Raw genomic sequence first — 60,948 nt, 5'->3', positions numbered from 1 at the left:
ACACCAGGGTTGGGTGACTTCATGGGCACGTGGTGGGGAATCACTGGCGGTTTGTGAGGCGGGAGGAGCCGTGCTTGGCTGGGAGGCAGACGCGGAGATCAGGGCAGAAGGCAGCCTTCCGGTTGCTTCTTCCCGCCCCACCTCTGTGCCCGGGTTGGAGGCCGGCTGCCTGCCCCTGAGTCTAATCTCAAACATGATTTTGTGGTTACTGCCTTTTCTTCCCCTTGCCGCCCAGAAACAAGTGGTGGGCACTCCCTCTGCCTGAATCCCAGTGATATAACCACCTTGCTTTAAATGGCTCAAAAAGAGTTAAGAGGCAGGAGCCAAAGGAACTTTGCATGCAAATTTTGCCGTAAGAGACTTTTGCATAAATTTGGTCTTAATTTTAAATGCCACACAAAAGAAGAATTATTTTAGTACGTTATGTAAAGAAATGGCCTCGGGGTGGACTTGAATAGTTCAGATCTTTCAGTGTTGGAAGCACATCTTTCAGTGCCTTTAAGAAGTCCTGAACTCGAATCTCTATTGGCAACACTCAAAGAATATTAATTACAGAGTTAGGTCATCACGAGGGGATTACTGTAATACAGCTGTATTTTATTCCTGGAGCTTTAAAAACATCTTAAATTTAACGTGCTGTGAATACTTTAAATTCAGAAACCATTCCAGTGAGAGTGACCTGCACCTTTAGCTGGACGTGTCGCACTCTTCTCAAAGGTGAACCTTCCCAAATATATCGAGTATTTGGTTGCTGAGGAGAGTAACTGCTTGTGATGTTCTGTGAGTTGTGAGCACAAAAGTCTCGAACTCAGTAGATTTATTCTGTTGTATGCTCATGAAATATCACATATTTAGGATTAGGAACCAATAAGGAAAGCTTAGAATAATCCTGTGCTGTGTCAGAGCATGACATTAGCCATTTGGGTCTTGAAATGAAAACAGAGCAAAATTACAAAATACGATTTCATAGGCCAGTGGGTAAAGCCACTCGGGTGGAATTTGGGAGTTGCGGGCTGTATCCCTGGTTCGACCCAGACTGTCTGAACTTGGGACAATTGCTTCGACTCTCTTTAATCCCATCTCCTCGTTTGTAAAATGGGGCTGGTGGTAGAACTCGATGATTGTAAAACCCCGGAGAAACAGCAGAATCCAGTAATAAGCATCATGATTTTTTTCTGTCAAGAAAGCTTACATGGGTTAGGATAGGGAAATGACTGAGGACAACCCCGGGCCCCTAACGTGTCGTCTTTAGACTGTAAAGGAAGGAGAAGAGAAAGAAGGTGCTTATGCGACAAAGGCTGCGTGACTTTTGTTTTGTCTTTCGATGAGCAACACTGGGCTGGGAGCCACTGCGAAAGGCAAGCACACTAACTGCAGTGATGATGTTGGAGAGAAGCAGGTTCCTGGGCTTAAATCTAGCGGTGACTCGAGACCCGGGGAATCATTTGAGCAGAGGCGTCACTCGGATGCTGAAGTCCTGCCTTGTCCTGGAATCGTGGCGGAACATCACAGTTGGCTGGGGCCCATATTGACAGCTGTCTCTCATTTCCTGTGACTTATCAGTAATAAACCACATGAAAACCTGCTTGGCTCTCAGGAAATCGGTAGTGGGGACATGACAGTGACAAGCACCAGGCTCACACAGAAGACGAAGGGGCAGCTACCACAGCTTGATTTCAGAAGGATTTCCTGGCTCCCAAGCCTCATAAAATGGTCACGGCCTTTTATGACAAAAGAAAGCAGTTAATTGACTTCTTCAAAGGGTCCTTCGTAAGTAGAAGACTTTCCAGCCTGGTGCTGCTTCTCGTTTGAAACTGAAATTTGTCAGACAACCAAGTTCTTAGTTAAAAGCTGTTCTCAAGTACCACGGACCTGCATACGTGGCTGTGGTAGATCATCCCATCAGACAGGAAATTATTAAGAATTTCAAGCCCAGAGAATTTGGTGCAAAGCCACAGACTGCTTACCTCATTGCTATAAATGAACCCAAAAATCAAAGACTTCCAGAAAAGCAGTCTTGGTTTCTTATTTGCTGGGCAGGTAAGTTTGCATTTGATGTGAACAGAAATCGAGTCCTTGATCCTTGTCCGATGACAATTACTAAGGCTTTTCCAGGAGCAGAGCCACAAAACCGCCGTCAGAAACCTAGACTCACCCTACTCACCACTCCATCTTCTTCCTCAGAGGCGACGCGTCCGGGGAACGAGTCCACGACGCGGCCCAACAGCAGCATCCTTGGTTTCCTTCAGACGGCTTATTTCCAAAGCAGTCTGTCTCACAGAAGTGGCTCTCTTCCTCCACCCTGAACCTTCTTTCAGTGGTCCATCTCTCCACACCCCCTGCCTCAATTTCATGGGGTCCAGTCACAGGAGATGCCATACCTAAAAGCCTGGAAATGACTTCACTGCACTGCAAACTCGGGGCTTCAATGGAAGAGAGTGCAGAATTTGAATTCTCTACACTCCTAAGTCCCTGTCTTCACAGTTTCTCTCTTGCTAATACTTGACAGCGTACAGAGGGTTTTCACATGCATCTCTCTCTGGATCGTCAGACTCCGTCAGCGGGGCGGGGCAGATACCGCTGTGCACGCCTCTCGTCAGAGAAACTCAAGTTCCCTTGTGTCTGGTCAACCCCACTGCGGTCGCTCCTGCCCCTCCTCTCCTCGCGTGGTCCCCAGCCCCCTCCCCATCCCTGCACCACTCCTGCTGGGACATGCACACGGCACCCCAGACGGCCCTGGATAGAACCGCTTTCTGGCTCGCTGTAATTCCTGCAACGTGCTCCTCCCCTCTCCAGGTGGGAAACACTTTACATGGCCGCTTATGTATGTTCTGGGGGTCAGACTACCAAAGTAAGGCTCTCGAAGCTAACTGGGTAATTTTATTTTCTTCCTGTATCAGCTATCTCTAGGATAGGGATCATGTCCCTTTAACTTTTACATAGTATATAACACGGCCATTATCTCTTCTTAACGCAAACAAAAACCCCAATAAGGGCACAATTTGGGCACTGATGTTAAACTCAACAAGCTTCAGTCCTCTCAATGATCAGGCCACAAATACCCCACGCTTCTAAAGACAAGATAAAACAGAGGCACTTTAAAAAGCTTGATTTTAAATTAAAATCAGCAAATGACAAAAACCTTTTAAAAAGGCCTTTTCTTCCCCTGTAAGAACTATCACGTTACTGCTCTGACAAGGGAAAAGAGCTGGAATTTGTATCTTCTTGCTTAAAAGCACGTTTTCCTCTTAACTGTAAAGCTGCTCGCTAAGGGAAGAGGCTAGGAGACAGGCAACTCTACTATCCTGAACTCCAGCTTATTTCTGCCTAAGCAGAGTATCACTAACCCAAAGTTAGATATAACATGTCCATAATTAACTAGCAGAGTTTCATTGTGTGTGCCTGCCACAGGGAGGCGGAATGACAGCTGTCCTGACGTAAGACTGTTGATTTTGCACAACTGCTTTACAATTGAGGCAAAACGTTCAAAGTTCCAAAGATTAATTTTTAAAAATTGATTCAAATCTGCCCTGAGGACAATGCAAACTAAACAATTACAAAGAAGTGGACAAATGGCAGACGGTCATTCTGCCAAGTTAAGTCAGAAGTCACTCATCAGTGAAAACACCTGAAAACCTCAGTGCATGAAAAAGCAGTCTGTAAAAATTCAGCTTCACACAAGTGTCTCCCAGGCAATTTTCCAGTCCAGTTCAGATGCCTGAGGCATGTGGCGGGTGAGTGGAGGGGCTGTCACTCAACTTGTAGGATCTGCACAGTGAAGGTTACCTGCGGGTGGCCCTGGAGGAGGGCGGCGGCAGCAGGCCTGGGGCCAGGCCAGTGGACGTGGCGGCAGGGAAGCCCCCGTCTGCAGAGGCATCGTGCACGTGAACCAAACCGCCAGCACAGCAGGAGGGCGCACCCCTGATTTACACACTACGTTATCTTTCTCAAAACCGAGACGAATTAACTATGACAAGTACCGCCTTGTATGACATAGGCACTGGAAAAGCAGGGTGTGCTTTCAGCAACGGGACAAGAGCCGCACAGCAGCCAGTGCTCAGTGTCATTTTCCAGCAAGAATTTAGGTGATGGCAGAATTTTATTTTTAATGTTTTAATCTTCAGTTTGTAAAATTTATTAATTGAACTAGTTCAAATTAAACCTCAAGTGAAGAATGTGAAATGGAAAACCACGAAGATGTTTAAAATAAATAATTTATTTATTCAAAATAGTTTTCTTACCTTATTCAGTTTCAAGTTTAAAATGGAAAAAAAAGGAGGGGGTAGTACCTATTCTTGATCAACTGTCACACAAAGTCAAAGCAGACCCCTTCAGAACATGCACTAACTACAGAGAATTGCACGATGGCTGGTCTTTGAAAAATCCTGTACCGAAGCTTAAAAAGGGCAGGCTTTTCTGTGCGATTTAGAAGGAAACATTGTAGACGTACAGGAAGCTTCTTTAACCAACTTGAACCACCAGAATCATCTGGATAAAAGTTCCCTTGACCAAAGTAACGTTTATCCAAGATAATTACACCTTAAACCCATGTAGCTTAACAGATTTCAAAAATACTTAAAAGTGTAACTGCATCACAGCAAGTCTATTAATATTGAGGTACCACATACTTTCGAACAAATAAATGTGAGAGCTCTAAGTCTGATTCGGACGTTGGCACCTCCAATGAAGAAGCCAAAGAACTCGACCACGACTGCCTGTCATGGGAAGTGAGAACTCTGTTTCCACTGTCTGTTTTAAGTGGATGTTCGCCTCATATTTAATGAAATGGAGCACCGAATGGACAAACCTGCCCCGAGCGCAGAAGGCACAGACAGCATCTCTGCGGACGCGGCCCCGGGCGTGAGTCACTGAACAGCACCGCCGCCGCCACGAGCCAGCTGGTCCAGCAGGTGGACGAGGATGTCGATTCTTTCCGAGAGACTTGCGGTTTTGTTAGCTGTAGCTCTCAGAAGCTGAGAGTAAATCTGTTTGTTGGTTTTGAGGACAACATCTTCTTCAAGGTTACTACTGGGTTAGAAAAAAAAAAAAGAAGGAATGAAGCAAGCTGTGGTGCCACCAACAGCTGTAAAAGAGATGCCAAGACTAGCAGCCCAGCCGCCACTTCATAGGGAAGCGGGTGCTCTCCTGATGTCGACTCCGTACCTCCCTTCTTGCATTGCTTGCTTATGGGCCTGCTTTTAAACATTTATTTCAAAACATCAATTAAAGCCAATGATTATTCTTGTTATAAATATCTGAGTGCCTACCATGTACCAGGAACTGCTCCTGGTTGTGAACAAAACAGACCTGGAGTCCCTTCCTTTGTTGAATCCACATTCTACGGAGGGAGGAGCTGGGGGAAGACGTACTAAGCAATGAAGAGAACAGACTGTCAGGTGACATGTGCTGTGAAGAAGAGCGAGTGGAGACGCGGGGGCACGAGGAAGCCACCCAGCACATCCCCTGCTCCTCGCCGGCCTCAGGGTTGCGGGCACACCCCAGTGCCGGCGCCTCCCGGAGGGACGTGCGGCACCCCGGTCTGTCTAAAAGGTCTGTGCCACTTCTGCGTGAAGAACCCCCTCCGCTGGAGAGTTCTAGACAGAACTTCTGTTTCAAACTGTTTTAACAAAAACTTTTTAAGTTTGCACTTTATTTTGAAAACATTTCCCTGTAGGTCGATCAATGGATAATGTTTCATTTCTACCATCTTTTTTTTTTCTTGAGAGGAATGTAATAAATTCAGAGCCCCGGCCACACGCGACCAGGGAAGAGCAGGTGCGCACGTGAGCTGCCGGACGACCCTGCCTGTCGCCTCAGGAGGGCAAGGCCTAGTGTGCTTATTTTAGAGATGTAACAGCTACAGCCCAGAAAGATAAAATAATTTGGTTCAAGGTCCAAACGTTTTCTGAATTCAAATGTGTGCTCTTTCTACTCTCCGATACGCCAGCCTTCCACCTCGGCCCGAGTGCCCGTGGCTCAGGCGTCAGAGAGCGAACCAGCAGGCAGGACGCCCTCTGCCCTGCGTCAAGGCTCAGGCTGGAAGGACCCCTCTTCTCTCACGGCTCCACTCACTCCTCCTCCACAGGACCCACCCTTCCCACTGGGCGGCCGGCGGGGCCCAGGCTCAGGCCGGCCACCACGGGAGCCCCGCACACACCCTCTTTACAGACCGTTTCTCCTCTCCTCTTGTTCTTGCTCCTACCAGGCTGTCTCCTCTCTTCACCACCCCCGACCCCCGCCCAAGACCACCCACAGCACAGTGAGGTGACTGTTCCACTTACTACCTGCAGTTTGGGCCTAAGATGGGTATGTTTTACGTTTCTTGTTTTGGGGAGAGGGGTTAACGTTCGCAAAACCTCTGATAACCTTACAAGACATTTAAACTCCTGACAGTAATCAAGGCAACAGCACTGAGCAATCAGAAACACTGTTTGAAACATGACTTCTTCTCTATGGACAGTGACATCACTGTCATTGCAGCCAGATGCCTGAAGGTAACTGTGGCTTCTGAGATCATAAATGCAACATAAAACCCTTTGATTTGTTCAATGATCATAATTCTGAATCTTAAATCTTTATCTTCCAATTTCTACAAATTGTCCCCTTCCTTAAGCAACTCTCCACAGTTAATGAAACCACGAACTTGGTGCCAAAGGCTCTTGTCATTTCATAGGGTTATCTTTTTTCCAAAGGAAGGTACATTCTTTTATTTTCCTTTTACTAATCTCAACCAAGTAGTGAATGGACATACCTGGCCAGGCAAACCCATATATCTAAAGGATTTGTTCTCTGACTATGGCAGAGGGCATCCAAACCCTCAGAGATTACTTCTTTTTTTAAAATATTTTTTCATTATATTAAACCCCAAGGCCATCAAAAGGTCAAGAGACTCCAATCTGCTAAAGCAATGAATGTTAAAATGCAGTACAAAAGCAAATACACTCTTGATCCAAAAAAGAAAAAACACAATCCCACAGACAAAACTAGTGTTTCCAGCAGGACAAGTGCCTGCACAATCTCAAAAGGAAAACAAAAATTATTTTACTTTTCTTAGATTTCATTCCAATTCTTTAGGATTCATGAAAATTTAAGATTTTAAATTACCAAGCTCAGTTTCTTCTTCTTTTTTTTTTGGACTGGAGGGAGGGGGAGAAACAGTCAAAACAAAACATAAATGTATGACTATGTCCTTCCTTTTAAAGGCTAATTTTGATTTCCCTTTACTCCAAAAAGGAGTGTTCATGAATTCCTGGTGAAACGATGGGGTTAGCAGCACATGATGTTTCCCTCTTCCCAATAAAGTTACAGATGTTTTCATCTGCATATCAGTGAAACAGGAGAGAAACAGTCACTGACTTACTAACCCAATGTGTAGTGAAACCTGTCAACACATCAACTGTATTAACACATGCAGCGTATTTCACAGTCTCTTATTCAATAAACCTTAAAAAACTAACACAAATTAGCTAAATAGGACTTTATGCATCATGTGTGAGTTTAGATTAAAATTTTTTAAACAGAAGAGACAGAATAAACAAGGTTAGAAGACCCTCCACTAAAATAAAAATCACTTAGGTCATACATGCGACCGTTATGAGTATAAAAGATTCTGTAAGACTGAGCTGTCACCTGTTAGCCAGCTACTCAAACCACTGATTCATGGAAATCAGCGAATCACCGTTTCTCACATCTCATGTAGTTCCGTTGCCACCTTGTGGAAACCAGTAACATTTTTTTCAAAATGTACCCGCTGCTGTTAAAAGGGAAAAACCATGAGTCTTTGCAACTGCGAGTCACTACAAGCACCATCCCCTTTGCCTTTCGGTTCTCTGGGGGACAGATGTGTCCGCTAACATGTCCACGTGCACCCACACACCCTGCCGCGCACAGGCAGGAGACACGGGGCGGACGCCAAGGATTAGCAACAGGGCTGATGGCCGTGTACCTAACACCCAGCGCACCGCTCAAAACGAATGTTCTTCTTAGGTGTTGAGAGAATTACTCAAAAGCAGTTACTGGAGTTTCTGCTTAGGATGTGGAGAGCTGAAAAACGTATCACTCCGACCCTTACGACAAAAACAACAATAAAAGCGTGACAAACTTCAAGGTCGTGGCTACGCCTAACCCATCACAGAGCTGGCTGCACGGCAACTGACTAGCCTGAAAATTAAGGCCAGACAGGCAGATCCTGGGAGAGACAGGAAAGCACTTCCTCACCTGGGGCGGATGCTGCTGGGCATGGAAAGAGGAATTCAGTTAGAACAGTTAATGAGTTGGTAGAGGCCGAGAGAAGGCTGGTAAGGGAGTGTGGGGTCCCTGGGGGGTGCAGGTATAGGATGAGTCCATCTTGTAAGAACCCCAGCAGGAGCTCACAGAAAAACCTGGTCCTGAGTGTCCTGAGGAAGCGCCGTCATGGTGCAGGCCTGGCCAAGGGGGCAGCTGCTGCCTCGGGGTTGGGTAGGGGGTGGGGAGAGGCACCCAGACCCACCTGGACCTTCCTCCCCAGGCGACAAGAGCCTGAATCTACAGGGTGTAGGGGGAGGGGACAGGGGAGGGGGTGGTGAAATCAGCACAGATGGAGAAGGGAACAGAAAAACACTAGCCCTGGGGGAGGGGTGGGAGCAGGGGGAAGGCCACACCCCTGGGACTCAGGGACACAGGGTCCGCCCAAGACTGAGGCTCACCCTGAACAACTGAGAAGCCTGCCCCCGACTTCCACAGCTAAAAAGCACTTAAGGGCCAGCGAGAGTGGGACACAGCTGGGAGCTGTAAGAGCGAAAGACGAGCCCTCTGGAAGGAAGCCCAGTGCTGAAGGTGGAGAAGACCCTGGGAGACACCTCTACAGGGCGGCTCCACCCTCACACAGGCTCTGCTGTGGAAACAGAGAAGCAAGAAAATCTCAACCACAGCTCAACTCCAGCCCTGAAAAATGAAACTCAGCCCCCAACACCCAAGGCCCAGCATGAGACAGGTGGACAAACTTTCCAGGCAAAATAGTCATTTCCCTCAGTCTCCACTGGCCTACAGGAGATGTCCAGTTTCCCACAATTACAAGATGCAGAAAGGCAAGGAAGCCACTCACTGCCAGGAGTCACAGAATCAGCAGAACCAGACTCATGACACAGATGTTCGGACCACCTGACAGGAGATTTAAAGCGACAATGATTATAAGGCTCAAATGGAAGGTGTGGACAACATCCAAGATCATTTTGGTAACTTCAGCAAAGAGAGGGAAACTAAGAAAGAACTAATGGAAATACTAGAAATGAGGAACACAGTGACAGAATGTCTTCAATAGTTCAACTCTATATGAAACAAGACCAGGCCAACAATCAGTAAACTTGAGGACAGGTCAAGAGAGGTCACTCAAGCGGAAACACAAAAAGAAAAAGGTATAAAAAAAACAACAGAACATCTAAAAGCTGTGGAACAACATCAAACAGTCTAATATAGGTATAAATGAAGCCACAGAAAAAGAAGAGAAAATGGAGAAGAAATAAAAACACCAAGGAGGGAAAAACATGTCATGTGACCTAGGCATATCATGTCCAAACTGCTGGGGGAAAAGGAGGGAAAAATCTTGAGGGCAGCTAGAGCAAAAACGGCACAGGGTGTATGGAAAACAAAGATGCAGACAACAGCAAACTTCCTGTCTGAAAATGTGCAAGCCAGAGGCCACGCAGTGACACCTCTGAAGAGTGGAAAGAAAAAGTTTATTAACCTAGAATTCTATACCTAGCCGAAAGATCTTCCAGAAGCTGAAGGAGGAATAAAGACTTTCTCAAAGAAGGACGAATTCACTGCCAGCAGACCTATACTACAAAAAATGTTAAAGGACGCTTTTTGTGTAGAAAGAATACAATACCAGGCAGAAAACTGTATCTGCATAAAAAAGTGAAGAGCACCGGAAATGGAATAAAAGTAAAATACAGTCCTTTTCCTCTTAAAGCTACAGACAAAGGACACTATGTAAGCAAAAGGAGCAGTGTACTATCTGTTTGTAACGTGTAAAATGAGTGACAACAACGGGACAGCCGATGGGAGGGGAGAGCTGGGAGTGGATGAAGTCTTCACACACATGAAGCAGCCGCACAGTATTACTACGCAGGTGGCCTCTCTACAAAATGAAACCGAACTCACTGTTAAAACTTTTTAAGTCAACGCTATGCTAAGACGGCTTCACCGGTAAATTCTAATCTCTTTCAAAAAATAGGAGAGGGAATATTTGCTAATTGATTTTATGAGGCCAGCACTGCTCTAATACCAAAACCAGGTAAACCCATTACAACAGAACTACAGACCAATACTCCTCCTGAACAGACACAAAATCCTCAACACAATATTAGCAAATGGAATCCAACAATGCATAAAAAGAACAACACATCATAATAAAGGGGAGTTTACCCTGGGAATTCAAAGCTGGTTTAACATTAAAAAAAAAAAAACTAATATTCATTCGTGATAAAAACTCTAATCAAACTAGGAATAGAAGGGAACATCCTCAACTTGACGAAGGGCAGCTACAAAAACCCACAGCTGTCACAGTTCATGGTAAGAGACAGGACGCTGTCTCCCTGAGATACTAAGGAACGGAGGGCGGGAGGGGAGTCAATCACAGAGGCAGGAAGAGGGAAGGTGTGGAGCAGCGGGACCTTCTGTATCATGATCGTGGCAGCAGACATACACCTCTACACATCTGTCAAAGCTTGAAGAACTATGTATTACAAAGAATGACTTTTACTGTATATAAATTAAAACAAAAAATAGAGACAAAAATCCGTACCCTAAGATTATAAATTGATAAAATATGCATAGGCTAACTGACAACAATGAATATATTAGGAGAAATGATTTTTTCCCTTTTTCTATTTTTCAGATTTTTATAATATGGCCAGACTGTACTTATATATTTTTTAAAAAAGGCATATTGTTACTATTATTTTCCTGATCTAGTACTTACTACTGGAATTTCAAATTAATAATGCCAACATGTTACCTCTGGCAAAACAACACAACTGTGTAAGACGACACAGGTGTCCTAGTGGAGATGGCACTCTTCTCCTCTCTCACTTCTCGGGCTTTCGAGAGACTCCCATGTTCTGTCACCTGCTTTTTATGGTGCACTTCGCCCTGAGTATCCAAACTGCAGTTCTGACTTCCCATTAGAGACAGTGCTCAGAAGGGTTACAAGAAACAGTCAAGGTCATCATTCCAGGGTCATTCATCTTTCTCAGGGAAAGTATTACAACCAACAGGGGTATTTATCTGCAGGCAGCAAGGCTGTTTTGCTTCTGGAATCTCAGCATGAAGGTGGCCACATGGAGATGACTCTCGGCTGATTTAACAAATCACGAAGCAGCAGCACTTAAAGTCTGAACTATCTACGTAAAACATAAGGAAAAATACAGCCTATCCCTTCACAGTGTCAGTATTAAAAGCATACAGGAAGGTGCTTGGAAAGAAATTTCCACAAATAATTTAATTAATTTACCTTGTTTTCTTTTTAGTTGAAGAGAGCAGTTTGATGGACTGAAGGAGAAGGAGTGACAACCGAGATTCAAATATACTGAGGAGTTTTATCACTTCCTCCCGATTAAGACTAGGAGAGGAATCAGCAGCTGGAGTGGTCTCTTGACTCTTAGGCTAAAAACAACAAAGTTATTTCACCTAAGCGACCCGACAACTACAGTCTCATATGAAAGCGATGGAACTGCAGTTCCAATAATCCAGTCAACTTGTGAGCCAAAAACAAAACAAAAAGCAAACCTGAGATGATTTCCCTAGGGACAGCCCCGCTGCTGGTGGCTGAGGCTGCGATGAGGCCTCCTCGTCCTCCCTCCCCTGAGAACATTCTGACAGACTAAACCACATAATAAAATGCCTCATACCTAAAAGGCATTTACGTGGAAGGCGTTAATCCTGAACAAAACCTGACTTTCTAACATCAGACGCTCAAGGAGCACGATGGAAATGGGTACTACGTGGTTTGAGAACCAGAGCTTAGAAAGTAATAGGATGGAGTGCCTGGGGGCTCAGGAAGCCTTTAGCAACAGCAGAAGGCAGCCTGAAGGCGGGACAGCCCGGCACCCTGGGAACGCCTTCCCAAGCAGCCTGCTGAAGCCTACTCACCGTTCAACAGCAGACCGTTCTGTGGAAATTATAAAAGAAAGCATAGACCTTTTCTTTCTTAAAAAAACACACACAAAAAGCAAAACTTAATAGAGACTTTATACTCCCAGGGGCCTTACTAACCAAGGTCTATGTGGTTATTTAAAGAAACAATTTTAAAATATAAAAGATAAGCCTACAACTTAAAGTTAATAATTCCACCAAGAAATGTAATACAGCACTGTTAACTGTTCACATGCAGAGCACACACATTTATGTATACATCTGTATACACACAACACACATCCACACATACACACACACATCCCGTATGTCTACCATATACACTTGTCATTTATCACTTTAAGATAATAAAAAACAGTGACAAATCTTTTCTCCACTTACCTGGGCAAACTCCTCGACAAGCTCCTCTCGGATGAGCTGGAATGCGTGCTTCGTTCTCACCATTGTATCAAGAGCCCCAGATAATGTTTTTAATTTTCCAACATTGCTATTCTGACCTAGAATGTCAAACACAAAATGATCATTCCCCTAAATACAAACCTAGAAACCCATTCAATGTCAATGTACTAATGAAAATTCCAATGTTCAAAAACACTGTAAAGGTAGCTCATGAGAATCCTAAGAAATCTTCTAAATCCAACTTTTGTTTATAAGTGTCCCTAGAGAAAAATATTAGGGTTAGACAAAGCAAGAAATAGTCATTGTTTCCCTGCCTCACAATTTGGTTTCATATTTACATAGTATTAAACAGTTTTTAAAATAGGAATTAACCATACTTACTGTCTTCACAAATTTGTTTCCAGTTATCTTTTTTTTTTAAATAAAAACGATGCCTGCTCATTCTAAGGAATTCAAACATGTCAGAAAATTCAAAGATGATCGATCACCCCAGACCACCCTGAGAAAGAGCTCCTGTTAATCCTGGGTGACCACTCCATACAACCAGCTATGCAAAAAGTTTAAAAAGATGCTTACAGTAAAAAGTCTACAAACTACTTTGGACAGATGATACATTCTCAAAAATGTGTAAGGTCCATGTGGGCACAGATTGAAAGGCCCCCTCACGGCCTCCCCAGGCGACAGCGCCATCAGTTTCCTGGCCATCCTTCCAGAGATGCTGTGTAACACAGTTGCATGCATGTTAAGTATTAAATTTATTTTAACTTTATAGAAGGAAACAACTGAAATGAAATCAATGAATTGTTGTAATTCAATTAAATGTTTCTTGTTTCTTTACCGCACAAGAGACATTTCTCAAAAGATCCCTCTGCAGAGGGAGAGCAGGTGAAGCGGAGCGAGAAGTGAATTTAGGAAAACACACTCAGCAGTGGAGGGCTAACTAAAATTTCCCCTGCCGTGGGAAATGATGAAACAAAATGTCTTGCTTTCACCCCTCTTCCCTCCCAATTCCTCTTCGCCTTATTCAGGCTCTGCAGTTAAAGCCTGTCCCAGAAACACAATCCAAAGCTGCCAGCCTTAGTTCCTCGTTCAGAGGGATTCGGGGGGCCACCACTCCTTCACCGCTGCTTCTCTGCTCCGAACTCGTTCATGACGACTTGAATCTTCAATTGTCTGAACTAACTTGTCACTATTTTTTTTCAAATAAACTATGGGCTAAAGTTCATTATTTCTAGTCACTGAACATAATCTAATGCATTTCTTTAAATTTTAAAAAGCACTTCAAAAAATGTAGCGACTTCTCCTGGTCCCTACCTAAAGTCATTAACTACGGGCAAATTAAAAAGAAAATAGTATTACTTACATCCAAGAGAGATCCACAGGTCTGCCTCACTCTAAGATAATCCAACAATAAGCCAATGCATACAAATCCAAGAAATAAAAAAGTAAGACTTACTGGTCATCTGGAATTCTGCAAACGCCACTCTTTCTAACTGCACTCTAAGTAGTTCACATGGCGCGTCTTTGAGAAGCTGGAAGAGCTTTACGGCTTTGCTGTAATGAAGGTCTGCCAGCACCCGGTGCTGCTTCCGAAGATGCTCATCGCCAACCTAGAACCAAAAGTAAAATAAACGGATCCTAAGGCTCGAATTTCACAGCAACTACGTAAGTCTCTGGATCACTGAATGTTCTCAGTGTTGCTGGTGCCCTGTAAGTCTTAAGAGATTTAGCTCTCACATTTAGGTCTTTAATCCATTTTCAGTTAGTTACTGTATATTATGTGAGGGAGGAGCCCACCCTTTTTGCATGCGGATATCCAGTTGTCCCAGCACAATTTGCTGAAAACACAATTTCCCCTCCCAGTGAATTGCCCTGGAATTCTCTTAAGCTTGCTTTTGCCACGGGGACATTAGGCCACATGGATAAATGTGAGTTTAGGCTGGGGCCTCCTGCAGCAAGGGGAGCAGGGTCTAGGGCCAGCTCAAAGTGGAAAGAATCCCTCCCCAGATCCGGCTGGACCTCAAAGGACAATATTTTCAGGATGAAAACTTACAAGTAAACCCACACCCAAGGGACTGCAAAGTAAGTTGTCAAGGTGCTGAGCTAAGAAAGGGAAAAGAACAGAACAATAAAAAACACCCCTGGGAGACTACAAGCACAAGACTCCTGGCAGAAGGGAGGCAGCCTCTCTGAAGGAAGGTACCTTCGACTCAGGCCTCAAATTATTCTTAGAGATACATGCATCTGAGCACCAGGATTCATATTCAAGGCTGTTGATAGTATTATTTCTAATAGTCTCAAATGAAAACCCCAAAGTTTGGTAATCATAGAATGGATAGGTAAATGATAGGTTCATTTAATAGGTAGTACTGAGCTGAGAAGTAAAGAACCACATGCATCAACGTGGCAGAATCTCCCAAATATGATGTTAAGTGAAAACCAATAAGCACAGAAGAATATACACGGTATGATTCGTTCTATCAAGTTCACAACGAGGTAAAATGTAAACACACTGTTTAAGTGGTAAAACGCAGAAAAGGTACGGACACACAAGAAAATCCAGGACAGAGGTTCATCTGGGTGGGTTCTGAGAGACACTCAACAGGGAGGGGCACACAGGCATGGAAACACTGGCCTAGAACTATAAAGCCTAACTACATTAAAAAAAAATCTAAATAACACCCAGGCAAATACCTAGTTTTGCAAACTAAGACCCAATCAATTATAGTAGAAAAAACACACAGCAAAGGCAAGAAGGGACAAATACCTACGCTCCAAGTTTTTCTCAAGCAACTAAAAGAACAGATGACTTAAAATCTATACAGAAACGTAAGAAAAGCACCAGAACACTTTTAAATGGACTTGGCACCGAACTTGAACTGAAATGGCAGTACCTGATTCCTCAGACAACTGTGGTACATGGACGCCAGCCTGTGATGGATGGTTGCAGCTCGATACTGACAGAGAGGCTGTCGAGCAGACACCGAGTCCACGTCGCAGTGTTTCAAGGACTTCATCATAGCCTCGCTGACTTCTTTTTCAATCTGTTTATTTTTTTCAAGGGGGAGGGGGAAAAATGACAAGCCCATAATCTTACGTAAGAAATTTTAAAACATTTAAACACTGCTTATCAAGGAAAAGACTGTTACAGATGCCCGGTATCTGTTAAACGAAGGAATAAATAAGGGTAAGATTTCTTTCATAGTCCAACAAATACTATTACCTGCTCTTGAGCTTTTCTGGATAAGGGAGCATAGTCTTGCTGTAGCGTTGCCATAGTAAAGTAAGTCGTGGACAATTCCCAATTCACTGAATCCCAAACAGCTGGGTGTATGTCTCGTGTTCCCAATGACCTCAGTGCTTTCAAGTAGTAGTCAACAGCCTGCGAGAGGAAAGAGCACAGCTGCGACTCAGTTTAGATACACGTCAACACCACAGTCAGCACAAAACACTTCACAATCACTCAGACGTGAATTTAATTTTTGAGAGAATGTATAAAACGACAATATTTGGAAGAAAGGAAGAAAGCAAATCAATGAAACTATTTCAATGAAGAAAGTTATTTCACGTGGACTGCAGGCCACCCCACATTTCCATCTCGAGTCTATCAAAAGCCAATCTGACTGTTTTATGACTTGTGTGACACGAGGATGCATTTTCTTCCTTTGTTTTTTCCTTTCTAAATGAATATTAGTTTATATACCTAGCAAACTAGAAAAAAGAATTTGACAAGTCTGGATAGAAGATCTGCTGGGTTTGACTGTAGAAAGAAGCAACCCTCCCCACTTCTGCCACTGCTGTGCTGAAACACATGGTCGTTGCACTTAAGCAAACAAAATCACACTTAATTCCATCTCCCAGCAGTGACTCCTGCGTTTCTGGTGTGTACTTACCCACTTTTCTGTGTACAAACTTAAAGAAAAACAGAAACAATGTCACCTTTTTTTTTTTTTAAAGTTCCCTAGGCAATGAACATTGTTCACTAACATAATTTAAACAGCTTCAAAGTTCTCCATTAAATGAGTGCTCTTGTGTTTTTTCACCCTCTCCAATACTGGATGTTACCATTTGCCAAAAAATATTTCCAGTTTGATAAAAGAAACTCAACTTTAAAATTTTATAAAAATTTAAAATTTTGCTTACGTATTAATCATTTACTTTTTTTTTTTTTTACATGTATGACTCTTTTGTTCAAGGTTATTTGTTTTTTTTTTTTTTCTACTGGGGAAGTTTATTTTCAGTGATTCCTGACTGTTCTCCATATGTGAAGGTTTCATTAACCTCTGATCTATCATGTGTGCTATAAAGTATTCTCCCTAGATTGTCAATTCTGATTTCTGATGTCATTTTAACTTTTTTATGCATTCAAATTTATCCATCCTTTACTTTTTGATTTTTGGTCACTGTGTTATTCTGGGAAAGTCCTTTCCTACCCCATCAGATAAACTCCTACCTGTATTTTCCTCTGGGACTTTTCACTTCTCTATGTCAATCTTTAATTCATTTGACACTTACTCTGGCTACACCAATGCAATTTACTGAACAGTCATCTTTTCCCTACCAATTCAACCTGTCAGCGTCAACACTGAATTCTTAGTATTCCTAGGCCAGTTTCTGAGTGTTTTGATGATCTGTCTAGCCCTGTGCCATCACTACATTTTTAATTATCTTGGTTTTATAGTATTTTAGTGGAGCAACAGCAAAGTGTAAATGATAATCAGGTGTGAACGGACGGTCCCACATGTAAGCCAGTGCATTACCTTATTATAATACAAGCCTTCTTCTGGTGAAAATTCCCGTTTAAATTCATCGCCTGCGCCACAGTGTGCCTGTGCACAGATTCGCATGAGTCGTCCCGTGTTACATAATAAAAGGGCGGCATTCGTAGCATCATCGATTGACTCAAAGTTGTGAATTCCCTTTTCAAAACAAGAAAAGCTTTTTTTCCACAACTGTTGCTCTGCAGTAGACACGCTTTTGCTCACTTCGTAAAAAAAAGAAAGAAAACAATTGTGTAAGCAGGTATCAGTGTAGACTGCGCCAGTGTCGCTGGTTGAGACGAAAGGAGACAGGCAGTGACGGGACGTCCAAAGGAGCGCCGGCCACTGGACTGCCTGCAGCACTTTCCTGCCACCCCTGCTACGGGCCCAGGTCTGCACCCCCGCACCCCCGCGATTCGTGCTGCGGCCCTAACCAAAATGTGACTCATTTGAGGTTAAATGAGGTCAGAAAGTGGGGCCCTGATCCAAAATGACTGGTGTTCTTATAAGAGAGAGAGACACGTAAGGAGAGTTCACGGGGAGAAGGACAGCGAGGACACAGCGAGAAGGTGGCCATCTGTGTGCCAAGGAGGGAAGTCGCAGAGAAGCCCAACCTTGGACTTCCAGCTTCCAGACTGCGAGGGAAATTTCTGCTGTTTAAGCCACCGAGTCTGTGGCCTTTTGCTATGGCAGCTGGAGCTGACTAGGACAACATTCAGAGTCCTCTTCTCTACTGCCTGGTTGATATTACAGCAGGCCAATAAAAACATCTGAGCAAAGCGCTATTTTATAAAGATTCAAACACATGGTCCCATGAACTTTAAGATGTACAGTCCATGTCTTATCTAATTCTTGAGGTCTCTGACCACTGCTTTTCACATGCCTTCACTGACTTCCTCTTCCAGAGGCACCTTAAAAGCACAGGTCCTTATGTCTCATTTAAAAGAAAAAATATTATGTATAAACAACAACAAAAAGGCACAGGTTCACCCACCAGCAATGAACTCTGCGCCCCTTGTGCTGAGCACAGCACACAGAGCGACAGGCACAGTCACCTGCTCAACCTACCTGCCACCTCTAGTTCTGTCTCAGCCTTTCTGGTTTCTAGCGCTGTGTGTACAGCCGTTACATTTTCATCCATCCTCATGGCTTCAACTATCAGCCCTGTGTGATAGTTCCCAACCTATGTCTTGCTAACCCAAAGAGCTCTAAGCATGCATCTCTAACTGACTACTAAATTAGGCCATTCACTCACATGTCCTCTGGCATCGCAAACTCAGCGTGGGCGCAGATGACCCCACCACCCTCTGCCTGAAGACCACCTGCTGCTATGAACACCCACTGGACCCTGTATCTCTGGGTCGTTCCTAATGCTGCCTCCTCCAGTCGGGACAGCCCCCCTCCCCTCCATGTGCCTGCCCACGGCCTACATAAGATGCAGCAATCTGCCCGAACCACACCTTCTTCCCACAGGCCTTCCAAGAATGCCCCAACTTCAAGAAACGTCTCCTTTCCCCACTCCTCTACTGCACAGTGTTTGTACCTATAGCATTTTTCAGAGACTTGCATTCATATCTGGCTTCCTGACTCAAAGAACTGTTTTAGCCACTTACATATTCAACACAGAGCCTAGCACAAGGCTGACTGTCCAACTCACTTCTGAACTAACCAGACGGAGGATGGAGGACACCGAAATGATGAATCCCAAGAGGAGGTAATGAAATTTCCTAATTTTATTTCTTGAGAATTTAACAATAAAAGGCCCTTTAACAGAGCACCCCTTTATGACATGAACCACGTAAAATCAGCATGATTTTCTAATAGAAGCAAAAGAAAGAGGACACCAAAGAGATACTCACCTACTCTCTCACTCTGTAATGCAGCAGCCTGATTCATGTAAAAGACACCAATTTCATTCCTAATGTTACCCATTCTCTTCAATACTTGTACATAGTGTTCTGGATTTTGACTTTTTAAGTCACTAAACTGCAATATTTCATTAGCAGCCTCATAACATTTACAGCTAACTGAAAGTTGACTTTCTAAGTCTGTAGACAAATCAGTTGCCCATGCAAATCCTTAAAAGAAAAAAACAAAGGAAACACTGTAAGTCATATGAACCCTTCTTCCTCAGTAGTAATCTAAGTAATCATATTTTTAAGGTAAAATAACAAATAAATGCAATATAAACATACTAAGATTCAATTAATACAACTAAAATTTTTAAGTTTCAAATTAAAGATCTCTTAATTTATTTATAAAATTATATTTTCTTGGGACATTAATGTTTGATTAAAAGAAATATTCTTCTGTCTAAAAATACCGAACAATTCCCATGACCCAGATTGTACCAGGTCCATCGCTTACTGGTACAGACCGCGAGTTGTCCACGGATACAAGGTAGGCCATTTTTTCTTTTTAATTACTGTAAACAGTTCGTGAAATAAAGTGCTGAGTGCTACCAGAGGCTAGCTGTGTACATTACAGTTTGCCCACATGAGGTTAAGTCAGAAAAGAAGCTGACAGATGAGCTCTCAAAGACTCAAACATGCCATCTAGTGGGGACGAGTAAACTTAGGTGCAGGGCCCAAAGATTCAAGGAGAAAAAAGGCAGTACTCCTGCTGATAACACTCAAAGATCACGTCACTCTCACAAAGAAGTGTTTTCGATGAAATTAACATGATGGGGGGTAGTAAAAACAAACTAAGGATTTTCTCACCATGTCTATTAAAATAAAATGATCATTTGAGAAACTCAGAAAGGGAAAAGGGGCAGAAAGAGGGCAAAGAAATATTTCCTCCCCCACTGTACTTCTCTAGATGTTAACAGCCCAAAGCTTTCTGGGGCGTGGGTATCAAGTGATATAAACAATCTACGAGCATGAGAAAACAGTTCCAGGATACGTTACAAACAGCACCTGCAGAGGACTGACCTGTATCTCATTTACTACCCTAACTGCATGGCGCTTACATAACTGCACTGAGCTACAAGGGAGGGGTAATGCTGCTGTGGACTAAATTCCTCTTCCTAGTTTTAAAATCTGACAATGCCCAAAACACCCAGCCAGCTATGAACTAAGTTTAAAAACTAATGATCTCTATATCTTAGGCCCCAGGAACCATTTAGAAGGTTAATTCATCCACTTTTACCAACTGCTATTCCCTTTCAAAAGAAAATCATGGCTTGGTTAGTTGACTAGAAGGGTCACTTAGGAAAACTTTCCACAAAGGTCAACACGATTGTCTTCAGAGATTATTTTTCAGTTACTTCCAGTTGTGTAACTAGTAATTATAAAATATATCGAAACCATTTTATACACAAATCCACAGGTTCACGCTCAATTTTAACATTAAGAAATGATGAAACAGAACCGCAATTCCAAACACTAACATCCTGACACTGACGAATCAGAGGAGGAGTCCCGCTGGCGCACCTTGACAACTGGACTCCCTGTGGAGGCTGTGTAGTATCTCCTGGTCTTCTTTGGTTTGGTAATTGAACTCTTCAAGGTGTGCTGCCCTGTTGTTTGCATTCTGGGCCAGCATTAGCTGGATATCACCACAGAGTGTCAAATACTGAGAAAGAAACAGCAGCACCTCAGAAAGCATATTGGTGCAGAGGCAGCAGTAGGTGTCTGTGTGGAAAGGGCAGGAAGGAGAGAAAACACAGCATGCGGGAAGTGAGTGGATATTAACAACACCTGCTAGCAGCTGAAGGCCCTGTACCACTGCTGCCCACTCTTAGTTTACGTCAGATTTCACCCAACTTCATATATTACAAAGTGCACAGATGTTCAACCACTCAAAGTGGAAACACCAGGAAGCATAGACGAGATTAGAAAAAGTTTTTTTAATTAAATTTTACAATAGAAGTAGGAATAAGACTTCGCTGTGATTCAGACGCCTTCTCTGCTCCCTCCTCCCAAAGCCTGTTAGACCCACTCATTCACAGCGACTTACCATGGCTCTGCAAAGCTAATTTAATGTATCGTAACGCTCTTCCGTATTTCTGAAGACTCATGGCAGCATCAGACAAAACATAATAGGCCTTAGATGACTTGAGAATCAGCTGGAGTTTCATTTTATGTTGCCAAGAACCAGGGATCATTCCAGATTGACTGGAATAATTACCCTTCTGAAGGGAGCCCACTACGACATGAGGGAAAGAAAGGCAGCACATTTTATTTGAACGTAGGTCTCACTGTAAAAAAGAAGAGTAACTTCTGTTTCTTAATAAAAACACTCCAGACTTAGGTACTATTAATAGTTAACAACAAAACTGGTAAATATGATATTTTACTACTTAAATGCAACAAAGCAGAATCTCAGCAGTGGCCAGTACTCTGGGATTTCCGAAGGCCTGCTCCCCTGCAGCTGCCAACCCTGTCATTCTCTTCTGGGGTCACTGACATGATTAAACTCACGACTGATTATCTGCCTCCTCGCTCTAGTCTACGCATCAACCTGTCAAAAAGTTTACCTTCCCGAAGCACAGGTTTAATCACAGTGGAACCGCTGTTTGAAAACATTAAAATGGCTTCTCACCACTTATTAAATTCCACTTCTTGAGCTCTATCTTTTCAGTCTTACCTCCTCCCAGTTCTCCACCCCTGCTACCCTCCACCAGCCAAAGTCAAGTTGCTGCTTGCTGTCTACATTAGATGCCTGTTTTTCCTATATTCCATCTTAATTTGCTGTTTCTTCCAACAGGAATACCCTCTAAAGGCTAGCCCACTACTACTTCTTCAGCCAACAAATGACCACTTCTGTGCCAAGCACTGTGCTAGGCACCAGAAACAGTGACATGAAGTTCCATGGCCTCTGTCCCTGCAGACCTCACAGACTAGAGATGGAGATGGGCTGATAACATAAAGCACAACAAAGAACATCAGTGCAATCACAGAGGGAAGAACAAAGTGCTCCAGGAACCCAACCCCACCAGCTACAACACACGAGCCTTTCAGAGCAATGGCAAGTACTTGTTTCCCCTGTGGTTTTATTCCTGCATGTATTTCCTTTTCCTCTGCCACCACTGTTTGCGTTTTCTGTGTGTGTGAGGCATTGCGAGAAACCAAAGATGAATAAGATAAAGTTCTTGCTCACGAGTGTGTTCGTGTGCTTGTCTAAAACCATTAAACACAGCTGACTACGGCTAAAGCAGGCTTCAGTAAGTGACCACAGGACAAAGTGGTGAGGGAATCAGGTGATTCTGGCTGGGGACAGAGGTGAGCACGGAGATCTTGATCATGAGCAGGATTTTCAATAGCTGAGATGGGGAGGCAGGAGACAGAAAAGGCATTTCAGAAAAGAGAACACCATGAAAAATGTGGAGAGATGTCTGAAGTCCTCACTGCCTACAGGCTCAGGCCAGCGCACAGGAAGCTCTACATAAAAGCTGGGAAATGAATCCTCGCTCTTACGTTCATGAAGCAAAGAAAAGACCAGAAAGCGCTCGCTACTATTTCAAATATACAAGCTTTCAAAACACTTTTAAAAATAACTGAAACTGATTTAAAAAAAAAAAAAAAAGGAATGGGAGAGACAAGGTTGGAAAAAAAAGAAATACAACTTACATTAAAATAATCAAGAAACTCAGAACTTTTACTTCAAAGTCCACACGTTCTTCGTGAAGTGATGTTCTTGAGGAACAAATCAGATATTCTATAAGTGGCGCTTCCAGCTTTCTTCAAGCACCATGAGGCAACAGCTACCGCTTCTATGGTGCTTACCACGTGCACTGTCCTGAGTGCTATTAACTCACTTAATCCCATGACAAGCCTTTAATTATTGTCTCTACTTTGAGAGAGAAAATAAGGCTTAAAAAAGTCAAACAACCTGCCCTAGCGAGGCCGAGATCTGAAGCTGGGCGGTTTGGTTCCTAAGTCTGTGCTTTAACACTCGACTGTGTTTACGGAAGTGGTAATTTCTCAGGAGAACCCCACCAGGCTGCAGGCCTTAGCTCCTCACAGCAGGTATTGGGAAGAAGCAGGCTCCTTATGTTCTTGCTAGAAGCATCTACAAAGGATTGAAATTACCCTGTTTTACTTTATATTTTGAATGAAAGGATATCTTCTCCTACTTTCCATTCACATGATATCCTTTTTCTGAATTCCTTTCAATGAATGCCTTAATTGACATAAGCCTGCTGTTGAAGAAGGCCTAGTATATCACTCCACTGAAAAGGCCTTATTTGCACTTCAATTCAACTTACTTTTGTCCAAAAACAAGGCCATCTGCTTCTCCAGACCCTCAGGACCCCCCCCTGCGGACTCATCTTCATACTTCAAGGGGATTGGGGTGTTAGGGTCTGCTGCAGGGAGGTCGCTTTCTTTTTTAATGCTGCTGTCCACAGATTTCAAACCCTTTGAAAAAAAGGGAGAAACATTTACTATACATATAACTGAACGTCAACTGAAAACCAAACATAAGGCAATGTCTGGACTACTAAACACATTTAAGAGAATTTATATTTTGAAAGCAGACTATTAAAAACTACATTTGACCTGAAAGTGTTGGGAAAAACTAATTTTCAGTTTATGCTTAAAGAGAAAAAAAAAACTACAACAGAACATCACTCAGAATAGCATTCAGACACCAATAAACAAGTGCTACCTGCGTATCAAGTACAGACTTCACTGAAATAGTGAAGCCTAAACTAAGACTCACCTCCAGAACATAGCTGAGTACAAGCCTACAGCGTTCTTCTGTGTCATGGCAAACCGGAAACGCACAACTGGGCTTCAGAAACAAGCATTTAAAATTATTAATATGCTGCCAACGTGACAAATTCCATAGCTCTCATCTCCCAGGAATTACCAAAACTCTAAAAATCAATCATTTTGAAATTGTCTTGTGTATTCAGCTTAGTGAGGTATCTGACATTTTCAGCTTGAAGCATTGTTTTAACTGCAGAGTAAACTGATAAAAGCATCAACAAAAATGCTGCTTAAAAGATCTCTCATCATATATGTTGCCTTAAGTACTTAAAATTTAAAGAATAATTCTATTACAAAAAAAAAAGCAAGAATGCGAGTAATAATGTTTTAAATCGGTGTAGACCTAATTCAACAGGTCAGCTCAACTCCTAACCAGCACCAGTACTTGGTAACACACAATTAACAGTATCATCAATTCAGCAATAAGTTAACAAGTACTGCCCGTGTTCTCACTGTGTAACTTACATACTTAACTAAGAGCAAAGCCAGCTAATAAATCCATCTGCTAAGTGCTGTGATGTGTAAGGGCTTCTGCAAGGCATTCCATTTTGGTGACTCTTGTGAGGCTGGAAATCACCATTCTCATCTTACGGAAGAGACGTAAACACAGATGTTAACGTGTGCAAGCACACAGCGCGCGACTGGCGTGCGACACAGCTGAGGCCGGGCTCTGGAGCCACGCTGTCTGCACTTCAAAGAGTACAGTGATAAGGCAATGCTAACTACTAAAGATGTGTTTATATGAACACTGTGACTACATTTCTGAGTGCTCTCGATACTGACAGAAAGTGCTGTCTCTGGAAAAAAAAAAAATCTGTAAACATACCACTCTCCATCTTTAATTACTATCTAATTGTCCCATAAATCCAGAGTCTAGTGTACAGAATGCAGAATGTTACTGCATTATAGTACAATGCAGTTTCCCAAATACAGGTAACTTTTACAATCAATAATTTTATAATCAGAGACACTTTTTACTGTACTGCAGGGTTCAAGCTGGAAGTGCACTAAAATTCAGACATACAGTTAACGACTTTTTTCCTGCATTAGTGGTCAAATATTTACTGAGCATCCATCATGTGTTCTCACCACGGGAGCTACAGGAGAGTCCAGACCTCCGGGAAGCTTACATTCTAGTGACGGGAGACAAACACAAGAACTTCAGGAACAGATTATCCTCTCCTTGAAGTAGATAAAAATACAGCATGTCTTGGCTACAGTGGTCAGAGAAGGTCTCCTGGAGGAGGTGACATTTCAGTCAAGACTGAGAAAAAGGCAGCTACAGAAAGATCTAGGGAAAGGTAAGGTCTGAGCACAAGCAACAGCAGATGCAAAGACCCCGAGCTGGGCATGATCTTGACTATGAGACAGAAAAAAGGCCATGTGGCTAGAGGGTAAATGAAGAAAGAGAAGGTTGGGAAGACAGCCAATGTCTTAGGGGACAGAGTGGAGTCCTCTAAAAATCTATTTGGATATAAAGTTTCTGGATGAAAATTAAACTCAGACCTTAAATTAAGAGATTATCTGTAAATATGACTGGAAAGTAATTAACTTAGAAAAATGAAACATAATTACATTGTCTAGAAAAAGGCTGATGACAGTCAACATAACTGACACCAACAGAAGCCTGACGGGCAGGAAGCTGTTAGGATCTATCAGGCCTTAACCAGTGCTGATGTGTCTAACTGAGCTGACGTGGCCACGGTCCCTGAAAAGTGCTGTCCTGTGGCACAGGGATATGTGCCAGATCTCTCCACACGTGGATCAAAGAGCCATCCATCTGCTCGGATTGTATGTTCACCAAGCAACCTCTACATTCAGCCTCCCAGCAACCAGGAAGAGGAAACACAACTACACACCGGTTACTGGAAAGGAAAACCTCCCACATAAAACTTAAAACATTGATGTGTGGTTTACGCAACTGCCTACCACAGGTCTGCGCGTGAGTCAGTTACCCTGGGACAAGTATAAAACCGAGTTTTAGAATTCACAGAGCTGATGATTATTAGACCCTAGGCCATTAAGGATTTACTGAAGCAATGTCATCTTTTGAGAGGCTAACTGTATTCAATTAACCACAGTTTGTTTTTCCACTGATAAACTTTTAGTACACATTTCAACATGCTTACTCTGATTTGGTGAATAGATTTGTATTTTTCTGGAACTGACAGTTCTCCAACAGACTTAATTACAGCCACTGCTTTGTTGTCATCTGATGGATCAGAACCGGTGCTGTAGGATCCGTTTTCATCACTGTCTGGCATCTCCTCCTCCTCTTCACTGTAACTTTCATCAGAATTCTCATTTAAAGGAGATTCTGAATTTTCTTCTTTTTTAGGTTCATCCAGTTGAAAAAGTTCTGAAAGCATGTAATTGGCTGAAGCAATGATCTTATAAAATGAAAAAAAAAATAAGTGACTGTCATCAAAACTGAGCGCTCTAAAGTAGAATTTTACTGCTATACTAACAAATTTTAGGAGGTCTGCAGACAGGCTGTTTCCACTATAGGCTGTTAACACATAGAGAAATGTTCCTGATTTAAAGTACCAATACTCTGAACGTACTCTGTAAAATCCTCATGGGTCGATATATTTCCTGAAATTATTACATTCCCAGCCCTTCCTCTTAAAAAAAAAAAGTGGCAACTATATTTCACTGGAGACAAGTTTTCACGTGTAAAGTGTCGTAACTAAAATATTAGTAAGATGTAACTCTGTATCATCCAAGAAATCAGAATTCCTCTTCACAAGCTGTGAATTAACGAGTTTATCTTTAACAGGCTACTAATCTTCACTATACAATCTATAGTTCCAAGGGAAAAACCCCCACTAGCTTAATGAAGGAAAAGTCCAGAAATTCTGGCATCTCTTGAAACTAGCATTTATATATATGCATTCATTCTACTCTATTATTCAAGTAATTCTTAAGCACAGACATGCAATAGTCTTAACACTATTTTCTAACTTTCACATAAGCCATTCAATTTCCACTAACCCCCATCTCCTTAATCAGTCAGCAGTAAGTAAGCCAGAAACAGTTTTGTCATTTTTGTTTCAAAAACAGTTTCTCTTGGTTTCGTCTCTAGGATAATCTTTATCTCCAAATTGAATGTGGCTAAAATTAAAATTAACTTGGACCTTTAAAAAACCGTAGATACTACACATCTTTTCTGATTTAAATAGGATACAACTAGCCTTACACTACAACATACAGCTATCAGTTTCAGACAGTTTTCAGGGTGATAAGGGTGGTGTAAAATCATGGGGCACAGGACTGAGAGACTGTTTTAAGAGATGCTTTCATACACTGAGGTATAGAATGTGAGCCTTATTTATACTAACAAAGTGATAACAAAGGCCAGTCATGTAAATGGATCTTTTAAAAGAGACTATAAAACAATTTCCCACCCTCTCATAGTGATAAAACAAAGGAAAAAACAGCACTACTTTGTTAAAATTACGTGAGTTCTCAATTTATAGGACAGTGCTATCCAAGAAAAATGTAATTAATGTGAGCCACACACAAGGTTTAAAATTTTCTAGTGACTACGTTAAAAAAGTAAAATCTGGTGAAATCAACTTTAATGTTATATTTGATTCAATAAACACAAAATACCATTTCAAACGTAATGTGTACACACACACACACACACACACACATCTTCAATATCCAGTGTGTATTTTACATTTAAAGCACGTCTCAATTCAGAGTAAGCACATTCTACGTGCTCAACACCACATGTGGCAACTGGCCGCCGGGCCGGGCCGGGCAGGGCAGTTACACACTATGAATTAGGCAGCTTTAACGTCTAGGCAACAACGCTATCAGGACGCCAGAACATTTTGAGAGAACTTACGAATGTTAATCTCACCTGAGGATGTCTGCTTTTGTCCAGCAGTCTAACACAGTTCAGAAGCAAGGTTCTAATGGTCCCATAGTGCTTCTTATTTTGATTCTTCTTCATCATCATGTTGCAAGCAACCCTAAACAAATGTTCTTTATCAACTTTATTCCGCACTCACCATCCTCTGCAAGACTCAAGTCTAAACACGCTCTTCTTTCCTTCCAGTGGAATAAGGGTTGTAAGAAACAACTAAATATTGTACTTTACACCCCCACCAGGTTATTTTGGAACATACGTACACATACAGTTTTTTTTAAGGCATTTAAAACCAAAGTGTGGACAGTGTGGTTGTACCCTTAAAATTTTAAAGAAAACTACTTCTTCATTGTAACTTTCTACAGCACTCACTTGTATAAAAGAATAGCCACTGGCATTGTGAAGGGGTTTTGATACTTGTCTTCAGTTTCCTCACAAAGAGTAGTGAGATCATAAAGCTTCACTATATCACTGCCACTTGCTGGGGAGAAAACCAAAAAACCAAATAAACTTCATTTTACAGTTGCCATACAAATACATTATTATTCATTCAAGAATTAGCTTACCTTTAAACAGCCAATAGGTATGTCCCTCTTTGGTACAATTAGATTTCAGAAATGATAAAATATTCTGTGCAATGTCTTTTATGACTTTAGTAGAAAAATTAGAGTTTTCCAAGTTGGGAATCTCTTCTGTCTTTATCATTTCATACTTCTGTAAGACACAGACAGAAAATAGTTTAAGAGAAAACCTACGCAGCAACACTTCTCTTACTAAAAAGCAACTGAATATATAAACCCTGCAGCTAGACATCTACACAGCATGAGAGTTAAGCCAATGGTTTTTGGTCTTTTTTTCTGCTCCAAAACTCCAAAGGAATCTGACCCACCCCGCCCAGCAATGTGGCTGGTTTACTACAGGAGTTAATTCTCCAAAGAGAATCATTACCAGATTTTGAACCACAGACTTAGGCGGGATCTCATTTTTGTCCTAACCACAGAACAAATCGCAATGTACACTTTCTTTAATTCTACACCAACGATTTTCAACTGGGAAGGTGGTAAATGAAGGTAGACTTCATCCAGCAAGCTTTCTCAAAATATATATTTCTGGCTTTTTCTTTCCCCAGACAGTAGTCTCTCTAGTATACACAAGTTTTCCCCTGAGCCATGGACTCCATTCTTTTACAGACATGGGGCACGGAGGGCAGAGGCAGTAGTAAGAGTAAGGCTGCAAGGCTATTACCACCACTATTTTTAAAACGCCTCCGTATTTTTTCCTCTTGTCTTCTGTTCACCCTCCTCTAAGTGCCTCTTTCCGTATTTACTGAAGACTAGAAACTGCAAATCAACTGGAAAATAAGACCAGATCAAAACAGAAGTGATCGCACCGTTCTTGATCACCCAAACTTCCGTGTGTACTATGCTTCTAATAGTTAATCCACTGTCTCCTATTTTTCTCTTTGTACATTCTTATTTCCCATTAGACTGTATCTGAGTAGTGACCAAACCTTATTTTTCTCCCAACAAAGTCCCTCACAAACAGAACATGCTCGATAACAACTTGCTACACAAGTACTCTTATTTATGCAGTTGTTGCTGGAAACTTTTCTTAAAACTTTGCATAAACTGAGTAGGTATTTATATGCTCAGTAAACACCTCCACTATTTAGATACTTTCAGGTAATTGCTATGGGTTCCTGCCACTAGAATTACAGCTCTACGGCTACAAATGTAGGTTTTAGTATATTTATGACCAGCCCACAAATTACAGGTAAAGTTAGACTCCTATAACATCTAGGTTCTGATACCACCAACTCAAATGTGAAAATGCTCACATTTCAGCATATCCATAGCTATCTTCCTGCCAAAATACACCCTACTAGTTCAGGGCCTTGACGACTTTGGTGAGATACTTTCTGCTCCAATGTGTGGTTGAAAGGTTATATAAAAAGTCACACTGCATCCACCTTACCTGTACAATTCCATTTACATGAAAACACATGACAAGTTCTGGTACGTTGCATATCAAATTGTCCAACCAATAGTCAATTCCAGTTAGCACATTAATTGGCTTGTTGTTATCCCTAAAAATAGACATTTCCAGTGTTACTTGATTTAATTATGATGTTCCAGAATTAATCCATCTCAGACGTATTTCTCGGATTTAAATATTTTAATCTATTCTCCCCAGATGGAGAAGGCCATTTATGCTTTCTTTTCTTTTGTTAACTGAAGTACAGTCGATGACAATGTGTCAATTTCTGGTATACAGCACTATGTCCCAGTCATTATGCTTTCTTTTCTGATGAGATATGCACACACAGCTCATGTGGTGTGTTGTACGTAACATCTTTCCATAAACTCTGCTTTGATTTCTAACTGGTGACCGTAAGAGTTTTCAGTAAGAGGAGAAGGAACCATGACAGCGAATGACTGGGAGCCTACTACGCGCTCCTCACACAACCTGAAAGGAAAGCCTGACCACCTGCATGATAAAGCCCAAGTTAGAATTCACACTGGCTACTATGAACAAATACACCTGGAACATTAAGAAAAATGTTCACAATCAGTTAACAGGAAGCCGGTAAACCATCTCCTTAACTAATTAAATAACTGTTTTCTGTTCTCTCAAGTTGTAGACTCAGACTTAAGGCTAGGTCCGGACAACAGATCTCTGAATCCATTCATTAAAGATTAGAACGAAAAGGCAGCCAGAGGGCTTTCAGCCTTTGCTGAAACACTCCCTCCTTACTGTGGCCATTTCAACAGACGGGGGGTGGAAAGAGGGAGGTGAAGAACACTAGGAAAAGGAAAGATAGACAGGCGAAAGCAGGTGGAATACTGATTCTCAAGGAATACAATTTTGGTTTACCTGAGACGTAAGCTGACTGCTGGATATCTGCCTCCTCCAAATATAGGCATGTTGGAGCCAACTAACATATGTATATCTTCAAATGTCCATAAAATATTCCGAACAAAATCATTCTTAAGACCCTTTGATTTAAAATAGGAAAGATTATTATGTAATTAACAGGAGATCCGTAATCTCCCCCCATGATCCAGAGAAAGACTAGAAAAAGGAAAAGACAAAGGAGACAAAGTAAACTAAAGCCAGAGCTACAAGATCACAGAGATGTTTAGCAAGAGACTTTCAGGATCAAGTGAATTTTTTCCCCTATGAATTCCAATTTAGACTAGTTTTTAAACGACGAAGCAGGCTGGGGACTCGGTGTCTCGACCTGGACACCGGGAGAAGCGTACCTGACTGTTCTCCCCGTCATTGAATAAAGTAGTCAGGTTTTGTTCTTTAGGTGCTGAGGCCACATGCCCCACTATGTATGAGGGTTCAAGAGGCTCACTTCCCTGTGAAAAGTGCAAGGAGAAGGAGTGACTCCGCTGCCACAGTTTCTTAAAAACGGCCTACTGTACCATCCAAACATTCAAAGCACACACCTCGGATCCACTCTGGTGAATTAGGACTAATACAGATCACTAACTCTCATCACTCAGTGGCATCCTTCAGCTCTTAATTATCACAGCTACTGTCATAAGCTAATCACGTTCAGATCTTACTCAAATAAAAAAGACTAAAGATTTTAAATTTTCGAAGTTTTTTTTTATTTTACTATCTTCTGGATGACCGTGAAGAGCACTGCCCTTTCAGCCCACCCCATCTCTACTGAGTTAAAAGGTGTCTAAGAAACTTCAGTCATACTTTTGAGACACTGGTCATCAGGAGAGCCTCCAGGGTCACATTTCCTAGAGTGTGTTTCACAGAAGTCTAGCTCCTGGGGTACTCGGTGAAAAATTTCCTGAGTCAAGTCTGAAAAACACTGCTTGCTAAGGGATTTGCTTTTGGATAGGAACAATACTTACTACCATATAAGGCTTCTAAGAAGACCTGCAGTGGAAAAACCCACTTTACCTCTGTATAATGCAATGTTCTCAAATTTATTCGATCTCGTAACACTTTTTACTCTTATTACATTCTGTGGAATACATTTTGGAAAACACATAGGAAGGGGAACCTTTGACACAGGGTAAACTCAATCCACCACTCAATTTTCCAACCATTAGGGCAGCCGCTATTAAAAAAGACTATTTGAAACCAAGATGAGCAAGCAAATGTGTGCACACATGGACATGTATACGTGTTGCTTATTCTTACTTGTGAGCTAACAAGGCTTAGCACCTGCTTGCAAAGTAAGAATGTATGACTGCAAGCATGGAGGGTGGGGGGATCTTCAGTGCTTTTGCTATGTCTTGTCTTCTCCTTAAAGAACCTCATCTGATTATATTATTTGTTTAAACAGACAAGTTATCAACCGATGGACCAATCCCCCAGATTCTATTTGCCAGGTAGTTACTTTAGCGGGAGTTTGGGCTCTGGGCTGTAATGTTCTCAATGAAGCTTTGGCTCCAAGGCCATACCACAGGCACCTATCTAAACTCTATTACTGCTTAACACAGGCCTCAAACTGTCTTACATTTTAGTTTTGGAAGCAAGAATTTGCAAGGTGATAGCTTACTAACAAAAATAAATCTCTATATGTTGAAATTTAGGCGACAAATGTTATAAAAAATAATCTGTAAAAGATTACTTTTAGGCAGGCTAGCTCTGTTTAGGAATATGCCATTGCTAAGACAACCTAACTGCTTACAGGGCCTTCTAAATGTGTGGAATCCAGGGACACGGTGGAGTGCCACTGTGAGAACAAACCTCTGAGGTCAGGAAGATCAGGGTTTAAACCCCAGCTTGAACTTAACCAGCTGTGTGACCACAGATAAACATCTACTTTATATGAACTTTATTTACTTATTTGTAAAATGATATCAACAACATAATACATATACAGCTCCAAGGATGAAAAAAACTTACACACCCCACACGGCATAAAGCACATGGCATAAGAGGCATTAAATAGATACCAGTTCACTTCCTCCACGTGCAAGTCTACAGATTCTCAAAAGCCTGCAAGGTTTCTCACAGTAACCCTTTAAGAAGAGAATGATGAGGCTGATAAAGGGGGAGATGGGTGGTAGAAAACCAGTATTTCTATTACGTGGTTTTTTTGGAATGTATGTGTTTTGAAGTCTAGGAATACTAAATAATTTTTTTACAACTCCTTTAGTGAAATACAATCACATATAAAGTCCATAAAACAAACAATACAGAATATAGCATAATGACTAACTACAAAGCAAATCACCCATGTAACCACAACCCAGGTCACAACATGGGGCCCTGCTAGCACCCAGCACCCACGCCCTTCTCATCCATTAAATACCCCCACCTCCTAAAGTTCTCACTCTGTGGATTTACATGGTAATTACTCCCTTCCATTTCCTTACAGTTTTCCCAACTCTGCAAAAAATTTAAGTTCACTATATAGTTTAATGAGGCATCTCTACCTGAAAACCTACTAAAACTAAAATGAAGTTAAATGTATTTGCCTCCTATAACCCTATACTCTGTGAGGACAGAAACAATCTGGACAAACAGCATTCAATGTGTGAGAACACACAGCAAGAGGAAAAACAAAATTTAAAGGTTTTAAAGTTAAAGAATTTATTTTTACCTTCCTTGAATTTGTCAATATATTTTCCTGAAAATAGACATGCACAATTCACATCTATGGAGATACTTTATTCCCTGATAGACACAATAAGGGCAAAAACAAAGAATAAGAAAAAACCAAGAGTGTAAGACACAAAACAGATAACGTATCTTACTCTCTCTTCCCTTCTAAAAGCTTAATAACATTAATGTAGGTTAAGTTTCAGAACTTCATCTAGAAAACCTTCAGGGTTATTTTAGGCCTAAGAATCTAACTAAAAGTTAAGGTAGGTCAGGATTTAAACGACAGACAGGCCTGTGAGTCTCAATATCTGATGGGCATTTAATATTTCTGTAGTTTAAATCTACTATGCCACTGTATTTTTATATATACATAAATATATATATATATATATATATATATAACTTTCAAGAGATAATCTCAGTATTGATAAGCATACTGATAAGCTATTTCAAATGTTTTGAATTATTCAACTGAAAAAAATCTGACCTAGTTATTCATAATATCTCTTGTGAATTCCATACTGAAAAACTAAGAAAAGTACTTTTTTCTAATTGCGAAGACATAAATTGACAGAATATTTTTTATTCCCATTGGTCTATTTTTATTAACAAGATAATTGGTGTTGTCTTCTTAAATAAGTTAGCACGTACGTACTAACTAACCTGACTGGAAGCACTGGGATCTTCAGAGACTGAAGAAGGCATTTCAAAGGGGGCAGGCCACGAAGCCCCATCAGAATCGTTCGTCTGATCGGAACTGGACGGTTCCTGCTGTTCTGCCGCAGACGGGACAGGCTGAGCGGCTCCATCACCATTGATACTGGCCAAATCAGGAATAAAAAAATACCACATTGTTACTAACAGTAACTTTATGCAACAGCCCAGAGGTTTTTAAAAACTAGATTCTATAATCGAGCATAAATCTCATTAAAAAAGGAATATAGGATAAATGTCAACAATAACAGTGGCTATTACAAGCTACTGAATATAGCTCCCTGTGCTACACAGTAGGACCTTGTTTATCTATTCTATATACAGTAGTTTGTATCTGCTAATCCCAAACTCCTAATTTATCCCTCCCCTCCTTTCCCCTTTGATAACCATACGTTTGTTTTCTATGTCCGTGGGTCTGTTTCTGTTTTATAAGATCATTTGTGCCCTAAGCTAATGCAAACTGTAAATCAACTATATGTCAATAAAATAAACAAATAAAACAATAACATGGGCAAAACATAAATTACTTTCACTGGCTTCATATTAAGTTTTAGATCAGAATTTCATTTCTCTTCTTAAGAGAAAAAATAAACAAGTAGCCAAGTACCTGTAATACAAAAACTTGGAAAGAATAGCCTTCTGATACCAGTGTTCTTTGCTTTTTTTCTTCCTCTGCCACTTCTGATCAATAAGTCTTTGATAAAACTCTTTTAACCATGTCCAATCACCAGTCTGATTAAACATAAAAAATTGATAAATAGAACAAACTTGCAGTCAAAACAATGTGTTACCTATTGCTCTCTCACAGGAAATTTTTTTTTTTGAATACTGTTTCAGAAACACATACTCATGAAACACTTATCTTTCTAGACTCAGTTCTTATCACCTCTTTCAGGAAATCTCCCTGTCTTCCTCCTCTTCTTAAGCCAGACTAGAAGAGGTGACCCTTCCCCACAACCTGTTCTTCGGTATTTGGAGTAAATCCCACTCTGCATACTGTTTGTACATTTATAGCAAGGACTGTGAGTCTCAAGACCTTGCCCAGCGGCTAGTACATACACGATGAAGCGAACTGTGGTCTTTCCAAAGGGAAAAACATTTATTTTAAATGTCAACTTAAATCACTGTAACTCATTTTCCTTTATCAAAGCATCACAGGAACCCTGTTAAGTGCAGCCTATGGCACTGGCAGGAATGTGAACTATGCTCAATGGCAAGGTAAACACAGAAATGCAGAGTAAGCACCGAGAAACTGCAACATTATTATACTTCACAAAAGTATCCATCCTCAGCACAGTCTGATAAAACTGGGAAGATAGTCATTTACCAACATACAGTTTGAGAAGCTCTGCTTTAAGAGAACCAATTAATTCTAGTAACTATATTCATAGGAATAATTTTTTTTATAACATTTTTCACATTTCTGGGCAGCCACGTTTCATGAGAATCTCTTTAATGGTGACATCAAAGGATTTTTCAAAAATTTAAACTAGTCCCTTAAATCAGATTTTTCACAACTTTCCTCACTGGCTTCACCCTTTTCCTTGTAAGAATCCTGGCGGCCAGTATCACTACAGTAAGTTTCTTCCCCATTCTCTTTTCTGTTTTTTTTCCTTTATTAAAGCTGCTTTAACTTCAGGGAAGCTTCTCATTTCTTAGTTGAAGTACTTTAAACACACTTCCACTTTGGCTTTCTTTGAAACAAAACCACATTTCTAGTACACCTAAATTGTTAAAATAGTATTCCTCTGGTTGTTTTTCACAAAAAGCATTACCTGAGATGATCTCATAAAGAGTTCCTGAATATCTAACTCGTCCAGTAAGAGAGTCCTCCCTATGCGGTGCACGGCCATGCTCACGTGAGACTTGCTGTAGGGAATCTTCAGGAGCTTTTTTATGTTCTTAAAAAAGTTAAGAGGACAAACAGTTTAGAAGGACCTTTTTAGTATGATCTGGAATCTTTCAAACTTTAACTTCAATTTTAAAGCATAATAAACTTTATTTCCTTAAGGTCATATAAACTGTACTTTACACAAAGAGCTACCTACAAACACGTGGAAGACAGAGCTTTAAAACCAGAATCACCTACATTTTACAAGTCACCCTGTGTTAATGTAAATGACAGTCAAAGATTTATTTTCACATAATGGAATTTCATAAAATATGTACAGGTCACACTGACCCAGGCTTTTAGCATATCAGATAAAACTGACCAACTAAGGAACAATAGATTTTACTGGAGGTATCATTTCTAATTCTCAACTGGTAACATTACACAACCTAACATTATATTTGCTATTATTAAAATGCTACCATCAATGTTAATATTACCACTGTCAGCGTTTTGGGGGTTGCTCCCTCCTCTTTAAGGAAAGATGTGGTAAACAGTATTACTTTAAATAAAAAAGGTATTCAATAATCAGACAGTTGAATCTTATTTCATCACTCACTTTTCAAGACTGCAGAACAGAGCATGCTATAAATCCCCACCCAACACAAATATCTCAATTATATTTGCAATAAGGACACTTACTTCAGAGTCAGAGACAACATCTACGTCATTTCCCACTGAATCAATAAAGTCGTATGCCATTCCAAAGCTAACGGAGGAAACAAAGGCCACAAAGGTCATGTTCATGGAGGTGCAGGTATTGCTTATAACAGAATACTATATTTTATCACTGCTGGGATGCACATTTTGCACATTCGAACATCCTGAAATCAGTATGCCAATCACCAATAAAATTGGCAAGTTTTTCCTTCTTAGTGCTATATAAAATAATGGGGTGACAAAATCAATGACATCTTGGATTTAATAACATAGAGAATATATAATAATACATATAATCATATATAATCATTAGAAGCAATTAAATAGGAAATACTTAGAATAAAAACAGCAATTATTTTTATTTTTGTAGTCATGAAATCTAAAAAATATACAATAGAAAACAGTTCGAGATAATTACTCTTTTCAGGTGGGGAGATAAGCAAAATAGCAACAGGAACATTTATCAGGATTTTAGTCTCTGAGATTTTGTTCCCACTGATATAGACTAACACCCTGTAAAAAAAAATATGAGAAAAAAATGCACATGACACCAATTCAACCAGAAGGAGGGAAAAAAGCTAAATGAGCACCCAGCTTGTGCCAGGTACCATGTGAGGCACATCTATAATTTGCAAGCCTGAAAAGCAGCTGACATCTCCATTCTTCAGTTGGTAAGTGGCAAAGAGTCCGGATACTGACCTAGTATCCTGAGTCAGGACACTGCCTCACTTCAAAGCATGCTGATGATTTACCATGTGGTCCAGGCAAGTTACTTAACCTTTCTAAGCTTCAGTTTTCCACATAAAAATCGGTTAACAGTACCAAACTCAAGAGTATTGTTGTGAAAATTAAATGAGATAAACACATAAAGTACTTAGCCCAGTGGCTGTACACAGTCAATATGATAACCATTTAAATCACCTCACATTTAATTGTGTTGTCATATAATTTATTAAGCCATTCTTCTAAAAGAAGATATGCGGGCTACTTCCAATTTTTTTCTAGTCTAAATAATGCTACAAACAAACAACATTTTGCAAATACAACATTTACCTTATGAGGCATTAGGATAATTTCCAAACTACTGGCACATAAAGTATTAATGTATTTATGGCTCCTGCTATATGTTACGTGGAAATATTTTAGGTTCAATCACTGAGAGGAAAAAAGAGAACCCGACACATTAAATGGCTTACAAGAATACAGACATTAGTACATTTTTCTCTATAAGACTCCAAGCCACTCTCTCAACTTTAAATACCACCGGCAAAATTTCCAGCAAGGATCAAAGTCAAGGGTGTACATCACCCAGCATGCTGGGTTTCTACATCACTGCTTTTTCAGACCAGACCATCCACCACCATTTAATGAAAACTTCCACAGGACAGATTAAGCAGTGTTAACGGTTTTCCTGTCATATGCCACCTTGATTCTCTGTATTCACATATTCAGAAGGCATGTAAATTGGCTAAAATTAAAATAGCTGATTGAATTTTAGTGGTTAAAACTCATCTTTGTTAATAACATGACGCAGATCTGGAAGACGCATATACAATTCATAGCTTCGTATTATAATACAATCCTATTATCAGGAGAAAAAAGAACTCTGAAAGTCAAATATAATATTTCTCCAAAGTGAAATCTCGGCAAGTTGAGCATTACAAATTAAACTGAAAAGCAAGTATTAGATATAAGGGGAGGGCTGAGGGACAGCTAAAAATGCCATCAATTAATATTTACCTTGAAAATGGCTTGCTTTTCTTACTATTGCCAAGAATGGTAGTTCCTGCTGGTCCTAGTCTGGCACTCTCTCGTAACCAGTTGGCAGGTGGGAGTTTCAAGTCTGTTTTCTCTTCGAGGCGAGCAAATGCCGTCCGAGGAGGGGCAGAAGAGTATTTCACCACAGCTCGGCTCTTTACTTCACTGCCTCCGAGAAATAAAGCTGATCCCTGATTGACACATTAAGTCATACTTTAACGAACACTACTAGGAATGAGAAACCTCGCCTTTATAAAAAGAAAACAAAACACCACCCACATTAGGCTTACAAGATCGTATGCTGCATGTTACGAACAGCACTTCATAAAGGCGAGCATACATTTTAACACTTACTTAATAACATGCACTCACATAATTTCAAAGAAAAAAGATGACTCAAGGAGTGTGATGGTTATGGTTATTAGCTAGGAAACAGGCCAACCAATCTTTTAAAACATTCATAGAAAATGCAGAAGCAGAAATCAAGGAATCAACAGTATCACCTTAACTAAATGCAAAACTTAAAACCTCTGTTCAGTATTAAAGGTATATTTTAATTTCAGTAATATACATCATTTAGAAAGCAGTTTGTAGTCAGGTATCTGGGCCTTTTTAAAGTAAGCGTTTAGTAATTTATCAGTTTATTACAGAAATACTCTGAACATCTAACGTCATAGAAAGTCACTGGGGGAGCCTCACAATTTTCTCTGGCACACCCACCCCCGAGCAAGCTCAGGGTCTGAGTTAACTATTCTAACCTTCTTCCAAGCAGTGCATTTTCGGCCTGGCAAACACTGTGCATCCTTCAGTCCCATCTCGGTGAGCTCCCTCTTTTCTCCCTCCAGCTTTGACAACTATGCCAATTTTGGAACTACATATTTACACCTACCCTCCCTGACAGCAGAGACCTTGTCCAACGCACCTGTCGCCGAGTGGGAAGCCAGGACTGTTTCTGATACGAATGACTTGCAAGTAAATACCTGAATACTTGGCGACAGGCACACAGACTTCCACTCCCTTTTGGGCGCTGCGGAAGTCGTGGAGAAGGCGCCAGAAGCCGCCGGGAACCGTGACATTCCTTCCGGACGGAGCAGGCCCGCAGCCCCTGGAGCCTTGCAGGTTCGGCCCCGCGGCGGACTCACCTGTGCAGAAGGTTCCTCGGTGTCTCCTTGGGACAGGAGGCTGAGCCTTCCTCGAGCAGCGGCCCCGGCCGGCGGAGCCTCAGCCCCGGCCTCCTTGGAGTCCCCCATCACCTCGGTCCAGGGGAGGGGAGGCGAGGAGAGGCTCTACCTGAGAAGCCGGGACAGGTACCCGGGCCCCGCAGCGCGGGAGAACAGCGCCAGAAACACCCCACACTCCGCACTTCCGGCCTCTGACAGGAAGAAGCGACTCCGTCTCGTTCAAATCTCGCGAGCTTTGTGCTAGAGGCCCGGCCGCCCCTCCCCCGGTAGACGCCACCTTCGCAGAGGGGGCGGGAACTGTAGTGCGCCTGCGTCTGTCAGAGTCTCTTCAGGAAGCTAACTCTCGCGTTATCTGACGACTAGGCTCCACCCCTTGCGCGCCGGTCTTTGTTGGCAAACAGGTCTCGGGGACTCGAGCTTTGGTTTTAGTCAGTGAGCCGCGGTCCTTTTCGTGGGCGGGGAGAAGCTGCTGTTGGTGTAACCAGAGACTCTTTTTATATAAAGTAGTGAAGGGTTAGCAGCCTTCCCTCCTCAGCTGTCAGGGCCCCCTCGATTTACAGACGGGCTCCCAGAGCCAGGAAGGAAGGGAGACACTCCCAGGTGAGGGGCAGTCCAGACTCGAGCCCGCCCGGACTCGGCGTCCTGTCCGCGCATCACAATGCGTGCGCGGGTCTCGCGGTCCCGAGTGTCGGAGCGGCGGGGCTCCGCGGGGAGAGCGGTGCAGACGAGGCCCTCCGCCTTTGCTGAAGGGATGGATTTCGGGGGGAGTGGCTCCCCGAAGGAGCAGAGTTTGCTTACTGACTGTCTGGCTCCAGGAGCTAGCAAAGGGCGTCCAGTGGTCCACGGACTTCTCCAGTGGTAAAATGCTCAGGAAACACCTGGGAGTCTAGTTAACATGTAGATTCTGATTCATTTGCTCTGGGAGAGGCCTGAGCTTCTGCATCTCTACCAGACACCCCCCACCCCCGGAGATGATGCCAGTGCTTTGAGTAGTAAAGAGGTAGAGAAATAGCCAAGGCCAATTTAAAGCTTTGAAGGTGCTAGGTTCTCTTATTCCCTGAGCCAACACCCATATCAAGTCAAACGTAATTAAATGCAAACACATCCTTCAAAAAAGTCTGTTTAAGTTTGCAGTAAAATACTGAACTTTTAAAAAAAAATTAATTTTGCCTTTGCAGTTATTGGCTATCTCAATTTGTAATTTACATTCGACTCTGATAACGCACTAATTATCTGCATATTTAGAAGTCCTTGTGACTGTCAGCAGACTCAGCTTACAAATTGTTTTCAAGTGTCACAAAACATTCTTATGTTTAACAATGAATTTACTAGAATAGCACATTTTGTAGACACAAATCAACATGTATTGATTTTGATATTTGTAATTTTGTTTGTATTTTATACCTAGGTCTTTTTTGTTTTTTGCAAGTAATACATTATTATACATAATGGTAAAAAGTTGAACACAAATAACATTAGGAGGGTAGTTAAGTCTGTTTTTGGTACATAATACCATTAACTCGTGCAACTACTTTTCAAGAGTATTCAAGAACATTTAAATTGCACATGATATGTTAAATGTACCTATACTATAAAATTATGCATCACATTAAGTGATAAAAATTTAAAGCAAATATGTAAGAAGGTCTTAATTTTACGAATGTCTATTTCTGTGTCAATGTCCATAAAAACATCTGAGTGGTAAAATGAAGTGATTTAAAATTTATCCTTTAAATCTTTTTCTCTTTCAAATTATTCATTATTTTATAGTAAAATGTCACTTTATTAAGCTTTTCTACATATATAATTTAGCTTCTAATAGTCTTTAAATTCTGTTGTTTTGTTGTATAATTCTGTCCTTGTAAGAAGGGATTTCCTGAGGTGGCAGTAATTCTTTTTTCAGGACTCAGATATGTTGCAGTCCTCTTGAGAAGTAAGTGCCTGAACCCGTCTTGATGATGCTTAGAGAGAAAATGTGCTGGAAACAGCCTGTGAAAAGGCGGAGAAGAATGAGACAGAGAGAGCCAGAAACTCAGCAAGAAAAGGAGGTGAGCAGCAGAGGAGACATCAGTCTAGGGGAACCAGGGGCTCCCAGGATCCACTTGTGGAGGGAAACCTGAGGAGGGACCAGGTTTCCTGGGGCCTCTCACAGGGCTGGGACTAGAGAGATTTCAGTGGGTGGTCCCTGATGGCAGGAGAAACTGAGCACATCTGAATTATACAAAGTTTATATATTCTTTTTAATTTCTTTACCCTATTCAAAAATGTTTATGTGCTGTGGGTTTTTTTTTTTAAAGTTATTAATCATGTTTTTAATGTACATGATTGAAATACAAGGTATGAAAACATGGGTCATTACTTCCAGAGTTTCACATTTTAGGATACTTCTTTTTGTTCATTTTTATCTTTTCCCAGCTCTGCCTTCCCCTCCTTCCCTGCCCCCAGCTCCCAGCCCCGCTCATCATCTGTGCCCTGCTCTGCCCTGGAGGTGCGGTTGTCCTGAATCTTGTAACCAGTCAGCACACTCACGTGTTTACCTGCCTCTCCAGTGCCTGATGCTGTTAAGAAATATTTGTTGAATGAATGAACTGCTTCTCGTTTGCTGCTTCAGCAAGTGGTCCCATAAGTCTATGTATGCTGGTGCTTTTCCTCTGCCTAGAATACCTTTCCCTTCCTCACCTGGTTTATTCCTAAAGACTCATCCATCTCAGGAATCATCCCTAATAAGTCTCTCCTAACACCTCCAGCTCCTTACCCATGGAGTCCCTCTCTTTGTTGCCAGAACTTGTCTGTAGCTTTATCCTGCGCTTGCGCCTTTATAGAACAATTACCTGTTGGTATCTGCCTCCCTTGCTGATGGTGAGCTCCTCAGGGTTAATGTCCCAACTGATCATCTCAGTTTTACCAACAGCAGCGCAGCACCAGCCCATAGAACTATTTCAGCCCTTAGGCAATGCAGGTAAAATGAATGGTGCCAAGAGGCTTTTTAAACGCTTATCAAATGTTTGAGACGTAAAAACACTATTGTTGGCTCCAGGATATATATATATATATATATATATTTTTTTTTTTTTTAATCTTTCAGAACCAAAGCTAAAACTGTCTAATGAAGTATCTCCAAAATATTGCAGTGTCAATGTTATTAATTATTGAAGTTAGTGTTCCCACGGTGTGTTTCATTCTAAAACACTTTGTACGTTAGACTTTCTCCGCTTACCAAAATCCTCCCAGCACCCATGATGATTTCAGAGAAATGCTAGTCAATTCTAAATTCATTTAGTTACTCAGTGCACGCAGTGTTTTCCAAAGCAACGTGAGAAATCTTTTCAAAAACTTGTACAGTTACAGGTAAGGTAGATGTGCGCAGGGCCCTCCAGTTCCTGAACAGAAGAGGGAACACTCACGGAGCACTTAGACTGGGGCTTAGACCCTCTGTTTGCCCCCAGTCCCCTCCGTAACTAGTGCCTTAACCTACCCAGCCTCAGTTGTGTACTATGCCTGCTTGATTTCGAAAGGCCCTGATTTTCTGACTCCTGGTGCTGGACTTTGGCTGGAAGAGAGCTTGGAGATGATCGGAGCCAGTGCATCCCTCTTTAGATGAGAGCAGTGCAGTCCGGAAAGGAGAGTAGAACTGACCTGTTGAACGTCATACAAAGCTAGTTCAATAGCACAGGCAGGTCTCTGAGTACTAGTTAGTGCTGTTAGCCTTTTAAAATTTAAATTGCGAACGCCTTTTAGGGGAATTTTAATGTTTCAGAATCACCCGAGGAACTTGTTAAGTAAGCAGATTCTCCAGCCACCTCCAGATTCTAAGTCAGTTTCTCTAGGGCAGTGTGGAGGAATCCACATTTTTAGTGATTTACTAGTGACTGACAACCTTGGCCTGTAGACCACACCTTAGGACAGTGATCTCCAAACACAATCCCCTGCAGTATAGAAGAACTGTAATTTCTGTTTTGTTTTTGTTTTAATTTGAAAAGTAAAGGCAAAATTAACCCTTACTAATACTTAATATACAGGTTGGCACAGGTGTCCTTCCTTGGGCCGTGGTCAGCTGGTGTATCAGTCAAGTAAGATCGGATTATGCAGCCGAAACAAATGTCAGTGACGTACAATGAGGGGTGCCAGGTAAAATCAATTACAGATAAACAGTGAAAAAAAAATTTAGAGTGAGAATTCCCAAATATTTAGCAAAGGTGTGTCCCATGTGACATTTGGGACATCCTTTCACTAGTCCAGGTAATTTTTACTCCCAGACCCAGGCTGAGGCAACCTGGATCTGGTGCCCTGCCAGTTGGAGTGGTGGTGTGACAAAGAGATTGCAGAACCATAAACCAGCTCCTAAAGTTTCTGGTCAGAAGTGACAAACATCACTGCTGCTCACTTTTTTTGGCCAAAATGATACACATGGCCAAACTTAGCATCCGGGTGGCACTGAAGACTTGCTCCCCTAAGGAGGGACATTGGGTGTCTGTGAACCATTGCGCAGTCTACCACAGCATAGGGTGGCTTGGCTACCATAAAGGCCATCTATGTGGTAAAATTTGGTGGCAAAACAAGGCCTTTTGGTGAATCTTTTCAGAGTTTTGTAATCATATAACAAAAGGGTGACCTTGGAAATCTCACACACCATGCAAAGAGCACAGATCATCTTGTGACAAAACACTTAAAAGTATCGTCAAGCTTAAAAAAACAAGTTACTATATTTTCTTTTTCTGAAAGTATTCCACATTTCCTCATCTTTTCCATGATGACAGATAACTGTCATTGGGATGCTGTAAGAGAGAGTTTCACAAAAACAAACAGACTCAATCTTTTCCTTCAAGATAATGGCAATGTTTTAATAATGAGTGAGAAAGTCTTTGGTTTTCAAATGAACTGTATCCTATGGAGAGAGCATTTTTGAAAAAAAAGATGTTTGCAAATCTTTCCAATGTTACGTGATTTTGTTGCTAAAAGTGCCATGTCGCTTATTTAAAAAAAACAAAAACTAACATCTGCACAAAACTTAGAAACTGAAATTTCTCACCTCCTTTAAAAATCTTCCAGATGGAGAGTTTTTGGATCCACCTCTTAGAATCGTTTTTTGTTTTTTTTTTGTTTTTTTTGTTTTTGTTTTTGTTTTCGTGTTTTTGATAACTTCTACTTGGCCTACTCAGAATGCTCAGACTGATCTCTTTGTCTCCAGATGATTTGTTTACCCCCAAAATGTGCCTGCACATTTCACTCTTCTCAGCTGCCAGCAGGGTTTTTCCTCTGTCTTCTATTTTATACATTCTGTTTTTAATTTTGTCCCATGACAACAGTCAACTGACCTTTCTTCCTCGTGTAAGTACAAGTAAACAAATTACACGTCAAACAACTATCTCTGAATTATTCCTTGACACCATTTAATTGGTTTGTCAAAGTAGGGTGGATGGACTTAAAAGAAGGTGGAAATTTAGCCAAATTTCAGTTAAACCTTTGTATAGTTTATGGATACAACTGGAGTGAGTAGTTTGAGTTGGTAAGCCATGTGATTCTTCCTAGTTAGTTTACTTATCTTCTGAGATATTTTAAGCGATGACAGCCGTCAAAACCAAGTTTTAAAATGTACTGAACTTAGACAGACACTTCACATTGTTATATCACAAAGTTTTCAACCAAGAGTCACAAAGAGAGACTGTTTTAATCTTTTAAAAATGTTAGCGAGAGCAGAATTAGCTTGTGGTCAATAAATAAAATAAAAATCTGTAAAATATTGATTGTTTTAGACTTTAAACATTTTCTACTTTCGTGCTATGCTAACGTATTACTGCTAGTGTATTACCTACAAATAAATACATATGCATATATTGGGGCTACACGCTCAGAGTTTTTTTTCAACTAATAATGGTGTGGGATAAGAAAGTTTACAGACCACTGCTTTTAGAACCAAAAACCACATGCTAGCTACCCTTTAAGAATAGTTATCAAGTTAATGATCTGTATTTTCCTTTGCACTTTAATTTCACAAGAGTAGAAAAATTTTAGTATATAAGACAATGCCAACCTTGATGTACAATTTACCAGCTTAATAGCAAGGCATTCGTGCTTACAGACATCTTATGTAGTTATTCTTGATAAGTATTTAATTGCTGTTCTGTAGACTGATAATAACATCTAAGCAAAATACTTGAAACCATTTGGAAAGCATTTCGCCTGCATTTGAAGGAGTTCCTTTTCTAGTTACTGGATGAAGTATTTTCTTCCTCTGAGTTTCTTTTCAAATTCTTTTGCAAGCTACTAACTTTGACTTTCAGAATCCATTGCAAGAGATCGTAGGGGCAGGTTGTCTCTGCTAGGTGTTACTCCCTCAGCAGAAGCGTTCTTAGGTCTTTGGAGTTTTATCCTCCGAAGCTGATTATTACCCTAAATGAATCCTAGGAACAGTTCCCAAGTCACTAACGACTGCCCTGCAGGCACCTCGCTGGCGGCTGGATGGAGCCTTAGTGGTTCTTCCTGCTGGGCACGCACCTCAGGCTGAGGGCAAGGAGGAAAGAATTCTCATGTGAACCTTCAGGTCAGTCCTTCAGGCAGGCCTCTGCCTTTCCAGTTAAGGGCTTGGCCTTTGCAGACCCTAAGGAAGCATTTAACTATGAAGCATTTCCAAGGAAGCTTCCAGTGGTGAGAACAAAGGAAGGTGTCACTGAGTGCACAGTTGTCCCATGTCAAAACCGCCGACTGGACCTTTTTACTAAACATTTCTGTATTTGCCTTCCTGGTCCGCACTGACGAGCTCTATTTCACCTTCTCACCATGATGCAGGCACAAGGCACCCAGTAATGGAATCCATCTAAGGACAATGTTGGGCAGAATGGTAACTATTGGATGAACCATGGGTGTTATCCACCTAAAACAATGTTTTACATATTTATTTACATTTTGTTCTGTTTAGAAAATGAAGCCAGAATCCACAGATGTCATTATCCATCTGTACACTTTTGTTTACTACCCAGAAGGCAAGACTATTGCATTTTAAAAGTGTCTGGACTTTGGTTCTTTCTTATCACAAATTACTCGAGAGGCTCTGACCATTCACGGTTACCCTGAGTGGAATGCCAGTCAAAGCCTGGCTTCCCGGAGAGCTTTGAGATTTGGGTACAAAAGGCATTTTATAAACACAGAGTGGAAAAGGATCATTTATATTCATTTGCTGCTGTGGCATTTCTCTCTGGAACCTTCCTCTTGTCTGTCAACATTGTGCAAAAGGACTGGCCTCATCTACATCACAAACATCTCTCTCTTAAAGGCCTGGAAGTAGGGAAGGGGCAGCGCAGGAAGGAGCTCTCCCTTTGGAGGGTCTCGGGTTTTTTTTATCCCTAAAACTGGTTGGACATGATCATTGTGGATGTCACGAATTGTTTTGGAAAGACCAGAGTGTGCGATCAATACAGTGCTTTGTGCATCTTGGCTGCAATGAACGTGTATTCTCTGAGTGCAGTGGCTCACGGGAGAACCACAGCCGTAGGGAAGACCTTCTGAGGAGTCGTTTAAAATGGAGTGGTTCTGGGCAGAAGGTGGGCTGCACTGGCCTCCACTGTCACTGAAAGGCTTCCAGAACATTTGCCACCAGAACATCTCCTGGGACCCGTAGCAGATTCTTTCTTGTAGGGGCCCTGCTTGATATGATTTAAGAAACATCAAAGACTTTCTGTCCCAGAAGATCTCAGTTGTGACAACACACACACGGATGAGGGTTTGCCAGCTGGATTAGTTGAAGTAGAGCCTGGCTCTGAGGGCTCCCATGCTCCCTGGCATTACCCAAGAGACAGCCTGGGATGGTGTTACTTGGGTCAAAGGTCTGAGTGTGGAGGGACCATATGAATGAATGGGGGGGCGTGTCCAGATGGGAGAGCTGCTACCGGGAAGGATGGTTCCCAGAGGGAGAGAGACCCACATCCCAACTCCTCTCTCAGGCCTCTACCCAGGGTACCCTCTGAGTCTGCTGCTCCTCCTTTGCCTTCTTCTCCAAATCCTTCATCACAAAAATTTCAAATACATACCTAAGCCGAGAGCACAGCAAAACAACCCCATAGGTAGCCATCACCATCACCCACCTTGACTTATCAATCCCATCCAGTCTGCTTCCATGAACCCTCCCCTTCCTCAGATTAGTATTAAAATTAGTTCATCCTGAAACATTTTTTAAAAATTGGGGGGGGGGATTATTAGGAATATTTATTTTTAGAGGAGGTGCTGGGTTTTAAACTGAGGACCTCACACATGCTAAGCATGCACTCTAACACTTAAGCCCTCCCCTCCCCCACCCCAAATCATTTTTAACTTAATCCTCCCTTTTGCATTCTTCCAGTTATTTTCTTCTGTCTTTTCACTGTCTTAAGTCTGCTGGATTGACTATGGAAAGACACCTTTCTCAAGAGAGCCCTAAGCCGTTCTGGGAGAGATGATGGGACTGACCAGATGGTGTATGCTTAACTCAGTTCCACCCAACAGACACTTATCCAGTCCTAGGGACAGCACTGGGTTAAGGACATCAGCAGAACAGGGCTCCTGACCTCAAGGGCCTATCGTCTAGTCTAGGGGGAGGACAAGGGCTGTAGCAAGTACCCAGTAATGGCAGGCGGACATGGCCACCGAGAGAGGAAGAATGCAGGTGTGGGGGATGCTCCAGTTTGAGACACACACACTGGGCTGGGAGGGGTGAGGGTGCAGGGAGCTCAGGAAGGGCTGGAGTCCCAGGCGTTTGGGAAGGGATTTGGAGGGCTGGGCATGGGGTGGGACGATGAAGGAAGAACACTTGGCAAAATGTGGAGGTGGGAGTAGCTGAGGCAGGTGTGGGGACAGGAGTCACCCAGTTGGCTGGAACACAGGGTTCATGAGGCTTGAGGGGAGGAATAGGGGAACGAGGGGTGGGCAGTTAATAACTAGACAATACTTATTTCTAAGTAAGGAAAACCAAAACTAGATTTTTAGAGCATGGCTATGAAAAACAAACTCCAGACCACACTTAGGAAACTGAAAGACATCAACGTGGGCTTAATGGAAGTTAGGCAGTGGGGGTCATGTAAGAAAACTCAAGGAGCTGCCTGAAATAAAGTGGACCCTGCTTCCACTAGTCAGGCAATGCATTTTTTAAAACCTATAAATGAAGCTTATTGTTATCCCACACTACATAAATTGTAAGTATAACCATAGTCTTTTTCCACTGAGTTCTGAGAAAATACAGGATTTTTTTTTTTTTGTCTCTGCCAGTGAAATTCATGGACAGAAAATTCCAAGCATTGCTTCCGTGTGACAGAGAGCAAAGAACACTTGGCAAAATGTTCACGTTTTTTTAAATGAAACAGAATAGTAACTTGACTTTTCAAAAGAATAAGGTTTTCATTACAAATGCAGGCACACTTAAGTTGGAAAATTCAAACAGTAGCAGAATGCAAAAGGCAAGAAAATGCATTGTCCCACTATCCAAAGAACATAATTTTTAATATATTGCTGCCATATAATGATTTTGGAACGTGTTTTCAACCCTGGCTGACTTCAGTAGTTCACGCCACCCATGCCCCACCCTTTGTGCCCACCAAGTCTCGGCTTTCATATTTTTACCTCTCCGTTGACTTTAAGAGTCAATTTTCCATGAACTGAGATTTCAGATCTTGATACTAAATGAGAGAGAAAGTTGCTTCTTAGATACGCACGAAGCCAACCCTGTGCCCATTTGGGGAGTTTTGTGTGTTTTTGCAGGGTCTGGGGGAGACTATAAATGGAGGTTGCATGGCCTATGGCTAAACATCTAAAGTTATATATTAAGCCAAAAAATTATTAAATAAAATGCGTCCTATTCTCCTTCCTTGGTTAATATGCCTTCGTCACAGCCATCCCTTTGGAAACTATTGAAATGTTCTGTCTTCTGATCCTTCTAACAGATGCCCCTGGGCCATCCCTTGGGCACAGCGGGGGCGAACACCAGGTCCTTTGGGGGCTGGGCCTGGGAAGCAGGCTTGGAGCCATTAGGGCAGGCTCGCTGGAGCTCCGGGTGGGCCTGTCTCCCTGTGGGGAGGGGGTAGCCAGGGGAGAGCCAGGGCTACCCCTCTAGCCCTGATCTGAGTGAATTATTCCACATTTCTGTGTGCAGCTGGTGTGGAAACAGTTTAGTGGGGGCACGCAGAAACTTTCAAATAAGTTCTCCTTAAAATGTGAACTTGCACGTCCTCATTGACGCAGTCAGGAAGGTCAGGGAGGAGGTAACTAGGCAAGATGGTGGAGAAAGGAGAATTCCAGGGAGAGGAAAAATTGTGGGCAAAGTTCTGGTATCAGAGGAGGGAGGCACTGCCAGCGTGAGGCACAGAAAAGGGGTGGTTCAGGGGGAGCTCGTGATGAGGGGTGGGTGGGCACCGACCAGGAAAGGTCTCTGCGGGCTTGTTAAGGAATTTCTCTGTATCCTCAGTGAAAGGCTTTGAACAAGGAGTCACATGGTCAGGGTAAGGGAGGCTACGCCTTCTTGAATTGGTCGAGGCTAGACATGATGGTTCTCTGGACCAGTGGGATAATGATAGAGATGCAGAAAGGCAGACAGGCTCCAGGGAGATTTAGAAAGTAAAACAGCCAGGGCTTTGGGGAGACTGGATTGGGGCAAGCGGGAAATAGGTATCAGGGTTACCTGGTTGGGTAAGTGGGATGGGTGAGCTGGGAACACTGAGATAAGATGAGGCTGGAGGGGTAGGTTATGAGTTGGCTTTGGGACATATGGGATGGCGTACCTTTGGGACACCAGGGAGGGCACTCAGCCGACAGGAGGATTTACCGCTCAGGCTGTAAAAAGAGGTCAGGGCTGCAGACTAGGGTGTGAGAGTCCGAGTCATCTCCAGAGAGGTGGTGAGTGGACCTTAACCTTTGGGTTAGAGTTAGGGTTAGGGTCCATGGATGTGATGTCTGGGAAGAGACTGACTGCTCACCTGGTAGAAATTAAACAACCCAGGATTTCTAATGCAGGTGAGAACCTTAAGAATGAAATCACACCAGCAGTGAACTAAAGTAAGAAAGAAAAAACCTTCCAGCAACCTTGCACGTGGCATTTGTCACTGTAAACAGGCTTGTCACGCACAAATCACCTGCAACAACAAAGATTGTGAATGAACTGGTCGCATCGCATGGAATCTTTCTGTACTTGTGAGTTTAAATCAGATTCTTGTTACGCGCACACCATTTTGCCGTGTGTATTTGTAAATGTATCTTGCCAGCATATTTTATGCTTCAGTTAATTTAGTTGACATCTAATTCAGTTGACATATAAAAATAAAATCAATTTTCAGACAAAATACCCATAAAATAAGTGAAATGCTGTAATAGGTTTCAAGAAATTAAAATGTAATATATTTAGGCTTCTATTCTAAAGCAATTTCATCTAGAATAGTAGGTTCTGTAGACGTAATTTTTTTCCTGAATCTCTGTCAATTACACAATAATAAATGTTGCTACTATGTATTCAGAAATGTATTGCTTGGAGTAGTTTGTCATGAAAAATGGAAATTTTTGTTTGTGTTTCCTTTAAAACGTCAAGGAACGTGAGTGTGAATACTTTGTGTGTTGACGTTCGGCTATAATTAAGCCATGACGATGATTATTACTTTGGATATAAACAGAATCAAATTTTCACTGGGCGAGTTCTTTTTTTAATTAATGTGGAGTTATGTTCTGTTTATTATCCTGTTTGCTTCTGTTTCCTGCCATTTTCCATTTGTCTGCTTGAATCCTCTTTTTTAATAGTGAGTTAGCGACTGATCATGTGCATTGATTTCAGTTTTGCTTCTAATTTACATTTTTATCCCTTTGGCTGATGTATTTGGCTTAGTCACTTTATTTTTATAAGCGGTTGTACAATTTGTTACTTTAGCTAGATGATTAAATTTGGCTTCTAAAGAAAGTTTGTTTTAGAAAATGGTCCCTGAAGTAAATCAGCATTTGGCGTTTCCAGCGTGTCAAAGGGGCTGGTCTCCTGAAGATAACTAGGAACGCAGCTCTAAAATTTTAAAAGTGGTTTAATAATTTTGAAACCTCTGACTCTATAAGAGCTGTATGTTCCAGTAGGTGGTGCAAATCGACTCCATTTCAAATGGAAATGTAATTTAAAATTGTGATATAACTATTTTCACTGTTAAAATAATATTTCAACATGTTTTCTCAACTGCAAAATTACTTTCCTCTGTTTCTAAAGGAAGCTTGATTTACTCTCTCAGTGCTCATTTTTCTCATGTTTTGTTCCACAGGTACCATTATGGTGATGATCACTGTGGCAAGGGACAGGAGAGGGAAAATTCGGGGGGATTGCAAAACCAGCGAGACCTGTTAAAACTTATAATGCAAAGACGAGTCATTTGCTTCTGTGCTTCAGTTGCAGAGTAAAATGAGCAGAATGTCAGTGTCAGTGTTGTTCTAATAGCTTTTATGCCCATGTGAGGAACTGAATGCTGTGCTTTGTCTTTTATAAAAATTGAGGGTTTTTCACTCCCAGGGATCTGATATTCTCACACTAGCACATAAAATATATCTACAAGCATATTTTCAAATTAATTTTTTCCTTTTATCACAGTAGTACGCGTGCATGAAAAGGCAGCAACGTCGGACAGTTAAGAGCAGGGACTCTGAATCCAGCCTGCCTGGGCTGGAGCCCTCCCCACCACCTCTGTTTTATTTTCTGCAAAACGTGGAACAGACACCTACCTCACAGCTAAACGAGGATTAAACGAGCTTGTACATGAAATATTTAAAGCAGGCCTGGCACACGGTCAGCACTATATGAATGGGTACACTATACTTTTAAAAGTAAAGGAGTGCATCAAGTACTCTCATGAAAAGGAGCGCTCTCTCGCTGCGTCCCTCCCGTCTCCACCTCCCCACAGCCCTTCCTGGTGGCAAGGGCTGGCAACTCCTGGCTGTTTCTCCTGTTGGTTACCAAAACTTCAAATACGATTCTTATACAGACATTTCTTTTTATCCATTTTATCCGTTTTCAAGTGTGCAACGCAGCGGCATTAAACACATCCGCAGTGTTGTGCGACCAGCACCACCATCCATCTCGAGAACTTTCTTACCTTCCCACACTGAAACTCAGTGCTCATTCAACAATAGCTCTCCACTCTCCCACCCCCGCCCCTCGTAACCTCTGTTCTGTTTTCTGTCTCTGTGAATCTGCCGCTTCTGAGTATCTCATATAAGTGGAATCACGGTATCCGTCCCTTTGTGACTGGCTTATCTCACAGAGCATCATGCCTTTGAGACTCAGCCGTGTTGCAGCAGTTGTCAGAACGTCCTTTTTAAGGCTGAATAATATTCCATTGTACGTATGTGCCACATTTTGTTTACCCATTCATCTGCTTATGGACATTTGGGTGGTTTGCACCTTTTGGCTGTTGTAACGCTGCTATGGACATGAGTGCACACAGACCTATCTGAGCCTCTCTTTTCAATTGCTTGGGGCAGCTATTTCTTGACTTATCACTTTTTTTTACATTATCTTTTAATTTTCAGACATGTGAAATCAGACAGGCTAGGACTTCATTATCACCAACTCCCTACCTTTCTATGTACACACTCCCCCCCCCCACCCTAGTTTTGGTGAAACAGTGTTTTCTTTATTGTAACTTTACAACTGTCGTCAACTGCCGAGCCAGACGCCCTCTAGTCCCTTGTCTGTTTTCTGGAATACTTTTTTTTTTTTTTTCTGGAGTTAACAGTGGCATCAATTTTATATTTGCTCAGGTTTCTGGGTACTATCATCATTATGTTTTCCTTAATGTTCTGCTACATGTTTACCAATAACAAGCTCCACTGTTCCCCACATCCCATCTCTGCTGTTCGAAGCACACCTTTCAGCAGCTTCCGGAGAAAAGGTACATGGACTATAAAACTGTTGTGTTCTTGCCCATGTTAAAAATACATCTGTTTTACCCTCCCTATTTGGGTCGGTAGTCTGGCTGGGAATAGAAACCTGGATCGAAAAATCATTATCGCTCACTATCCTATAAGGCACCCTTGTTACTGGTTTTGGCTTTCAGTGCTGCTGCTGGGAAATCTTTATGCTACTCAGATTCTTTTTTTTTCTGTTTTATTCTGAAAAATTTCAAACCTACTATAAAAAAAAACAAAACCCCCTAAAGAACAGAACAATGGACACCTGAATACTGCATTCCTTGCCTCATTATTGTTAACATTTTGTCACATCAACTTCCTCTGAGTTCATCTTTCTCTCTCGGTCAGATGGCTGTCTATCCATCCATCCATCCATCCATCCATCCATCCATCTATCTATATTTCTTTCTATCTCTCTATGCATATATTTACATATGTATCAGTTTGAGCATAATTTCCTTGCTGAATATTTGGAAGGTAATATTCCATTATGTGTCCATCCTAAATACTTGAGCATAGCTCTTCTCAGAATAAGGACACTCAGTGGTTTTGCATAATACTAGCATCACAGGCAGGTAGGTATTCAGCTCTGATGAGATAAAAGCCAGTATAGGAGCTGTATCTGAATTCCCCAACAGTCTCAAATCATCCTTTATAGCTCCCTTTCTTCTTTTTCTTTCTGTTTTTTTTCTTTTCTTCTTTTTCTGATCCAGGATCAAAGGGGCTCAGGAGAAGGAAAATTCAAGGATGTTGGGTAAGTTCCTCCTTTTAAAATGTGGTATCTACATTTCCAAGGGAGGTTGGTCAGTGCAGATGACCACAGGGAGGAGATGGATGGGCCTCCAACACTGGATTATCCAGGTGAGTTGTCCCTGATGCCATGTTTCTGGAATGAGGAGGTGGGGCAGTCTGGGCAGAGCCAGGCGGCCTCTACACAGAAAGGGGTGGTGGGCTTCAGTCAGATCCAGTGAGGGGCTGTGCTCTGAGCGGGCTTGAGCTGCCTCTCTGCTTAAGCCCTCCCGGCCCCAGCTCCAGCCCCAGCCTTGGCCCTGTCCTCTGCCGCCCTCTGCAAGTCAGGCTTCAGCGGGAAACAGACCTCGCCCCAGAGGCTTCGTGAAAGCCTCCAGTGAAGGTACCACCCATGGAGGTGTGGGCAGCTGGAGGGCCCACAGGGGACAAGACAAGGCTTTGTCACCACCCCAAGGGACTGCAGGGATAAACGAGGGAGGGAGTGAGAACTAGTACCGAGGAGGAAGGGGAGGGAAGCAGAGGTTTCTAGAGAGATGGCGCCAGAGCAGGGAGGAAGCAGGAGATACCCCGGGTTTTCTCTACTTTCTCTGAGCCCACGTCCTGGCACTCAAACCAGCCAGGAAGCCAGAGGGCAAAGGAGCCCAGAGGATGCCTCCTGGGCAGGTGAGGGAAAGGTGGAGAATGGACCAGGGAAGGAGGGCAGGTAGAGAACCCCTGCACACATCCCTTCCTAAACCGCCTGTGTCGTCGCCCATGCTCTGTAGTGACCGCAGCCTGAAAAGCAGCTGCTGGGAGACGCTGTCCCCTGAATGCAGCCTCGTCTTGGGATGTGCCCAGACCCCGCCATGCACCCCAGATCTGGCAGAGAGGCTTGCGTACAGCCACGCTCAGAATGAGCTTGGAAACTTCTCCCAAGGCCAAATGGAAATGGCTTTTGGATTACCCACCATTTGGCTGGATTATCTGCACCATTGCCTCCGTCCATTACTGAGGACAGCCAGGAGGGGTCTGGACTGTCCTTGGTGTTCCAGGATGACCTTGTGGAGAGCTGATTACAGTCTGTGTGCGGAACAAGAAGACACCTACTGTCATTTTTTTGCCTCACTCCGGTTCAGCGAAGCCTGATCTTTCGCCTGTGGCTGGAACCCACATTGAAGAGCCTGTCACTGCTGGTGCTGCTTCTTGGAAGACCCCAGTTCAGACTGAAGCAAGGCTTCCCGTTAGCAGAGCGGTATGGACTTCAGACCAGCCTTTGCGCTCCCCGGGCTCCCCGGGTGGTGCATGGGGGCCCCCTCCTGCACCACGCTGCTCCTCACCCTCATCCCACCTGCACGCCACCTAGCTGCACTCCCCACCTCCACGTCCTAAGGAGAACAGATGCCAACACAGCTGAGGGGATCTCACGTCCAAGCAGAGAAAGAGAATGAAAGGCAGAATGTGAGGTCAGGGCCTGGGAGAAGCCCGGAGAAGCCGCCTTTGGGAATTAGGATGGCTTCTTGCTGGGCTTTTCAGGTTGGCATGGAGAACACCTGCCTCTGCCACAGCCTCATTTACATCCCAAAGCCCCGACTCTGGGGACAGACTCCCAGAGCCACAGAGCCGGTCCCCAGCTCTGGTCCTGCCCGCCTCTGATTTCCAAGGCCTCCTCCTCCTCCTGCCCTCACCACCACTGAGTTCCCACGGGCATCCTGACAAAATGCATGTACTTTGGGGAACCAGTAATATGTAGTAAAAACAGCTCACGTTTATTTACAGCTCACTAGGGGTCACACAATTTTTTGCGCATTTTACCTGTATCAGTGTCTTCAATCCTTACAATAACCTAAAGCAGTAGGTACCCATTTTAATATCTCCATTTTACAGATGAGAAAACTGATACACAGAGCACTTAAGTAACTTGCTCAAGATCACACACCGAGGAAGTGGCCGTGCTGGGGTGACACTGGCTGGTCACCTCCCGGCTGCACTGGCATTCACTGGGCAACACTGTCTTCAGAGGCCGTCCTGGGCAGGTTTTCCCGGGGTTTTTGCCACTGCTCATGTATTTCTAAGTGTTGGAATTCTGTCCTGCTGGCCAGAGAAATATTGAGAATCCTGAGAACTACAAGAAATATTGAGGATTAGCATCTAGGTGTTTTTCCTTTGAAGCATGACTTAGAGTACAGACAACCGGTAACTCCAGATGTACTTTTAAAACTTTCATTTTACTCCACTGGGTTGGGTTAGAAGAGATTGGCAGTTTTTTCAGACCAAACGGTCCAACTGCACTCAAATCCAGAAAACCTGGTCAACAAAGATGCAGGATGAAGATACCCATTTTCTTAACAGAAAAATACATAATTTTACATTAATGATACTGATGTGGCGATTACTAAGGGAATAAATTACAGAAGGAACTTATCAAGTCTGTGCAATGAAACTGAGTGGGTGGGCCTTCTGCCACTTGTTCTTCCTAAGCTTTTGAGATAACTCCCTCATCCTGCCTGCGTAACCCCAAACGGAGAGACTGGGCCCTGTGGGTGACACATGAGCAGGTCTTGTTAACGAGAAGGAAGCCACACTTAGAACGAGAAGTGGTCACTTTCTCTTTGGGGTGTGCATCCGGGGCTGCCTGTGCCACCTGGAGGGAAAGCTGAAATTATGGGAGGAGTGGTGGGACCGTCAGGGAGGTCTTGGGATTTGTCAGAAGAAGTCCTTTCCAGGGAGAGGCAGGTGGCGTTTGGGAGAGTGGATGAGTAGGCTGGGATTGGGATCAGGTCCATGCAGGGACCATGGGGACCAGGGAGTTGGAATTTCCCCCTTCCCTCCCTTTCCCCCATTGAGGTTCCTCCTACTATTATCATTCCTGGGGAGAGTCCATATCCAGAGGCCCTGACCTGCAGAAGATAAGGCTGGCAGAGGATGGGACATGCTCAGCCGTGGTGGACACCAGGGGATTGACTGGGAACAAGGACGAGGAGGAGGCAAGGGGAGGGCCCAGTCTGGGCAGCAGGCTCCCAGGCTTTGAAGACATTAGCCAGGCCTCATGCAGGGCTCCCTGACCCAGAAGGCATAGATTCTGCTCTTTCTTTCCCATCACCTTCCAGGGGCCCTGTTTTCTTTCTTTCATCTCCCCATCAGCCCCTCTCTCAATCCTCATTCCCTTTCCACAGCAAGAAGGAGACTTCAGTGGCTTACGCACTGACAACTTCAGGGCTATTGCCAATGTCAGGTACAGGTTTAACCTGTGTGACCAGGACCCACATTCCCTCAGCCCCTCTGGGCATGTCTTCTCTAGGAGTTGGTCTTATTCTTGAGGGACTAAGGTGGAAAGGTGTCTCCAGAGATGCCAGCCCACATGCTTTCGGGTTCAAATCTGTCAGGTAAGACTGAGATTCTTTCTTTGCTCTAGAGCTGAAGTTACTTTGCTCTGATTGGCCTGGTTTTGTCACATGTCCATTCCAGCAACAAACATTATTGCCCGGAGAGTGTGATGCTCTGATTGGCTAGTGCCAGAGCGAAGGGCAGAATCAGCACCACCTAAACCATGTGGAGTGATGGTGGGGATGGGGCAGAAATAGGGGTGGTTGCTGGAAAAGTGGGGGATGCTGGCTGCTGGAGAGGCGAGCCCCAATGTCTGCTGTCCCCCCAGTTCCTCCTACCCCAATCCCTCATAACTACCCCATTAAATTGAAATCTGGTCCTTAAGACTGAACCCTGGCCTTAATCACTTGGCCAATGCCCTTGGGGCCTGCCTTAACCCCTGTCAAGTGGAAGAATCTGTCAGGGGGTCTATTAACTGCAAAAATCAACACTGGATATTAAAGAAGTCATGGCAAAAGCTTTTCAATAACGGAGAGGGGGTGTATCCCAATTTGACATGATCTACCTTTTTTTTTGGATCCGATTTCTAAGGATGGAAACTTTGAAAATTTCAGATCGTATTTAAAGGAGCCCATGAAGACATTTTAGCATGTCTTCTGCTTGAAGACCTCAGCAGGGCTACTGCTGGAACTTAGAACTTTGTTATTCCTTATTGTTTGACTTCAAGGTCTACCTCTTAAAAGTCTGGGTTAAGGCCAAGCATCATGCCTCTGCAGACTTTAAGCTTTGTATGATTTTACTTTCCATGACACAAAGCTCATTAAAGTGGATTCCACTAGAGCTGTTGGGAGAACTTTGCCTGCCACAAGGGTGGCGTGAAATGTTTCTCTGAAAATATGGACACATTCCTCTTTCAAACCATGGGCCCTCTAGAGTACAAACCACTGATAATTCACTGTAGTACCTTCACCTAATGTAATGTGGAGGGTTGCCAGCAAAACACTTTTCTGGAACATAAGCAAATCCATGATTTGACCATAGCCAGTCTAGCGCTCTCTGCTCTTAGCAGACCGTCACTGATTCTATATGTTTTATAGCTTAATTTACATGTCCTTCGCCTTGTCTGGGACTTGAACTCTTGCAAAAAACATTGATCACACATTGCTTGCTTGCTATGCCTCCTTTTAAAAATTCTTTTGATTTTGTTTCTGACCACAATAGCAATACATGCTCATTATGGAAATTTGGAAAAGCCCAATGAAGAAAAGAAAAAAGAAACTCAAGTAATTCTAAACTTTTGGTATAACCTTTCATTTTCCATGAATACATACAAACATATATATTGCACACTGACAACTTCAGGGGTATTGCCAGTTTCAGGTACAGGTTTAACCTGTGTGACCAGGACCCACATTCCCTCAGCAAATATATATATATTTGCAGAAGAGGATCATTCTATAGAGGTATTAACCTTTTTTACTGTATAACGCAATGTAAACATTTTTCTGTGACATTCTTCGGTTTTTCATGACTGCATTGGGTTCAACTTTACATTATTTTAATCTTTTTTCTCTAGCAAGTAGAGTAATTAGGATACTTAGGGATACATCTTGGGGCAAATATATGGGTATTTTCTTGGAGTAAATTCTCAGAAGTAGAAATGCTGGATTGTAAATATGGATATTTTTAAGGCTTTGGGGGCACTATTGCAACCAAATTACTCTTTATTGCCAAAAGTAATTTCTTAATTCTTGGTCCTGATGCCAGTCCTGGCAGCACCGTTGGACAGTATTTAAAGTGCTCCTGGCTGCCCAGTGGGGCATATGTTGCCAAGAGCTGACCTTTGTAGATGACTCTTTCTGCTACAGTGGTTCTTTGTTCCTTACAGATGAACTGGTCTTTAAGGGTTCGATGCTTCCCATGGCTTCTCGTTCAAATGTCTCTTTTAGAATTGATGGTGAATGCCATCTCCAGCTTGAGATCAGGGTTGTTCCGGGGACAGCGCTGTGCTGTCTGTGGCTCAGTCACTCAGCTTTCATTCTTGTGAATTTCCCGTGGAACCGATCCTCTCAATTCCTCCTCAAGGAGGATCTGTAGGTAAGGGCCCTCACCTGAGAGTAAGACCTTCTCTCTAGAGCCCAACTTCCTGAGGCTTTGCCACTGGGAACTGTTTCACCCGCAGGGATTATTTTGCCTTAGACAACACCCTGCTCTCCAGGGAAGGCCGTGGGGATCTTCCTGGGACTTGAACTGAGGTGTTTCAGAAAGGCAGTTTTTTAAACCTGGGACTGTTCTTTGTGGTCTTTTCAGATGCTAGCAACCATTGGCCAGAGTAGGAGATGCTCGGTGGAACGTGTCCAGGCTCTCCCTGCACAAGTCACAGCTGCTCTGGCCAATGGGAAATGAGAGCTAATTTGCTCTAAGGGCCCTAATTGGCTGATGGTGTGATTCTGTGCCTACTATTTTAAGGCTGTGTTTCTGGCCCCAGCTTGGCAGGCTTGCTTGAGACATCTGGCAACAATGATCAGAATGCCTCTTTTTTTCAAGGAGGCTCACAATCGATTCATCTGTGGACTCAGAGGAAAGGCTCGTTTAGTAGAGCCAACATGTTTCAAAGAGAAGTGTATTTTCATTAACTAGCCTCAAAGCAGTAATTATATGTTCAGAGAACACAGTAAAAATTTATTTCTAAATATTTGGCAGTGAAAGGTTGAAGGCAGTGTGTGTGTACGTGTGACTGCGTGTGCGTGTGCGTGCACGTGTCCAACATGTTGCATGTGTTTTAAATGAACCCAGCATCTTCCCCTCTAAAGAAAAGCAGGAAGTACAATTGTAGGCTTTGAAATTTAATTTTTAGCAGCAGGATGTGTTTCTAAATACTGCTAATAGATCAAAAGGAAAATGTGTGGCTAAAGGCTTTAAAATTGTCATCAAAGCAATTATGAAGCAAATGAGGTGCCTTTAATTTTTTTTTTTAAAGGATGGTGGTGTCTGAACACAGAAAACCAAATTTCAACCAAGGATCAAAAGCAACGGTGATGTCTTTGCATGCAATGCAGCTGAACTTGGATGCTCCCCGATCTGATTCACAGTTTATAATCACAGTTATCACAAAACCATTAAAAGCCTATTAACTTGAATTCCCACAATTCCTTGAGGGCAAGGGCGAAGAGAGAGCAAAATAACTTTGAATGTAAATGTAACACCACGTTGGAAAGGAGAGAATCTCTTTTAATTATGCCAGCGGAGGAAGATGTCTTGTGGATGCAACCGCCCTAGCAGATGGCTGCTGTAAGAATACAACACGGAATCTTAGGAGGCTCGGGACGTTGTG

General features: G+C 42.4%; 1 protein-coding gene and 1 long non-coding RNA gene across 6 annotated transcripts; one reads left to right on the top strand and one right to left on the bottom strand.

Annotated features, from left to right (window-relative positions):
• Positions 1–4,198: 4,198 nt before the first annotated feature.
• EDRF1 (erythroid differentiation regulatory factor 1) lies at positions 4,199–39,861 on the bottom strand. Of its 3 annotated transcripts, none has more exons than XM_010993275.3 (25): positions 39,636–39,861; positions 38,476–38,684; positions 36,718–36,784; positions 35,960–36,085; positions 34,792–34,916; positions 34,134–34,290; positions 31,151–31,252; positions 30,762–30,883; positions 29,862–29,973; positions 28,454–28,601; positions 28,260–28,368; positions 27,879–27,990; positions 26,137–26,397; positions 23,958–24,029; positions 23,503–23,653; positions 21,252–21,440; positions 20,726–20,926; positions 19,151–19,369; positions 17,292–17,515; positions 15,755–15,913; positions 15,426–15,575; positions 13,988–14,141; positions 12,514–12,629; positions 11,492–11,643; positions 4,199–5,028 (listed from the first exon to the last, which is right to left on the bottom strand). In XM_010993275.3, exons 1-25 carry the CDS (start codon positions 39,741–39,743, stop codon positions 4,866–4,868), a joined length of 3,708 nt encoding a protein of 1,235 aa, XP_010991577.3. In that variant the 5' UTR covers positions 39,744–39,861; the 3' UTR covers positions 4,199–4,865. The 3 variants fall into 3 exon arrangements, with proteins under 3 accessions (XP_010991577.3, XP_031317832.2, XP_031317833.2); XM_031461972.2 differs by having other exon boundaries at positions 4,199–5,025; XM_031461973.2 differs by lacking the exon at positions 31,151–31,252.
• A 201-nt stretch (positions 39,862–40,062) lies between these two features.
• On the top strand, positions 40,063–56,947 carry LOC116155972 (uncharacterized). 3 transcript variants are annotated; one of them, XR_010382010.1, is made up of 4 exons: positions 40,063–40,274; positions 41,578–41,722; positions 54,275–54,315; positions 55,076–56,947. It is a non-coding gene; the product is annotated as an uncharacterized LOC116155972 (long non-coding RNA). The 3 variants fall into 3 exon arrangements; XR_010382009.1 differs by having other exon boundaries at positions 54,275–56,947; XR_010382011.1 differs by lacking the exons at positions 54,275–54,315; positions 55,076–56,947 and adding an exon at positions 50,646–51,372.
• Positions 56,948–60,948: the final 4,001 nt, after the last annotated feature.

Source organism: Camelus dromedarius, chromosome 8 (assembly GCF_036321535.1).
Source record: "Camelus dromedarius isolate mCamDro1 chromosome 8, mCamDro1.pat, whole genome shotgun sequence".
NCBI lineage: Eukaryota > Metazoa > Chordata > Mammalia > Artiodactyla > Camelidae > Camelus > Camelus dromedarius.
Note: the sequence above shows the minus strand (reverse complement) of the source record. Positions and strands in the feature narration are given on the sequence as shown.

Excerpts from the sequence above, each read along its gene's own strand:
- EDRF1 (XM_010993275.3), bottom strand. The coding sequence starts at position 39,743 with ATGGGGGACTCCAAGGAGGCCGGGGCTGAGGCTCCGCCGGCCGGGGCC. Across the intron at positions 38,685-39,635 it reads CCGAGGAACCTTCTGCACAG|GGATCAGCTTTATTTCTCGG; the intron begins GTGAGTCCGCCG and ends TGTGTCAATCAG. Across the intron at positions 5,029-11,491 it reads TCAACTAAAAAGAAAACAAG|TAGTAACCTTGAAGAAGATG; the intron begins GTAAATTAATTA and ends TTTCTAACCCAG.